This window comes from Heterodontus francisci, chromosome 14, assembly GCF_036365525.1.
Source record: "Heterodontus francisci isolate sHetFra1 chromosome 14, sHetFra1.hap1, whole genome shotgun sequence".
In the NCBI taxonomy this organism is placed as follows: Eukaryota; Metazoa; Chordata; class Chondrichthyes; order Heterodontiformes; family Heterodontidae; genus Heterodontus; species Heterodontus francisci.
The window spans coordinates 92,555,967-92,628,055 of NC_090384.1; the positions used below are offsets into that span (position 1 = coordinate 92,555,967).

The following is a 72,089-nucleotide window of genomic DNA, read 5'->3' on the forward strand; positions in this document are numbered from 1 at the left end:
TGAGGCTGCGGTGCTAACCACTGCGCCACTGTGCCGCCCCTGCCACTGTGATAAGCATAGTCGCCAAGGCAGGCTCGTCTCAGCATCTGAAGCAATCCGAAATCCCCAGGCTACCAGGCATGGGTCTCATACACCTTGTGTTTTTGGATCCCCTTGGTGTGCTGAGGCATCTCCAATGGAGGCGGGGCCCAAGAAGCAGCTGTGCCTAACCCTGAAGCTCCACCACGAGAACAGCAGCCAGCCAGGCAAAGAAGGGCCACATACATCAGAGTGTCTGCAGGACTCACCTCAGCTACTGCCAAATGTCCGAGCAACACTGTCAGAAAAGACTGCTGCTCTCCAGGGAGGCCGTCACCAACTTATAAGGCCTTCAGCAGGATGAACATAGAACATAGAACAGTACAGCACAGTACAGGCCCTTCGGCCCACGATGTTGTGCCGACCCTTTAACCTACTCTAAGATCAAACTACCTACATACCCTTCATTCTACTGTCATCCATGTACCTATCCAAGAGTCGCTTAAATGTTCCTAATGTATCTGCTTCTACTACCACCGCTGGCAGTGCATTCCACGCACCCACCACTCTCTGTGTAAAGAACCTACCTCTGACATCTCCCCTAAACCTTCCACCTTAAAATTATGCCCCCTGGTGATAGCCCTTTCTGCCCTGGGAAAAAGTCTCTGGCTATCCACTCTATCTATGCCTCTCATCATCTTGTACACCTCTATCAAGTCACCTCTCATCCTTCTTCGTTCCAATGAGAAAAGTCCTAGCTCCCTCAACCTTTCTTCATAAGACATGCCCTCCAGTCCAGGCAGCATCCTGGTAAATCTCCTCTGCACCCTCTCTAAAGCTTCCACATCCTTCCTATAATGAGGCGACCAGAACTGGACACAATATTCCAAGTGTGGTCTAACCAGGGCTTTATAGAGCTGCAGCATAACCTCGCAGCTCTTAAACTCAATCCCCCTGTTAATGAAAGCCAACACCCCATACGCCTTCTTAACAACCCTATCAACTTGGGTGGCAACTTTGAGGGATCTATGGACGTGGACCCCAAGATCCCTCTGTTCGTTCACATTGCCGTGGATCCTGTCTTTAAGCCTGTATTCTGCATTCAAATTCGACCTTCCAAAATGAATCACTTCACACTTTTCCAGGTTGAACTCCATCTGCCACTTCTCAGCCCAGCTCTGCATCCTGTCAATATCCGGTTGCAACCTACAACAGCCTTCCACACTATCCACAACTCCAGCAACCTTTGTGTCATCGGCAAACTTACCAACCCAGCCTTCCACTTCCTCATCCAAGTCATTTATAAAAATCACAAAGAGCAGAGGTCCCAGAACAGATCCCTGCGGAACACCACTGGTCACCGAGCTCCAGGCTGAATACTTTCCATCTACTACCACCCTCTGTCTTCTATGGGCCAGCCAATTCTGTATCCAGACAGTACTTGCGACCTCTAGGATTTGAGGGTAATCCGATGCCAGTGGCCCTGAAGATCACCGTGGGACTAAACTTCTATGCATCCGGATCTTTCCAGGGATCCACTGGGGACATGTGTGAGGTCTCCCAAGCCACAGCCCACCGCTGTATCAAGGAGGTGACCAATGTCCTGTTCAAGAGGGCCGGCGACTATGTGTGCTACTGAACTGACCCTGATGGTCAAGTCAAGGGGCCATCAGTTTCAGGGCAATAGCTGGATTTCTACAGGTGCAAGGTGTAATAGATTGCACACATGTGGCCATCAAGGCTCCCATGGACCAACCAGCCACCTTCATCAACAGGAAGGGCTTCCGCTAAATCAATGTTCAACTGGTCTATGACTAACGAAGGTGTTTCTTGCAGGTGTGTGCCCACTTCCCAGGAAGCAACCATGATGCCTACATACTTCAACAGTCCCAGGTGCCTTAGCTTTTTAATCCCCCGCTTGCCTTCAGGGATGGATTCTCGGGTACAAGGTACATTCCTTCCAACGTCTGTGAGGAACCTACGCAATGCAATGGAGGAGAGGTACAAAACTTGCCACAGCTCCATCGAGCAACCATGGAACAGGCCATTGGGCTGCTGAAAATGGGATTCTGCTGCCTGGACTGATTTGGTGGAGCCCTTCAGTATGCCCAGCGAGGGTGTTGTGTATCATGGTGGTCTGCAGTGCTGTGCACAATCTAGCGCTGCAAAGGGGGGAGGCTTTACATTAAAGGCCTGCTCGGGTCTGCAAAAAAAAACCCGAGTGAGCCCGACAGAACCACATCCGATCTGAGCCCGGCCCGGCCCGATGTCCTTCCATTTTTTCCCAAGCCCGACCCCACCCAACCCAACCATCAGTTAACTTACCTTCCGTTTTTCACTTTGTTGCTGATCTGTACAAGCTTAACATAACCGTAAAAAATACACCTTTCTCGTCAAAAAATTACATTACCAGTGGAGCCACTTACCTGTGATAGAGTGTGTCCGACCCGACCCGACCCGAGCCCGAATGCCGGACCCAGGAGTGCAACCCGACCCGACCTGACCCGAACCCGTCACATGTCATCGGGTCCCGTCGGGTTCGGGTCGGGCAGCCGGCCTTTACTTTACATGAGGAAAATATGCATGAGCGACACTCATCCTCTGACGAGGAGGATGTACAGGAGAGAGGGGGCAAGCAGCAATGGATGATGAGAACACAGTGATGGAGGACAGACATGTTGAGCGATGCACAAAGAAGTCAATAGACAATATCATAATGACCCACTTTCTGCCACCCTGATGTCATGGCTGCTGGAGCTGGGCTCATTGGCGGAGGGGCTGAGGAGCTGGTGTCCACGCTCGGAGTGCCCTGAGGGGAGCCCCCAGATGTGGAAAGCAGCCTCTCCTCTTCCCTGTCAAGGCTCGCTGGAACCTCCCTGTTCACCAGAGAAGGACGAGGAGCGGCAAAATTCTCCAGGCTCCTGCTCCTTCTCTCACCTTGCCACTGCTGAGTTTAGCTCATGGCCAAGGTGTGCAGGTCCTTGAGCATCTATGGAATCTGGCTCTCCATGAGGGTTGCCAACCTCTCGATGAAGGAAGCCATGTGCTCGTATACCTGGGACATGGCAGTAGTCATGGCATGGATGGACTCCTCCAGTGTCTGTTCAAGTCTTACCATGGCCTCTGGCATCTCCGCCATATGTTGCCTAGTCCCTCTCTGCAACTCCAGCATGCCCTGTGCTGTCAATACCAAAGGCTCGTCATCAGCCTGGCGCTCAGCATGGACCTAGCCACCCACAGTCCTCCAACTGTCAGAGGCCTCAGCTGTCTCTGCCTCAGCCAGCTGCTCAGGCATGTGTGCAGTGGTCTCACCAGCTTGTGACCCTGATTCTAATGCCAATCAATTAACCACCAAGGTGGAAGCATCTGCACTAGTGGAAGGTGCAGGAGAGTCATGGGACGGTGCATCCTCTGAGCGGTCCTCCTCCTGAGAAGTTGATGGCTGTCCATCTGTGGCTGCATTCTCCTGCAAACACCGACCTGCATGAGAGAACAGAAACATGTGTGGGTTAGGCTGTACACATCCCGTAGTGCCAAACATGCCTGATGTGGTTTTCCATAATTCATGAATATTTCGATGAACAACAATAATCACTCTCTTGTGCAGGGACTCTGGGCTCCCCATCAGAAATCGCACGTCTGCCCTGGCTCCCCATTAGTTTCAAAGCCTCTTCCTCAGTATGGCTTAGAGGACGAATGTCAGGGACCCCTCCACCAGTGCAGGCCACCTCCCTCCTGTTATGGGCCCTCTGCTCCTGCAAGAGGCGGGATAGAGAAATTATAAACTGGCGTAAGTATCACCATGACACTTCAGCTATTATGGGCCCCTCGTCCCCAACTGGGGGATCTGATATATCTCATGATGACATGTGCTGTCATGGGATTTACTAGGGGTGAGCTATAAAGGAAGATGGCATGTGTCCCAGATGCAACCAGGCATCTGTCATGATGAGGTTATTACCTCTCTGCCATCGCACTGGCAGTGGCACCCTCACCATGTGGCACACCCTGCCAGATAGTCACGTGCAAACCCCCAAAAAAATATTGGAATGGAGCACTCACCTTGGCTGAATGCAAGAAGTCATTGACCCTCTTCCTGCACTGCACCCAGTTGCATCAGGGGACCCCATGGCTGCTGATCTCCTCCGTGATCTCCACCCAGGCTTGTTTAGTCAGGCAGGAGGACCTCTTCCTGCTATCGCTGGGGAAGAGAACCTCCCACCTTTCCCTTACAGCCTGGAGGAGAATCTGCATGGTGGCATCGCTGAAGCGTGGGGCCACCCTTTGTCAACCCTTGGCCATCTTGTCCACTCTTCCTAGGGGGTTTATGCTTCACAGTACACAGAGCTTCTATTGCCTGCAAGACAGGAGTAATTGCAGGGCTGGCAGGCTTTTAAAGATGGTGCCAGCACCTGATCCTCTGTCAGCAGCCTCCCGCCCCCACCATGTGATTGGGGATGACCGGCGCCTCCATTATGCTAAATGGCTGCATAATCGCAGTAGTGCATCCGCACACGTGGTACACGCCCATTTCCGAGCCCACCACCAATCTCATTAATTTTAGCCCATTATATGCTAAACTCCTGAAGTGCAGCTTTGAAGCTAGAAGTATCTCACACAGAGGCAAGAGTTTTTTTATTCATTCATGGGATGTGGGCGTAGCTGTCTAGGCCAGCATTTATTGCCCATCCCTAATTGCCTTTGAGAAGGTGGTGATGAGCTGCCTTCTTGAACCGCTGCAGTCCATGTGGGGTAGGTACACCCACAGTGCTGTCAGGAAGGGAGTTCCAGGTTTTTGACCCAGCAACAGTGAAGGAACGACATATAGTTCCAAGTCAGGATGGTGTGTGACTTGGAGGGGAACTTGCAGGTGGTGGTGTTCCCATGCATTTGCTGCCCTTGTCCTTCTAGTTGGTACAGGTCGTGGGTTTGGAAGGTATTGTCGAAGGAGTCTTGGTGCGTTGCTGCAGTGCATCTTGTAGATGGTACACATTGCTGCCACTGTGCGTCGGTAGTGGAGGGAGTGAATGTTTGAGGATGGGGTGCCAATCAAGTGGGCTGCTTTGTCCTGGATGGTGTCCAGCTTCTTGAGTGTTGTTAGAGCTGCACCCATCCAGGCAAGTGGAGAGTATTCCATCACACTCTTGACTTTTGCCTTGTAGATATGGACAGGCTTTGGGGAGTCAGGAGGTGAGTTACTCGCCTCAGGATTCCTTGCCTCTGACCTGCTCTTGTAGCCACAGTATTTATATGGCTACTCCAGTTCAGTTTCTGGTCAATGGTAGCCCCTAGGATGTTGATAGTGGGGGATTCAGCAATGGTAATGATATTGAATGTCAAAGGGAGATGATTAGATTCTGTCTTGTTGGAGATGGTCATTGCCTGGCACTTGTGTGGCATGACTGTTACTTGCCACTTATCAGCCCAAAACTTGGATATTGTCCAGGTCTTGCTGCATTCCTACACGGACTGCTTCAGTATCTGAGGGGTTGCGAATGGTGCTGAACATTGTGCAATCATCAGCGAACATCCCCACTTCTGACCTTATGATTGAAGGAAGGTCATTGATGAAGCAGCTGAAGGTGATTGGGCCTAGGACACTACCCTGAGGGACACCTGCAGTGATGTCCCACAGCTCAGATGATTGACGTCCAACAACCACAACCACCTTCCTTTGTGTTAGGTATGACTCCAACCAGCGGAGAGTATTCCCCCTGATTCCCATTGACTCCAGTTTTGCTAGGGCTCCTTGATGCCACACTCAGTCAAATGTTGCCTTGATGTCAAGGGCAGTCACTCTCACCTCACCTCTTGAGTTCAGATCTTTTATCCATGTTTGAACCAAGGCCAGGTCAGGGGCTGAGTGGCCCTGGCGGAACCCAAACTGAGCATCACTGAGCAGGTTATTGCGAAGCAAGTGCTGCTTGATGGCACTGTTATAGAGTCATAGAGTTGATGACACCTTCCATCACTTTACTGATGATTGAAAGTAGACTGATGGGACGGTAGTTGACTGGGTTGGACTTGTCCAGCTTTTCGTGTACAGGACATACCTGGGCAATTTGCCACATTGCCGGGTAGATGCCAGTGTTGTAGCTGCTTATAACTTGCTTATAACCTGTGACATTTTTAATATTTGTCAGTTCCGAATAAGGGTCACTGACCCGAAATGTTAACTCTGCTTCTCTTTCCACAGATGCTGCCAGACCTGCTGAGTGGTTCCAGCATTTCCTGTTTTTATTTCAGATTTCCAGCATCCGCAGTATTTTGCTTTTATTGTAGCTGTACTGGAACAGCTTGGCTGGGGGTGCGGCAAGGTCTGGAGCACAGGTCTTCAGTACTATTGACAGAATATTGTCAGGGCCCACAGCCTTTGCAGTATCCAGTGCCTTCAGTCATTTCTTAATATCATGCGGAGTAAATCGAATTGGCTGAAATCTGGCATCTGTGATGCTGGGGACTTCAGGAGGGGGCCTAGATGGATCATCGGCACTTCTGGGTGAAGATTGTTGCAGATGGTTCTGCCTTATCTTTCGCACTAATGTGCTGGGCTCCCCATCATTGAGGATGGGGATATTTGTGGAGCCACCTCCTCCAGTTAGTTGTTTAATTGTCCACCACCATTCATGGCTGGATGTGGCAGGACTGCAGAGCTTAGATCTTATCCGTTGGTTATGGGATCGCTTAGCTCTGTCTATTGCATGTTGCTTATGCAGTTTGGCACACAAGTAGTCCTCTGTTGTAGCTTCACCAATCTGACACCTCATTTTTAGGTATGCCTGGTGCTGTTCCTGGCATGCCCTCCTGCGCTCTTCATTGAACCAAGGTTGGTCTCCTGGCTTGATGGTAATGGTAGAGTGGGGGATATGCCAGGCCATGAGGTTACAGATTGTGGTTGAGTACAATTCTGCTGCTGATGATGGTCCACAGCGCCTCATGGATGCCGAGTTTTGCATTGCTAGATCTGTTCGAAATCTATCTCATTTAGCACAGTGATAGTGCTACACAACACGATGGACGGTATCCTCAATGTGAAGGCAGGACTTTGTCTCCACAAGGACTGTGCGGTGGTCACTCCTACCAATACTGTCATGGACAGATGCATCTGCGGCAGGCAGATTGGTGAGGACGAGGTCAAGTATGTTTTTCCCTCTTGTTGGTTCCCTCACCACCTGACGCAGACCAAGTCTAGCAGCTATGTCTTTTAGGACTCGGCCAGCTCGGTCAGTAGTGGTGCTACCGAGCCACTCTTGGTAATGGACATTGAAGTCCCCCACCCAGAGTACATTCTGCACCCTTGCCACCCACAGTGCTTCCTCCAAGTGGTGTTCAACATGGAGGAGTACTGACTCATCAGCTGAGGGATTGTAATCAGCAGGAGGTTTTCTTGCCCATGTTTGACCTGATGCTATGAGACTTCATGGGGTCCGGAGTCGATATTGAGGACTCCCAGGGCAACTCCCTCCCTACTGTATACCACTGTCCCATCACCTCTGCCCTGCTGATGGGACAGGACATACCCAGGGATGGTGATGGTGGTGTCTGGGACATTGTCTGTTAGGTATGATTCCATGAGTATGACTATGTCAGGCTGTTGCTTGACTCGTCTGTGGGACAGCTCTCCCAACTTTGGCACAAGCCCCCAGATGTTAGTAAGGAGGACTTTGCAGGGTCGACAGGCCTGGGATTGGCGTTGTTGTTTCCGGTGCCTAGGTCAATGCCGGGTGGTCCGTCCGGTTTCATTCCTTTTTATTGACTTCGTAGCGGTTAGATACAACTGAGTGTCTTGCTAGGCCATTTCAGAGGGCAGGTAAAAGTCAACCACATTGCTGTGTGTCTGGAGTCACATGTAGACCAGACTCGGTAAGGACAGCAGATTTCCTTCCCTATAGGACATTAGTGAACCAGATGGGTTTTTACAGCAATCGACAATGGTTTCATGGCCATCATTAGACTAGCTTTTAATTCCAGATTTAGTAATTGAATTCAAATTCCACCTTCTGCTGTGGTGGGATTCAAACCCATGTCCCCAGAGAAATACCCTGGGTCTTTAGTCCAGTGACAATACCACTATGCCACCACCTCCCCAACTGCTACCAACTACGCCAAGATGTATCTCCAATTCTCCCCCCTATTATTCCCTTCTGAAGACAGTGATTCATGTTAGTTTATTGATCCATTGCTTCATCAACCATCCAGCACCTAATGCTTTGTCTATGGGCTTAGACACTAAAATCGAAGTTGTCCCTGTCCAGCAAGGCAGCAATGGACCTCATCAGAAGATTGCAGGTGTTTTCTAATACATGCTGGTGATTAACAAAATACTTTGCAACAGTCTGGACTTGGAAACTTTACCTTAATGTGACCATTGAACACTGAAGCATCTTAACTGTGCCCCAAATAGCTTTACCTGATATCCAACAAGGGTCATAGGACAGTAATCAGGAGTCAGAAATGTTCCCAGGGACACACACCGAGACAAACATCAACTGCTGCTGGAGGACTATCAATTCGGTGAAAGACGCCCTTTGCTCTGCCCGAAACTATCTGGTCTTCCAGCGCAAAGAGTTGTCCACGACCGAATGTTGCAGACTGGCACATTCCAAGGAGCAGGACTACGTGCTGAGGGACGCACTAAAGCTTGGGGTAGCCGCAGCAAAGGCTCAATGGGGAAAGACCACAGTGTAAGGTCCCCCCACCAAGCCGAACTGAGGGGCTGGATCCATGGGAAACCCCTCGAACTGTATCGGAAAAAAAATTTCATTTGCTGTAAAATGTAAAAATGTTAATGGCATGACAAATGAAATGGAAGGGTTGTGAGGCAACTCATGATTGTATTGAAGGAAACTGATCACCTATGCGCTGTTTGTATTTTTTGACTTGGTGCTGTTTGAAACTGTTTGGTAATGTATTTTTTACAGATTTTTATGAATAAAGTATAATTTGGAAATAAAGAAAAAGGAGTCAGAAATGTGGCTGGCATTCTCTCCAGTTTTGGAGCATTGTGACCAGTTGTAATACCATTCCTAATGGTATTAACCACAATAGTAATGTAAATGTGAACCCTTCAAGGTTTTACTGCATTATTGGTGCTATATAAGTGCAAGTTGTTGTAGTTAAAAGTTAAACAGAATGCTGCACTGTCAGACGTGCTGTCTTTCAGATGAAGCATTAAACCAGCACACCATCTGCCCTCTCAGGTGGATGTAAAAGATTCCATTTTGTCCCCAATGTCCTGGTTGATATTTATCCCTTCAGCAACCTCACTAAAACAGATGATCTAGTCATTATAACATCGCTGTTTGTAGATTGTGAAGCGCATAAATTGGCTGCTACCTTTCCTACAGCAGTAACAGTTCAAAAGTACTTCATTGGCTGTTAAGTGCTTTGGGTCATCCTGAGGTCATGAAAGGTGCTATATAAATGAAAGTCCTTCTGTCTTGCTGTGGAATTCACAAAAAATTATTTCACATTACTGTAACTAGATCCTTCTTGAACAGCATTAGTAAAAGATTGTGTGCCATTCTAATTGAGGTGTTTAAAGTAATAAACAGATTCGATAGTGTACATAAAGATAAGCTACATCCTGTGGTGGGGAAGCTAGAGCAAGAGAGCATAACCTTAAAATTAGAACTAGGTCATTCAGGAGTGAAATCGGAAAGCACTTCTTCACACCGAGAGCTGCAGAAATCTGTGAATGCTGGGGGTCAATTTAAACTTTCATGGCTGAGATCGATAGATTGTCAACAGATCTTTGACCCAAAACATTAACTCTGTTTCTCTCTCCACAAATGCTGCCTGACCTTCTGAGTATTTCCAGCATTTTCTGTTTTTGTTTTTTATTTCAGATTTACAGCATCTGCATTTGTCAAGAGATTTTTGTTGGGTAAGGGAATATAGAATGGCGGGGGAGGGGGGGAGAATGTTCAGGTAAAGGTGATTAATGATCTAATTGAATAGCGGAATGAGCACAAATGGCTAAATGGCCCCTTCCAGTTCCTATCTTAATATGGAGGAGGCAGTGCTGTGGTGTTAATGTCACTAGGCTAGTAATCCAGAGCCCAGGCTAATTCTCTGGGGCCATGAGTTTGAATCCCACTGTGGCAGATGGTGAAATTTGAATTCAATTAATAAATCTGAAATTAAAAGCTAGTTTAATGGTGACTATGAAAGCAATGTCAATTGTTGCAATAACCCATCTGGTTCACTCATGTCCTTTAGGAAAGGAAATCTGCCGTCCTTACTTGGTCTGGCCTACATGTGACTCCAGCCCCACAGCATAGCAATCCAACTAGGGATGGGCAATAAATGCTGGCGTAGCCAGTGATGCACACATTCCACAAATGAATAATAAAAAAATCTTTCTAAGTTTATTGAAGATGTATTTATTACTTGGGGCCCATTCCTGTCGAGCTGTGAAATAAGTCAACAGTAGAAGATTCACACATCACCTTAAGTACATAAGGGACAGGGGAATATTGCAGCTATATCCACATCTCATTCATAAAGATCTCTAATTGTTTGGTCAGGGAGGGAATTGTGGAACTCATTGAGTAATAACCTCTTCCTAGATTAACACAGTAGATATTTAAATCATCTGCAAGCTTTCTGTCGCCACTATCAAACTGTGCCATGTAGGAACAGTGTGTGTACAACAGATGGGATACCTTGACATTGTCACTACACACTTGAAAACTGGAAAAAAAACAAGTTTTATGCTCTTAAGCTGGTTCCACGTATGCAAAAAACATGAATAATTTATATATAGTGCAATTGGTCTGTGAAATTCATCCACGCTTCGTTTTATTAAATATTATTAGGGACGAATCTAAGTCATTATCCAAAATCATGAGTGGGTTAATCGGCAATCATAAGTTTTAAAAAAAACTCTTTGCAATTGAGATATGTAAAAGTGAATGGAATAAGTGTCAGCAGTGGAAAGGCAGCAGTATTATCTCGTTTAAATCTGTAGGCTAGATATCTGAGCGCCCAAACAGTGCATATTAATCTTTCATCTTTTGTATAAAAGTTCCCAAGTGACGCCTGTAGCCGCTTCAGTTCTTTTCCGTTTACCTGGTACAATTGGGTCTACCTGTCCGTCAAACACACCCAATACCGTATTACCCCGAGTAGTCGGCGGCTTCCCTCTGTCTTCAGCCACTTTACCGTATTATATGTTGTACACAACCAGTCTGCGCTAAGAATCCGCCACAGTCCTTCGAGGTTCAGTAAAAGATGATCGGGTGTATTTTTAAAACAAAACAATTGCAACAGAGAGTTTATAGGCAGCATTTTGTCGGGGCTAGGGTGGAGCGACAATTGCATTTTATTAAAGGCAATTTGCGCCTCCTCCAACATTACTTCTGTTTTCTTTAAGTTTATAATGGCGATCGGAAAGTGCAATCGTCCCAGTTTGTACGTTGAGTCCCATTTTTTCCAGTAAAAATGGCAAATGATACTTGAATCTCGAGCCCAATGGGCACCGTCGTTGAGAAAGTAAGCACAAAACCTAAATAAATCTGAAATAAATTCACGCTCCCCCCTCCTCCAGGTTATTATTTAATTATTTAAACCTCCCACCCTCCTTAATAGTTTTGGGAGGAAGGGAGCAATTCGCATTTATGACCCTAATCCTGCAATTCGCCGGTAAATCGGAATTTACAAAGTTAGTTTCCTGCGAAACAGCGACCGGACTGTATCAGTTTTGAGAGAATTAGGTGCAGAAAGAGAGTTTCAGTGAAACTTGCTGAGGTATCTTTCTCCCTTCCCTTTTCTGGGATAATTCCTCCCTTTTCCCTCGTTCCTTTTTTGTCTTTGTTTTAATAAAGCCTTAATAATGGGGTTATTTTATTTCATATAATCATTAATACACAAAGGAATGCTGGGGTCAATACAGAACAGCAATCCAAAATCCGAAGGCAGTCAGTGGCGTCGTGTGTGTGTGTGTGTGTGTGTTTTAAGTGAAATACACAGATCCCTCCTCACATCCGTTTTGACAAATGATCTGGGTCGCTTGGCAAAAGCCTGGTTTCCTCGGGAACAATAGCTTAGCTGTATTACGGTAATTAGATGCAAGCGGAGCATGTGGACTTGTTAATGTAGGCGCAGCCTGGAATGTAAGGAATGTCCCGGCTCCCATTAATGATCATGCGACAAGATTCACAGCAAGAGAGAAAGGGACGAAAAATAAGACGCGAAGAGGGGGAGAGAAGGGGAGGAGGGAGGAGGGAGGAGGGGGGGGGGACTCTTATTCTGCATAAAGTAAAATTAAAGCGATAATAAAGGAGAATAATAAAACAGCCGCAGTTAATTAAAATACTAATCTTATCTCCTGAAAGTACAATCGCTTTCAAAGCAGAAGTTGCAAAGGCTTTGATTGAAAATCGGGGGTTTAGCCGTTCATGTCTGTTTGCTTTTTAAAAAGCTGGGATTCAGTGATATATAAAGGTATCACATCAAGGTGATCTCTCCCTCCAAATAAAACTATTGTGAGTGCTTTCACATTCCTGTGAACAAAAGGGATGGGGCGGGATGCCTGAATAATCGATGGGAGCCGAGGCTGAGGGCTCACTGATCTGCCTAGTAACAATCTTTTCCGCCATTGGTTATGCTAATACCTTCGCCTCTTATTTCTACCGGCGTAAGGAGTTCCTCTCACAGATCGAGGAAATTTTGCCAATGTAACTTCCCCTTCTCCTCCCTCCCTAGAAAAAAAAAACTTTTCCAGTGGGCGAGAGGTTTTTTTTTTAATATGGATTTTGTACCACACGCAGAATGAATGTTTCAGAAAGCCCAGGATAAACTGGGATGACCCCTGGAAAAGCGAGGCGGCTCACAAGCAGAAAACAAAGCAGAAAACACATTAATAAATGCATTGTGTCGATCATTTCAACCTTTGGGAAACTTAAAATCACAATCTGTAATAAAAATGCATGCAGCTCAGTAATCGTTTCATGCCCAAATATGTGTGTGCGCGCGGGTGCATTGCACAGACCCAGAGGTTTTATATGCAATAAATCTATATTAAATTAACTCTTATTCCCATTGTACTAAATGCTTCCACTTTCTAACTTATACCACTGAGTTACCGCTGAACTGTCAATCAATCGTGGGTTGATTGACAGCTGACTCCAAGTTCCCACTGTATTACAATATGAATTTCTTCCTTAAAATTCTTTTAAAGTGCTGTATATATATATATATATATATATGGTTCAAATCCTGCAAAAAGGTTTCAGAATAAGCCCGTTGCACCGAATCGCCGCAGTGAATAAGGCCGAATTTGAATTTACATTGATAAATCCTGCCCCCTTTCCTGCAAATGGGGCGGCTTTATAGGCTCTGCCCCTGTGCTGGCCTCTCTATTCCTTCTTTGATCTTGCAGTTCCAGCTGCTCTGCATAACAACAACTAAAAGGCTATTGCGTCACTTGCGGGCAAGTTATAGTTAAGTTTTTTCCCTGAACTATAGCCTCCAGAGGCAGTAGCATCCCCCGTTTTAGTCAATGCAATAAGGGGAGAGAGAGAGAGAGAGAGAAAAGCCCTAGCAATGGAACATCAGCTACTATGCTGCGAAGGGGAGACCATCAGAAGAGCCTACACGGACTCCAGTTTAATGAATGATCGCGTCTTGCAGACCATGCTCAGAGCCGAGGAACGCTGTCTGCCCTCTCTCAGCTACTTCAAGTGCGTTCAAAAAGAAATTGTGCCTTCCATGAGGAAGATTGTTGCGACTTGGATGCTGGAGGTTTGTGCAGGGAATCTTATATATAAATCTAAATATATGCAGGCCGTTCACATTTTGCACTTTGCAGAACTTAAATCGGAGCCACCCCTCTTCCCGGATCTGCCAGAGGTTTTTCTTTAAGCTACTTTCTTCTGGTCTAGTCCAGGCAGTCTGCAACCTGACAGTAAACTGTCACACCGACCCCTGCGAGATTCTCCCGTTTCGGGGCTTTTTTCCCCCTAATGTTATTGCATTTGGAAATATTTTTCAATGTAGGTTCCTTTGCCCCCTGTGCACATCTCTCCCCCCCCCCCCCCCCCCCCCTCCTCCCGCCCCCGCTATTGCCTTCTGCTCGCACTTTGGCAATACCCTTATCTTGTTAAGGCTGCATATCTAAGGCCAGCTTGGAAGGTTGATCTGAATGCGAACGCTTGCCCCGTTTTTTTTTTGCAAAGTTTGCCCCTGTTTCTGGGGCTCAGAAATTAATTTTAAAACCCTAAATAATGTTGTACACGTATGCAGTTCAATGCGTGCCAGTATTATACGCCATCTTTGTTCCGTATTGCGCTAAAACCCCTTCATAACTTGGAGTTCAAACAAAGTCAGTGAAATTCTAGGGGCTTTTGCCTTTCTGGGAGACTTGGCAGCGCCCGGGGTGGGGGACTTGCTCGTCAATTTCGAGGTATTTCGCCGTGTAACTGAAGGAAATTGAGCCGAGTCTTTGTGGAGGGCGAAGGGGGCACCCACGTTCCAGCCTGTCCAGAACTTCCCAGGAACTTCACATCCCCGAAAGAATTCAAATTGAGAGGGATTAGTGGGGTCAGTGGGCAGGAAAAGTGGCCAGGCGCAAGGTTGAAAAGGTGTTGCATATTTTCGTGCAATTTTTGCCCATTTTTGTGCCCGCCCTCTATTTTTAATCATTTTTTGAAATTGCACAGGGCAAGGCTTCCTGTGATGTCGGCGCATTTTCACTAGAAACTTGCTCCGCGTTCCGACAACACCTCCCCCTTCCCCCCGGGGCACTGAAATTTAGTTCTTTTGGAAGGGTTCGCCGGCCCGAAATGCCCAGTGTGGCACGGAATTCGAAAAAGCAGCGCTTGCGGAAGATTTTCATCTCATTTCGATCGGCCAGGCTAATTTTTAAATATTTTTAAATATTTTTTGAAAAGATGACGAAGTGAAAATTCTCAGCCCGACTGTAAATGGGGAGAGAGAGAGGGGAGAGCGACAGACAGGGAGAGAGATGTTGGGAGTGTGCCGGATGACAGTAGCTCGGTCCGAAAAATGGGTGAGAATGAGGGGATCAGCGCCCCGTGCCCCTCAAGTTTAGCCCCAAGAGTTTGCGTTCAAGGAATCTTTTAGTGAGCTAATCTGTGCTGTTCTCCCACTTGCTCTTTCCTCCCTAGGTCTGTGAGGAACAGAAATGCGAGGAAGAGGTATTTCCGATCGCCATGAATTATTTGGACCGATATCTGTCGATTGAACTGACCAAGAAGACCCACTTGCAACTACTGGGAGCAACTTGCATGTTTCTGGCATCGAAAATGAAGGAGACAATTCCATTAACAGCGGAAAAACTCTGCATTTATACCGACAACTCCATCCAACCCCAGGAGTTACTGGTAAATGACGAATCTCCCCATCGTTTGGTCTCTAGTCATTCTTGCCCTAAAATAACTCGCTCCACACTTCCATCTGAAGATGCCCCCTCCCACCCGCTTTATTAATCATCAGCAATTCCTTTCCTCCTGCAAACCATTACAACACTATCTAGTCCAGCAATGTGCAAAATACAAGGGAATTCGCGGCCCAGACCCGGCATATGGACATTTTGGGAAGTTGCAGAACATTTTTTAGCCCCCACCTCTTTAAGGTTGCTGCTGCCCTGTTTGTCCCCTCAGCCACTTTTAATATAGGTGGCCAGTAAGTTTTATCTGAATAATAAGATTTCCCCTCCCCCCCGTAAGATTGCACTTCCCAGCGTCCGATCCCATTAATAAGCCCCACAAAGATGACTATCGGTGGGACCCATTATTTTATTTATCTTTGCACACGGTCCGAACTCCAAAGTGTTTCCAGTCTCCAAAGTCGAATAGCCGAAATACAAAAATCGAAAATAATCATTAATATTTAACATTGTCATTGGGGGTTTTTTTTTAGAATAGGGATTGGGGACATTTAATAGTTCTCGGTGTCAAACATTTTGCAAAATTGAACACTGGATGATTCTGGGGCTTTATAATGGAAACGTGCAGTTTGAAAACTAGGACCTCAAATGCACCTATTTCAGCATTTGACATTATCCCGATGTCTTGTTTCATTTCCAAGTCGGCTCGATCACATATGCGAGTCACTGGCGCCCTCTGTTGCCATAAACGCCAATACTCAACTCTCCTCTCTCGGATGCTGCAGTTTCCGCTCGAAACCCGACCTATTAATACAGCGCGCTGCCTTGTCAATTAGATGGCAAATGAAGAGCAGATTTTGTTTTTTAAAAAAAATTTATTTCCACAAGACACAGTTGGACACTAAACGTTTGTTTGAAGCTCATGGTACAATTTAAAACATATATCAAAAATGAAAGTCAATGAATTATAGCTAGCTTCTTCAATTTGGAGTGGATATTGTACAGTGCTGGAATATATTAAGATATTTATGTTTAAAAACATATTTTTTGCTGTTTTACTAGATTTACTAACAGAGCTTAAAATGGGTCTATCCTCAGTCGAAACACTCCCAAGCCCACTTTTGTCATTTGTGTAAACTACAATATATCAGTCTCAACTACAGGACCCAACACAGCCCACATGTCTCTGTTTCTCTTTCAGCAAATGGAGCTGCTTGTTCTCAACAAACTGAGGTGGGATCTAGCCTCTGTGACCCCCCACGATTTCATTGAACACTTCCTCAGCAAGCTACCCATCCCCAAGGACAGCATGCAGATGATCCGCAAACATGCCCAGACATTTGTGGCTCTCTGTGCTACAGGTACGGAGTCTCTGCTCAATCAGGCATGTCACATGGGGGCAGGGGGTGGGTGGTTATTTATCAAATCATATGCCTAATAATTAGGAGCTACACATGTCAATGGAGCACTTCGAGTCAGAATTTCTTTTGTATTAAGGTAAATGATCAGCTAAAGGCCAATTTACATAACGCAAAAAGATTTACATAACGCAAAAAGAGTAAGGTTTGTGGGCAAAATAATAAGAATGGAGAGATTCCCATCACTGATTAAATGGATCATGTGTACAGGAAATCCAAGGCAATAACTTGTAGCCAACACAGTGGATTGTGAAGCAGTTGGCATCCAAATGAATGTGACTTTTAATACTTATTGTTTTAGTAGTTTTTTGCTGTACAAGTACACTGCAGGTACAGCTGACAGGGTAGTTTTATCTTTACAATATTGCAAACAAGTCAAGAATATGTTGGGTGTTGCGCTGTTTTTTTTAAGCACAGGCTGAATGAAGTGAGTTTTGTCTCCAGTTCTTCACTGTTAACTATTTTCCAAACGTGGTCCTCAGGAACTACTGATGTTACCAGCACTCTAGTGATCTACTAGTGATCAGAAGCTAGTGCGTAGAATCTATAATGTAAAGGTTTTATCAGAATTCAGGCAGAATTGTGAGGGTGGCGCAGTGGTTAGCACCGCAGCCTCACAACTCCAGCGACCCGGGTTCAATTCTGGGTACTGCCTGTGTGGAGTTTGCAAGTTCTCCCTGTGTCTGCGTGGGTTTCCTCCGGGTGCTCCGGTTTCCTCCCACATGCCAAAGACTTGCAGGTTGATAGGTAAATTGGCCATTAGCAATTGCCCCTAGTATAGATAGGTGGTAGGGAAATATAGGGACAGGTGGGGATGTGGTAGGAATATGGGATTAGTGTAGGATTAGTATAAATGGGTGGTTGATGGTCGGCACAGACTCGGTGGGCCGAAGGGCCTGTTTCAGTGCTGTATCTCTAAACTAAACTAAAATCAAACTTCCTGTAAATGTAGTAGAGAATATTACATAGGATCTACAGCCATTCGGACCAGCTGACCTCTGCTAGTATTGTGCTGCACATGAGCCTCCTCCCACTCCTCTGTCTAATCCTATCAGCATAACTTTCTATCTAATCCTTTCTCCCTTGTGCTTAAGCTCCCCTTTAAATTAGATTATATATATTTGACTGTTTGAGTCACCCATTAAATCATCTAAATTTTTTTTTAAAACCTGCATCTGAACTCCATTTCCATTTTCCTCTCCACTAATACAAGCTTGCATGCTGTGCTTGGTTGGAACCAGGTACAGTCATGATGCTGCTCCTTAGTCTTAACTGCCAGGTGGCTAAAACAGTGCTGGAATAACTCAGTCCTGTTTTACACTAATATTTCCGCCCCTGCTCCTGAAGGCTTGGGCTTCTTGGAGTACAGGTCCACAGGTATCCTGCGTTCTCTTTCATTTTTAATGGTGTGAGTTTTGATCACAAATTTTGGGAGAGCAATCATTCACTCTTAGAGGCATCAGTGCTAAGCCAGATGCTGCCCTTTTCTGAAACCTACCCAGGCATATTTGCAGCAGAAGTCACTGGAAAGTAATCAGGAGCAACAACACTGGCCATTTAAAACAAAAAATGATTTATTACAGCCTGCTTGCCTGTCTTAAGTTAGACGATTTGAAGTTGTTTCTAGTACGCTGCTTGAGAGTATCTGAATCTCATGCTGGGATTAAATCTGGAACCTTACTGGCCTTTATGCCCAATATAGTGACTGGATAAACACATGGAACGTCGAGAAAACCTCTAATTGTTGTGTTCTCCATGTGTCTTCCCACCCAGGCCACACAATAGGTCACTCGCTTGATGCTAGCAAGCTTGCCCTCTAGGGGAGGACTCCCATAAATGCAAGTAGAGACTAGGTGCAAACTTTAGATTTTTGGATTGCGTCTGCCTTTCATCAATCCAGTTCTCTTCCATGATCTCATTTTTGTATCCACGTCACTAAATGTGAAGAAAGCAGATTGAGGAATCCACGCCTAGCCCGTAACTGGCAATATAACTGCAAAGCAGTTGGATTCTTAGTTGCAGTTGTCAGCTGGCGCGTGTTGGCTTGTTTTTGTGTGCTGAAACTTTGCCGCAGAATTGCCATTCAGTCTGGCGTTGAGGACTGGGCACAGCTGGGGTGTATGCGTGTGTGTGAGGACTGGTAAAGGCAAATCAAGATATACTTACTATTGAGATATTAAAGCATATTTTGAAAACGAAACGCTTAATCGAATTGAAGTTGCCTGATGTGAGTTGTTGATGTTTGGTAATTTAGATGCAAGAAGGTTTCACTTAGGTTAGAGCATCACTAGATAGCTAATTAATTCCCTTAAAGCCATAATTAAAAACTATTTTTAAAAAATGTACCAGTTACATTCACACAGCAGTGAATTGTCAGAGGCTTTTTTTAAAAAGGGTTGACGAAGTCTGTTTTTAATCAAGATTCTCTTATTTACGTCTTTTGCAGATTAACAAAGTTTCAGTCAGGACCAAAGGAAATAGCTGATTGTTACTGTGCAAACCAGCAGTTTGCAAAGATTGCAGCATCTAAACTTTTTTTGTGTTTAGAGAACAAGTTACGGTTTAGAAATCTGACTTGAGGAAGTTTATGGAAAGCACAGAGATAGATGAGTGTGGTGTGGTCAAAGAGCCATTGAAGCTAGTGCATAAAATGAAAGGAAAGTGGTTTGAGAGTTTGTTGCCTTTACTCATGCATCTCAGCAAACTCTTGGCCCTTCCATTTACTTTGAGGATGGCAAAACTTTTTTGTTTTTGTACCAGGGTGAACCGTGCTTTGCTGTGCTGGCAGTTACAATGCACGAACAAATCAGGACAGTTCAAAGGTTGAGCATTGCTGACATTCCAGTACTTTGATCGATGGCTCCAGTTACTACTTATTTGGGGGTGGGGGGAGGGGGCAGTGTGGGGGGGGGGGTGGGGGGGTGCTAGCAGCGGGTGGAAACAGGCAAGCCTAAAGCCTGAAACACAACATTTGCCCCTCAGCAATTGATGGAGCGCATAAATGGAGCACTGAAGTAATTATCCTTTACAAAAGATTGAACAAAGATTGGGGAGGAGGGGGGAAGGGATGATTTAAAAGACTTTTAATGGAAGGGATTACATTCAAGGTGATGTTGAGCAGAATTCCTTTTATGCTGCCTCTGAATTGTCTGTTTAATAGAGCTGGATTTTGCTAAAGACCTTCTTTTGTGCTGCGGTAGGTCAAAAAAATTACTAGTGTTGTTTGAAGTTAACACATAATTGCCAGTAATGAATAGCATGGCAGGGACAAGGATGCTGGGATAACTCTTAAGAAATGTTCAAGTTACCAAAAGTTAGAATGGCATTTCTGATAGCCTGAGCACCTAGATGAAGAATTTGCCACCAGGCCAGTGCAGGTTTTTAATTGCATATTTCTAATAATTATATAGTTTAAAATTTGGCTACTTGATATTAATGACACAAACTTGAAACAACTGCACCTCCACTGTTCTCTCAATTTCTGTACCGCTTCAAGAATGCGACTCGTCGGGACCTGTCATATTTGAGCAAATGAATTCCCTGAGCAGTTTTGATTTGCCTCAATGAAAGGTTTTCATTCATGTCCCCCAGCTCTGGGTTTTGATGGTACTGCTTCATGTAGAATTGAAGGAGTGCCTCATCCTGGTTGTTTTTTTTTCTCCCTCTTGTTTTTAAGAAAGCGTCTTAGAAGCTTTCGCCTCTTTTGTCTTCCTCCCGGGTGGCTTGGCTTTCTTCTTACAACACTGAAGTTGTTTATTCCTTTCGGATGAAGTCTCAAGATAGGCTAGGAGGGATGTGTGCTTGAATTAGTGGGGGGTGGGGGGGATGGCCTCCTCCCCAGACCCCCACCCCCCTCCTTTTGTTGGCATGTCAGGTCCAATTCATCTTGTCGTGCGGAACCCTGTTCCTGTGCTCTCAATAGCGCAAGATGAGGCAATGGGAGGTCAACAATGATGCCACACTCTTCACTCTGGGACACCCAATTACAAGGCAAAGGCACCCCTCATTAATATGCTGAAATTAGCCGTCTCCGGTACAAATAATTCCTTGTTGTGCGTGACAAAAGGGCAGACCATGCTGTTTGTATGGAGCAGTCATGAGCATAAAAGTGGACACAGAAATGTGTCTTTTAGGCTTCAGTGTCACTATTCTGCCTCCATAAATGTTGGCCAAAGTGGGGCACCAGTACCAAGGCTCGCTCTGGAGGCCACCTCCCGTGCCCTACACACTTCCCCATTTTCCCTCCCTTCCCCCCCCCCCCCCCCCGCCTCCCCCCACAGATGGCAGGGCTCTGAGTCGCAATAGCACAGCTCACAAAAGACCCATGGGAGTGGACCTACAGCAATGCAGTCTGGCATGGGGCTCGGCCGGCTGTCAGCGTGGTGTCAGATCAGAAGGCCGCTGAGTGCCTGCCAAGTGCTGGAGGCCTCTGTCTCTCAGTTCTGCCACATCTTCAGTCGCCGCGACGGGAGGCAGCCAATGCATTGCAACAAATAAAACAAAAGTGATAAGAGTTGGTCACCTTTTGCTGCTCCTTTCTCAAAAGTGCTAATGTAAACATCTCACTGGTTTTCTCTCTTGCAGATGTGAAATTTATATCATATCCACCCTCCATGGTCGCCGCTGGCAGTATGGCTGCAGCAATTCATGGCCTCCACCTGGGCAATAGAAACAGTTTCCTTTCCTATCAGTACCTCACAGACTGCCTATCACAAATCATCAAGTGTGACCCGGTAAGTGTTCCATTTTTCAAAATGAGGAATGTGCTTTTTCTGTGACTAAAAAAACAAAAATATGGAAGAGTAAAATCAATAAGAACTTTCAAAGGGAATTGGATAAATAATTGAAGGGGAAAAAGGTGCAGGAATATGGGGAAAGCAGGGGAGTAGAACTAATTGCATAGCTCTTCCAAAGAGCTGATACTTGCATGATGGGCTGAAAGGCCTCCTTCCATGCTGAGAGTTTGCACCTTCATTGCAGTAACTTCCATTCTCTGCCCTCCATCCCCTGCCCCCCAATCCCCAGGCACCATTATGTTCCTGCCACATATTAGTGCTTTAGTGATCAGACATTTTTCCTGCTTGTTTGTGTTTGTGCTCGACTAATTCGAGGCACTTTGGTTTTGCTGTTCTCTTAACAACTACCAGGCAAATGCTTTCCGGTGGCATGTAATCATCGTTAGAAGCTGTTTCACATTCTCCTTTATTGAAATACATGGAAGTGTGTTAATTGTGTCTAATAAAGATTAAACACATTTCTTCCCATCACTCTGTAAAACTGTTGCAGGATACAGTTCCACAGCTGTTGTTCGGCGCCTTGCCCAAGTGGCCTAGATAACTGAATGTTGGCAATCTATTCAACCATATTAGGGAGCACTTTTTCACAGGAAAGGTGGATTCAGTCATCACCCAAAGACCACCTAATTGCCACTGCTAAGGGAACAGGAGCAAGAGTGCTGCCTGCACTTGCCCCGGCTAGACTGGGGTACTGAGGTCCATTGTGGCAACCTTACTTCTTCCTTATCAATGCCTTTCGAACCGACGAGGGAATCAAATATTAAACCTTCTTGGTCTGTGTGGCTCCATGCAACAGGGAGTCCATAAGACTTGAGTTCGATGAATAACAGCGTTTAATATGTAATTAGATTTTGTCACGGCAGCAATGAGGTACTGCAGAATCATAAAAGTATACTTATATACTGCAATACTGGTGTTACTGATTAAAGCATTTCAGTCAAAAATTAATAAAGCTTAGTGGGTGTGAAATGCCCTGATAGGGAGGCCCAGAATGAAAAGGATTTGAATGGCTTAGCAATAATAGCCATGTTATGTACTTGTAACTCTTCTGCACTCAATAGAACAATAGCTTTGTGATGTGTGACTCTTTAGTGGCCATTCAGCAATTAATAGTGTATCAGTAGAGACAGGCAGAGGGTTAAGCTTAAAAGGAAATGGCTCATAAGAAATGTGATAAATGGGCCTCATGGTGTCTCTGACCTTTATGTGTGGCCTGTAACTTGACACCTCTTAATGTCAAGTGGAGCCAGCGTCTTTTATTCAAGGTTTCCTAATGATCTGAGTCCAATTTTATTACACCTTACACCTATGCTGCGAAAGTCATTGGCTGAGCAGCCTAATGGTGACATTCTCTCATTGTTAAAACAGATATTTGACTGATTTACGCTGCAGCTTTCTTCTGCCTGGCTGTCCAGCCAGGCAGATGTGCCTCACTAGGAATCAGGCAATAAAGCAGTCAGGGATCAATTGGCTGAGGAAGAAGGCTTTTTTTTAAACAAGTGGGGGCTAAATGCAAATGTGTGGCACTGTGATGTGTGATCTCGGATGCAGAGATGTGCTTTTGTTTGTCCATAACAATGCAGCAACCAAACATTGTGTTAGGTCAAGAGTTCTGCGTCGGAATTAACTTTAGCAGTACTTGACAAGGACCAACAATATGGACCTAAAAGCAAAGATTGTCTTTACAATGTTGATAGAAAGCACAATGTTCGAGAACGGTAAACAAAAAAAGGATGTAATTGATTCTTCAGAGTGTACATGTGAGACGATAAATAAGACTGATTTACATAATGTACTGAACTAATAATTAAGTCTAGAGCTACATTTTCCCATGCCTCTTCCCAAGATTTAGCCCCATTAAATCTATGCCAGCGGAAGGTAGAAAAAGCAAGATATTTCTAACCATTGTTCATGTTTGCTTTGTTCTGCTTGCGGTGCTATTGGTTGGGCTAAGAACAATGTAGCCCAGTGGTTGGCAGAGGAGGTGGCTTGACTACTTTCTTCACATTGTTCATTAATCGTAGGAATCCTGTTTCACTCAATTTCTGTCTGGGACCCGTGATGCACTTGGCAGATGATGTAGGATTTAGACCAGAGATATTAATAGTAATCCTGATGCTGCTGTTCAGTTAATCATTTCACAAGATACAGGGGTGGAGTAGGTAGGTAATTTTAGCTTAAGCACTCAGCAGGAAACTAACGGGATTGGACCCCTCCCCTTTACACCCCGCCTGATTTTTGCTTGATGTAAATACCTTAATGAGAGTAACATTGGCAAAATATAAAACAGACGACCCATCTAACCCTGTTGGTTTCCCCACCAGGCAGGTTAGGTTGAAATTACCCTGGGGTTGTTCTCTCTTGTTTCTCTTAGTTGTCCAGTAAATGGAATTGTAATTAAGAACATCTGAATTGAGTGCCAAAAAATTGAAATAATTTGAATTGGACTGTACATTCATAATAGTCTTAATGGTTTAATCTCGGAATGCAGATTTGATTGGAAACTGACAAATAGCATGGAAGAGAGATTATCTTGACTTCCTATTGCTTATAACAGTAGGATGTGCTTTTATAGGTGCACGTACACACCTAACGTGAAAGGAAATAATGTCACCTGAGTGTATAGAGTACCTTGGTTCTGGCTCCGTCATCTTAGCATTGGGTCTAATTTCCTATTTTCACTTTGATCACTGGTAATTGGAACCCAAATTAAGCATAATTGTGAGCCTTGGGCAGTCTTGTACTTTTCAAAAAGGTCTTACCCCTTTGTGTTAGCACCATGAATTTGTTAGGTCTGATCAAGTTTCCAACGCCCTAATTGTCTTTAGCTTAATCTTTTGCCTGCCCACACACCTCAGATTAGGCATCTGTTATTCTGGGAAGATCCTAGATGTGAAAACACTAAAAAGCAAACATATGACCCTTCATTTGGGACACTGCACCCCCCCCCCCCACACACCCCCCACCCATTCCAAGAAACACATGAGTTTTTGTTTAAAGAACAGTGCATAACAGGAGAGAAAGCAGATTTATTTTAAGTGAAAGATCACAGAGACCTGTCTCTGACGTGCAGAATGGGTGTTCTAGTTGAGTCCTTGTATTGGAGATGCAGCTCATTATTCGCATTTAAGGGAGGGGGGAGAAAAGCTCTTTTTAAATGGATGCAAAAGTGCCAAAATGTCCCAAGAAATGAATGGTGGCACTGAGCACCAACATTTAGCTGTGTAATGGAGACAGTAGCAAGTGGAATAAGTCCAGCTCTGCTCTGATCCCAATCTGAACCTCCAGTGATGAGATGTTCAGCGAATGCGATGGTGTCTCCCAGCAGCCAGAACCGCACCAGGCTTATCTGGCTAGTTGCCAGGGAATTGGTGCAGTCTAACAGGCCTTCCTTTTTCACCACTCCCTGTACCCCCAGAAATCTTCTCCTGCTGTTGTCTCCTTTTATATGATGAAAATCCACTGAAAGTGGAAAACTTCAAGCAGTCGAGAGTTTGCGAACAAAATCTGGATAATGTGGGAGACTTAAGGTTTTAGATCAATTTCCTCTTTCTGAAGTCATGACTCCTACTACAGTTTGGATTCATGTGCAGCCCACTCCATTCCTACGTGAATATAGTCTGCGGCTGTTGGCAAACTGTGGGGGTGGATGGGGAAGAGGGCAGTGGTTGTCCTAGCTAAACATGTCTTTACCGGGCACTCGAGCTATGTACAAGTCTGATTTATTTTTGTGTGCCCCCATTCCAGTCCAGTGTCCCTGGTACCACACATATATCCATACTGCCACTATGTCTTTATCAGCAAACTGGAGCCAAATTAATGAACAACCCTGGGACATTCCTGGTCTGAATAGCTCAGACTGCAGGGCATTTACCTCAGAATAGTTGACCACTTTAATGGTTGCAAGTTTTCAGCTTTACATCATGGCTGCTACGTTCTAGCACTTAAGATTGTGCTGATACTTAGATAAAGACAGGTGGAAAGAGGCTTGTGTGGAACATAAATCCTGACACAGACCAGTTGGGCTGAATGGCCTGTTTCTGTGCTTTAAATTCTATGTAACATTCATCAAACAAGAGTTTAAAAGTTTCATCTCTTAATATCAGGTTCTTGCATTTTCGGTATCCAATGCATGTGCAAGAAAAATGGCCAGTTAATATTCTGTGATGTATGTTGCTATTTTCTTCTGAGTTTTAATGCAAGTGGATGTGAGAACAGAATTAAAATGGTCCTCTCAGTGGATAAATGAAGTACTGTGGGTGTGGTGCTGACTTTCTCAGAGTATTGACTTAGCTGCACATTTAATGTGGGATCCTAGATCTTGATTCATTGTGTCTGCATTGAATTAGCTGATTTTAATTGACGGGGCACTGAGGCTTTACAGGTGCCTTTGATGCCCCTGAGCTACAAGGGGAGAGAAGTTCCATTGCTGATAATGTGCAGTGAGTGACTGACCAGGATACAGTAAGATGATCCCGAGTTTGTTCCCTGGTCAGTGCGGAGTTGGCCTTTGTGCTGCTGGATTATGGGAAACGAGAAAAGCAGCGGGATAGTAATTAAATCCAAATAAGAAATTCAAGAGAAACTTCCTTCTTTAGAAAGTGATGAGAATGTGGAACTTACTACCACAGGGAGTAGTTGAGGCAAAAAGCATAAATTAATTTAAGGGGAAGCTAGATAAATGCATGAGGGAGAAAGAAAGAGAAGGATATTGTCTGTGCGCTTGGATGAAGAAAGATTGGAGGAGACTTGTGTGAAGCATAAACGCTGGCATGGACCAGTTGTGCCATACATTCTGTGTAATTCCTACAGGCAGTAACGCATTGAATGAAGGCTGTGGTGTGTTTCCCAGCAGGGTGAGCCACACAGGGTTATCCAGTAACCTGTGCTCTGTATGTGTGCATATGCAGAGGTGGGGTGAGGCCATGATTGAGTTTGACTGTCTGGCAATGATCCAATGGTAGTATCGCTCATCGTCCAATCTCAGAAGTGAAGGAGTGTCTACTTGAGTGCAGTTCTGGATAGCCGCTGGCACCATTGGAGAACTGTAAGCTAGCATGAGTCAGTGCTTTCAGGTAAAGAGAGAACAAGGGAGAGAAAATGGAATATAGCCTTATATAGAAGATGCTTATTTTCAAGGAATGCATTGTTTCCTATAATCTGGCCACTATTGTGCCATTTACATTTTGTTATATCTAGGGAAGTTCCTCATACATTTGTACCATAAATAAAGGTTTTGACCATTGAGAAGGGGGAGTTAAGAGTAGCACAGATACAGCAGCTTTGTAAGCTCGCTTCAGTTGATAACACACGTTTGCTTCTGAGGAAGAATATTGAAGCTTGAAGTCCAGCCGTCAGGACATGTTCTAGGCTGACACTCCAGTACTGTTCTTCAGATGACCTGTTAAACCAGCATCGTGTCTCCCCATTCCAAGTGATTCCAGGTCAATGTTAAAAGATCCCATGACACTTATGAAAAAGCGTTTATGTCCTCCTAGCCAACATTCTTCCCTCAACCAATGTCACCTAAAACTGATTAACTCGTCGGTCAAGTAGTTGGCAATTTGTGGTTTTGTGCTGATGTTTGCCTGTATTTCAGAAATCATTGTAAAGTGCCTTCGAGTTGTGCAAGTCTTCGCAAATAATAACTAAATGAGTGAGGCAAGCAGATAAAAGGCCATTGTTCGTGTTTTCCTTTTTCTGGCTTTTGCCTATTCCGTGCAGCAAATGTAGTTTCTGTCAAGTTTCTGCTGTTTTTAGTTCTTTGACCATTCTTTCGCCAGTATCCAAAAGTGCATTGTCCTTTCAAATAAAATCTGAGGTTGTTTTGAACAAATCAGTGCTATACATACCAAATGTCATTAGGTCCTAGGTGTATTCCCATTTGCTGCTTCACAGATGTGTTTGATGTTGGACTCGAGGTCATTTTGTGTGTAATCGTCAAGAGATACCATCAGTGGTATTTGGGAAATGGTGAGGAAGTTAATAGACAGGCATTCTTTTGTCACTCTGACTAAATAAGCCCTGGGAAAGGTTTAAAGGAATAACTGAGAGACGACCTCTGTCCTTTTAGGCCTGTTGTCCCAAACACAGTATGATTGACGATGTAGGCTACACTGATGCTCTGAAACAAGCATGGTCTGAACTGCACTGAACACTGATCAAATTAATATTGCTACCATGTGACCCATGCATATTCCTGATGTAAAAGCTTGTGGCAATGTTATGCACAGTGTCTCTATCCAACAAGAATATCAGGCTTGGATTTTTAATGAAAAATACACACAGAAAAGTCAGTAGTTTGTAATTTTTTTAAATTTTGACCACTCACTGCAGACCTGAATTTGCACTTTACAAAATTCTAAAATTGCACTGGTTGTGGCAGGGGTGAAATAAGGAGAGAAAATAGCACATTAAGCACATTTAGTTGAAGTGTACCGGGAGAGAGAGTGACACTCTGGTGAGGCAGCAGATAGATGCCCTTTCTTCCAAAAATGTCATTTGTTTCCAGTCATGCAGATCATAACAGAAGGCACTAATTTATCATTTGAAGAGTGCTTTGACTGCAAGGATTGACATGCCAGAGGTCGGAGAAAATGAGAGGGAAAGGTCACATCACGATGAACCTTTAAAAGAAAAGCGCTAAACCAGATGGATTGATGAGTTTCCAAATACACAGGCACGAACAGTTCTATGATTATTGTTTTGTGTGGTATCTGGACAGTTCACTGCCCAATGGGACTGACTATATACCAGGCACAATCCTAAGTTGTTAAATACAGCAGAAAAATATAATCACATTCATACTTTTTCCGCTGTTCTGGAAACTGCATCTGGAGGCTTGCTGCTGTTTATTGTCCTATTGTACCACCTTGACAGTCTAAGTAGAAATATGAATCGGCAAGGGGGTAGTCTTGAAACCAGTCCTGCAACCTTCTGAGATCTCTGCACTTCTTCAATTTTGGCCTCTTGCACATCCCCGATTTTCATCGCTGCACCATTGGCGGCCGTGCCTTCAGCTGCCTAGTTCTAAGGCTTGGAACTCCCTACGAAAGCCCCTCTTCCTCCTTTTTAAGATACTCCCTAAACCCTATCACTGACCAAGCTGTCATCTGCCCTAATATCTCATCATGTGGCTCGGTATTGTTTGTTATTGCTGTGAGATGTTTTACAACATTAAAGGCACTACATATTTTGATTATTTTTTCTGCTTGTTTGGTTGTCTTTACACAGGATTGTTTACGGTCCTGTCAAGAACAGATCGAATCACTTCTTGAGACAAGCCTGCGCCAGGTACAACACAACAGCATATCCTCGGAAACAAAGACTGTTGAGGATGAACTGGACCTCTCCTGCACGCCAACTGATGTGCGAGATGTGAACCTATGATGATTGACGAGAGTGGTCACTGGCAACTTGCAAGGAAATGCTCGCTATATATAAATATATATATATCAAAAAAAAACATCATGACCTCCCCTTCAATATCTCCAGCACGTTTATAAAAAGAAGGGAACTGCTTCCTTTTTTGCTTTCAGTGCTCATGTCCCTTCACCATGCATTTAAATATGAAATAGTCCGAAACTGATTGTTTTTAAAAAGCAGAAAAGAGAAGGCATTTGCATAGCCAAACACGTGTTATGCTACAAAATACATGCAGATTATATGAGACATAAATGAAAGTGTGTTTTTATATTCAAAAAAAAATCAAGTGTTTATGCTTCTAAGTTTATAATAATAGACAATAGAAAATGTCATTAGGGGAGGTAATAGATATGATTTTTGAGTGTGAATGAACCATTTTTAATGTAGAAGAGGGTTTAGGTAGTAATGATTTAATCTTTTTTCTATTTAAAAAAAAGGAGGAAAAATGTAAGAAAAAAATGCATAGCTTTTACTGCAATCTTGGCTTTCTATACCTGCTTGCATATGTGTCTAGTCACTTTATAATCAGTTTGTCCAGATGTTTATTTGATTCCTTAGTGCTTATCCTCTTCACCTTATAAATGGTTGATGTAACCCATCAGTGTATCTTAGTTATCAGCATTATTATATGTATTCTTTGGAGTCTGTGGATTACCTGTGCATATGGCTTGCTGGGTGCCAGCTTATTATTGCTCGTGCAGGTCCATTTTACTACTCGTGGCTAAGTACCTAATTATACACACACTTACTAATGCTATAATACCTTTTTTAAAGTCTTCATGTCTTTTTATTTTCGACAGAAGAGACCTATGTAAATAGAATGCTGGCTGGAGTCGACCCATTCTGGCCAACCAGTGACAGGTTTAATCCATGGCCTATGTTTTTCTTTTCTCAAACCATTCCATTTCAAAGCACTTTCAGTCAATAGATTTTTTTAAAAAATCCTTTTTGTGGAAGTTTTAAAAAAAATAAAAAATGGAATGGTTTAGAAATATTAAATGCTTGTGTTTGCAAAGCAAGTCATGTTGACTATGGTGTTTGAGAGGGAAATGGAACTTGGATTGTGACATTCCAGTGAATGATAACTACATTCCAAAAACTGCTGGCATCACTGACTTTTTTTTATAGAAAGAACAGTGTTTAGAAAACTTTCATGTGCCAACTAATTTATAAATGGGGCCTGTGTAGATGTATTCTTCAGGTTTTATCAGCACACGTAGAATGTAACCATATTGTTCCGGAAACTATTTGCATAATTATCCACAACTAAAGAAAATTCTTCATGTAATTTATTTATAAGGTAATGTAGATCTATTTATTGTAAGTCTGAAGTAGAAGAAGCTTCCAGTAGAGATACATCAGAGTTCAAGACTTAAATGTTTGTGTCACAGATTGTAGGATCTTAGTCCTTATACAAAAATGTCTTCTTTCTCCATGCAGTAAATTAAGTTTTTTTTTCAAGAAAAAGATACTCGAGTGCCGTAAGGTATCTTTAGAATAGCAAACGAAGACCCTCCGAACAAGAATTTTTGTATGATTGAGGGAGCATTCGCTATCAGTGGATTTACTGCTTTGACTGATCTCTGTGTAAGATTTTGTTTTCTGCACCTGTGCGTGATGGAAAATTCTGTTCCTGGCCAGATATGTGACCTAGCAACGATCACGAGGAGTGAGAGGGAGCATGTGAACTCAGATGAAGTGGGCTATGGTTAACTGTCACAAGTGGGGATAATTAACTTTTGAAAGCAGCTTGTGTTTTTTTTTCTTTTTAATGGCATAAAGTTTTTTTTTGAGATTGAAAGGATATATTGGCATAGACGCCCACCCCACCCCCCCCCCCCCCCCCCCCCCCACCCCAGACAACACTTTGGTGATATAATTCCTATTGGGGAGTGAAATTATCGCTGCCCAAAAAGCTGTAATTTGCAACTCTGGTCAAACTTGGCATGGGCAGGGTTAACATTTTCTGACGCAAGTTCTGTTTTATTTTTCTCTGTGCTGCACTCGATGCTCTCGAGTATTCACGATTAAAACCGGCTGGGAAGGAAACCTTGTGCTGCCTTTTCTGGAGATGCAGACCACAGTCTCTTGATACCAGGTTTTTTTTCTCTATTAAGTTCTATGGTCTGATGGACATATGAGGCAATATTGGTGCTTCTAGAGGGCTAATTCCAGATGGGTGGGATGAGGCAGGAAACCTGAAAAAGCTGCTGCTATTACATGCCCTATGTTCCGAGTGCTGTTGGATTGGATTCATTAACATTTCTGTATATATATATTTTTTAAAGTTCAGGCCCCATTTATATAATCGATCTTTCCCTTTCACGACCGCAAACATGAAACACCATAGTTTCAATTTTAGTAGAATCTGTCTTCTTGGAGAAGAAAAAAAAAATAGTTGTCCCAATGTTTTTTCCCCCCAGCTTTTAGGTATTGATAGAAAATTTGCACATCTTGGTATGTACTGATGCTAGAAAGTAGTAGAGGGGAGGAGGAGAAACTAAACTCAGTTTGAAGTTGCGGTATGAGGAGAATGTGATGGAGAGATGTTTTGTGTGATACTGCCGTTTACGGTGTTGATTGTAAGAAATGGAGTGGACACTCCTTTTGAGCTGCTATGGAAAAGTTCCCAGCTTGGTTTGAAATTAACATTTTGCTTTTTCTCTTTTTTTTAAAAAAGTTTTTTTTTCTTTTTTGTCATTGTGTTTTGCTGCTATTTTATGGATCAGTTTTTATTACAATGCCATATACTGCCATGTTATAGGTTTTAATTTTCTCATAGAAAATTATGATATTGACATCAGTTTTTGTAGATTTTTTTCGTTAATGTGATCAGTTCTTAATGTGATTACTGCTCTATTCCAAAAAAAAAAGGTTCCTGTTCACATTACCTCAAACTACAGTTAACCAGATTTTTTTTACACCGGGTTTTTGTTTCATATATTGCCTCATAGTCCTGTTTTACTGAAAACTGAAATGCGTTGTACATTTATCTGAAGGGGTTCTGTATGAAAATGCTACAGCATCCAAGAGGGTCTGATGTATACTGTCTGAATTTCAGGAACATTTGCTTACCTCAACTCATTTCTGCATGTGGCATCTCTGTTCTTCTGAACCTTCCATTTTATAACCACAATGCTGCACAGACAACGGATGTTGGTTGTACAAGGTTGCGTACCGAAAAGGCAGTGTACTGTATTTTTATATTAAAGAAGATAATCTGTACTGAAAGGCCAAAGGCTGAATAGGGGTTTCACGTACCGACAAAGATGTCTGTTTTTTTTTAAATCAATGTTTCACATATTTTCAGATGGTCACAATCTATATAAAGCATTCAATTACAAATTTGTACTTTTTATATTTTACAAAATGTCACTGTTCATGGTCTGAAATGCACATTTTCACAAACAGACCTGTACTAGACAAGTTTCCAACAAAATAAACTAGAAATAAAAATGTTTTGAAAACCTTATAGTTGTCTCTTTGTGTTTTTTTTTAAACCATTTTCCTTTTGACTGGCATTTTTGCGGGTCACAATCCAGTGACAAAAAGATTTGCATTCGCATAGCACCTTTCACTTCTTTGGGACATCCCAAAGTGTGTCACAGCCCTTGGAATTAGCTTTTTTTGAAGTTCATGTAGGTCGGGAACTGGTCATCCCTGAGACCAATTCTTCTTTAGGACTTGGGTGTGCACTCAGCCAGAGAGGATCAAACAGTGGTTGCTGCTGCCTGAAAGGGTCTTAAGTGAAATAAGCTTGTGGCAGTTGTGCCAATTTCTGCTGTACACTACCATAATGCATAACCCCACCCTTATGAACATGCCAAATTAGAATCAGTTATGCTTGCAGATTGTAGTGGGGGTGCTGAATGAAGGTGGAGCAAGCAACAAAATCAAGGCCAGATACCTTTTTGCAATGACAACAATTGTGTGACCCCTGTGGCTATTTCACCCCTCTTGGTACTGGGTTACAAAACAATGTTGTGATTGGGCTTATTGGAGGAGATTGATATAGGGCATGGCAGACCTAACTGGAAAGGATAAGGAGAAGTAAATACCTGTACAGTAATATTGGACAGATGTGTTGTCAAAACCTTGAATGCTGCAAAGCTCATTTTGTTCATGACATAGTTTTGGTAACTGGTATTGCAACAGGTTGAAGACATATGCAGAGAACCCCTAGCTTAGGCTTTATCTGTGAATAGCTCTTTCAAAGAGCTGGCACAGTCACGATGGGCTGAATTGCCTCCTCAGCTGTATGATTCTATGAATTAACTCTCATATCCAAGGATTGCAGGTCAATGCAGGAAATGGAATCTTATGTGAAGGACATTGATCTATACCAACCCATTGCCTTACTCCTCAGCATCTTCTGGTTCATTAAACACATTAGCTGGTTCCAAAATGGAAGCATGGCCCTGACTCAGCCTATCGTGAAACAGACCCAGCATTTCACCTGGTCGGAAATTCTTAAAACTGTCACACCAAGCTCAGTCCTTTCCAAAATCATCTTTTTCTCTCAAGTTTCAGATCAAAGCAGAGGGAACAGCAAGTCAATCTCATTCATTGACAATAGAGTTTCTTTGCTTTATTTTCCCTCCAAAAGATTGGAAAGTGAATTTCAAAGCTTTTACTTCAGGCAAGTGATGACGTATGAAACATAGAAAATAGGAGCAGGAGTAGGCCATTCGGCCCTTCGAGCCTGCTCTGCCATTCATTATGATCATGGCTGATCATCCAACTCAGTAACCTGTTCCTGCTTTCGCCCTATACCCTTTGATCCCTTTAGACCCAAGAGCTATAACTAACTCCTTCTATGAATGCATAATGTGTTATGAACTCGCCACAAATAACAACTCGTGAAAGGCAGCATGTTTGTACAGCAACTGTGGTTCCTTTGTTAACAGTTCAGAAAGAAAACAGATTAGGGTAGATTTTTCTGTTTCTCTACCTGAAGCAACAAATACAGTAAAATTATAATATTCCATCACTAGGCTTTATAAATCACTGAAGAATCTTTTCCAGATATCTTTGCCGTGTTTGTCTCAGGTTAGAATGCATATCAAAGAATGTATTGCTGCTCTGATTGAGGCAAAACTGCAGTCACTCTTGATAGTTAAAGAATCTGACCTAATTTTCCATTCAATTTCAATTAGTGGAATGAAAATCGAGCAGGTTTCATGTGCTACTCCTCTCCTGATTTTCCTGTATTTGCAGAGAGCAGAAAATGCAATACCCTGCAACGTAGGAACAGAAAAACCTTACAGAAATGAATTACTGTGTATTGCTGTTGAAAATTTATTTCAAGAAAATCCTTGATCCATTTTAAAAAGGAACTTTTGTGAATTTTACTAAGTATTTTTTGATTGTTTATGGAACATTTTGTTTAACAAAGACTATAAAATTTGGAAAACTAATAGTTATTAAGAATTTTAATTTCTGCTGTCCTGCAGTTTTCTCAGGCCTAAAGCAGCCCAACTAGAACTCCTTAAAGGAACCGGTGGACGCTATCACAGGAGGACCCCATTGAAACTGTGGGCTTCTACTGGCCACCATTCACTCCCCTCCATCTTGACCCTCCATAGCTGCCCTCTGCCAGACTCAAGATAGGTCAGCATTGCCACAAGTTGACTTTCATCCACTTGAGGACTGGCACAGTGCCTCCTGGGGGGTTGGGGTGGGTGGGGCAGGTGTGGTGTTGGTGACTGCAATGACACATGCTGATGACACAAGAGGATGAATTTTGCGTGGTGCACCTGTGCATCAGTCACTACTGCAGCGAAGGGTCACATCCAAATTTGGGCTCAAACCAATTTCTGTGTCTGAGATTCCTATCAAATTGGATTTGCCATTTTGAAGTAGAAGGGTACATTGTACACCACGTGATATAATGCCCATGTCGATCTTTGTTTAACGTATTTGTTCATGGGATGTGGGCAACACTGGCGAGGAGTATTTATTGCCCAGTTCTAGTTGCCATGAGACAAGCGGCTGAATTTTATTAGCGTGCCGCACTTCGCAGCGGTGCGCTTTGAAGTCGGCGGCCTTCTGACATGGAAGCACTGCCGCTGAGCCCCCGCGATATTTCCACAGGGGCTCATTTAAATGGAGGGGGCAGAGCGGCTGCCTCCAATGACGTAGAGGGGGGCGGCTGCTCCATCCCCGGCAATGGCGTCCGGCGCTACCGTGCAGGCACCGGCGCCATTTTTAAAGGACTTCAAGCCCTGAGGAACAAATTAAAGTCTGAAAGTTATATAACCATTCATTTGTATTTTAAAAATAATTCAAAGATGGAGGCCCTTTCCCAACTCCCCACAATGTGTTTTTTATTGCCAAATATGGAGACAATTAACTTTACGAGCAACCCGAACTTTCCCCCCCAACCTCTTCACATTTGCACTTCAACTCCTTCCCACCATCCCCACAGCCAATGGGAAAGGTTTTCTCCGGTCCCCCCACCCCCGCCCTGATAATTTCACTCCTCCCCTCTCCCCATCAGTGTCTTGCCTCGGAACTCCATATAGTGTTCCGAAGGCACGTGGGTTGCGGCCAGCAGCTGTGAAATCGGCGTGGGACGGCCGCCGGGACCAGGTAAGTTAATTAGCATTTGTTTATAATTAATTATAATATTTAAATGAAGGCCCCACTACTTGGAAGGGCCGCATCGAAGCTTCGCTGCCGCCAGTATAATGTGGCAGGGTCTTCTGGACGTAGGGGGTCATGGCAGGCCACTCCTGCAAGTATTTTACGGGCCCCCCCACCATGACCCCTGACATCGAGGGGCTGGTAAAATTCAACCCAAGGAGTCAACCATGGCTTGTGGGCCTGGGGTAATATGTAGGCCAGGCCAAGCCAGGTAGTGGTAGTGGGTTCCTTTCCCTGAGGACATTAGTGAACTAATTGGCACATCCAGCTCCCATGCCATCTTTGCCATTGCCAACCTGCAAATCATCAAATTTATTGAATTCAATTTCTCGACTTGACATGGTGGGATTCGAACTGTTTAGTCCAACACTATAATCACTAGGCTACTGTGTCCTGTAAAACAACACACCCTTCAACTTATCTGAGCAACATCACAGGTACATTAGTGAACAAAAAAGACTGCAGCAAAATTAGACACCATTCACTTAGAAATGTCAAATTTTTCACTTTGGAAACTGTACTGAGTTGCAGTTTTCAATCTGATAGTTCGAAAGGGAATTAGATAAATACTTGAATCCCAAAGTTGCAGGGCTATGGGGACTGAGTAGGGCACAAGAATTAATTGGAAAGATCTTGCAAACAACTGGTACAGGCAACATGGGCTGAAAGGCCTCCTTCTTTGTACTATCATTCTATGAGTTTGTTTAACTGGTTTCCAATTTTTTCTGGAGATTCTGTGGATTTTATCAAGTATAACTCATTAAACACATCAGCACAACAAATCAATATATCACCTACTTCATGCATGACCTTAAATTTTTTTTTGGACTTTAAGGGGCATCTTCTTAACTGTGTAATTCAAGCCTATTTAGAAAATTCCAATAACTATAATGTGTTAAAAGCAGCAGCAAACTTTGACAAACTTTTGACAAGCGTTATGTTAAACAAAAGTGGATGAATAACAAATAGCCTATGTGAGAGATGGTACTACCTGGAGGCTTCGGATGGGAAGAGTGATGTGTTTATCTTACACTTTAGAGGCAGCACATACAAAAGAATTCACATAAAAGCCAAAGGGGACTTCTAAAAAAGCATTTAAATGGATTTTGCGTCGGAATTTCAAAGGTGTAAAAACAAGTGACCCAAACAGTTATGTCCTGATATCCTGCATGGCTTGCCATCCAGTGATGAACAGGCACCACTGGCGTGAGATGCCTGTGGTAGATTATTTGTACTGTGCTGCTTTTTGAGGGGTGTCTTTTGTTAACTTTCTTTCCAAATCAGAAAGTGCACTACATATTGTACAGATGCGAGCGTTGAAGAACGACACTGCTTTTTCAGTATAATGTTTTTGGGGTGGTTGGGCGGGTAAATCTACAGGAAGAAAAATAAAGAAATTGTTTGACATGGGTGGTTAATAATAACCCTCAGGACAATGAGAGAGAAAGTTTTTGCATTTAGTTTTCAGGATCATCCTCAATGCATGACTCATTGGTGCTGTGATGTTTTTAAAGAGTCAAATCTATGGTTTGCGCTCAATGGCTCTCATCTACCATTGATCTAAAGGCCAATAAGTAACGTTTTCAACGGAGCTTTTACTCTAAGGTTTATCTAACTAGCCTTTTTCTTTCTTTCTTCTTTTTTTGGCCTCCTTATCTCGAGAGACAATGGGTAAGCGCCTGGAGGTGGTCAGTGGTTTGTGGAGCAGCGCCTGGAGTGGCTATAAAGGCCAATTCTAGAGTGACAGGCTCTTCCGCAGGTGCTGCAGAAAAATTTGTTTGTCGGGGCTGTTACACAGTTGGCTCTCCCCTTGCGCCTCTGTCTTTTTTCCTGCCAACTGCTAAGTCTCTTCGACTCGCCACACTTTAGCCCCGCCTTTATGGCTGCCCGCCAGCTCTGGCGAACGCTGGCAACTGACTCCCACGACTTGTGATCAATGTCACAGGACTTCATGTCGCGTTTGCAGACGTCTTTAAAGCGGAGACATGGACGGCCGATGGGTCTGATACCAGTGGCGAGCTCGCTGTACAATGTGTCTTTGGGGATCCTGCCATCTTCCATGCGGCTCACATGGCCAAGCCATCTCAAGCGCCGCTGACTCAGTAGTGTGTATAAGCTGGGGATGTTGGCCGCCTCAAGGGCTTCTGTGTTGGAGATACGGTCCTGCCACCTGATGCCAAGTATTCTCCGGAGGCAGCGAAGATGGAATGAATTGAGACGTCGCTCTTGGCTGACATACGTTGTCCAGGCCTCGCTGCCATAGAGCAAGGGACTGAGGACACAGGCTTGATACACTCGGACTTTTGTGTTCCGTGTCAGTGCGCCATTTTCCCACACTCTCTTGGCCAGTCTGGACATAGCAGTGGAAGCCTTTCTCATGCGCTTGTTGATTTCTGCATCTAGAGACAGGTTGCTGGTGACAGTTGAGCCTAGGTAGGTGAACTTTTGAACCACTTCCAGAGCGTGGTCGCCAATATTGATGGATGGAGCATTTCTGACGTCCTGCCCCATGATGCTCATTTTCTTGAGGCTGATGGTTAGGCCAAATTCATTGCAGGCAGCTGCAAACCTGTCGATGAGACTCTGTAGGCACTCTTCAGTGTGAGATGTTAAAGCAGCATCGTCAGCAAAGAGGAGTTCCCTGATGAGGACTTTCCGTACTTTGGACTTCGCTGTTAGACGGGCAAGGTTGAACAACCTGCCCCCTGATCTTGTGTGGAGGAAAATTCCTTCTTCAGAGGACTTGAACGCATGTGAAAGCAGCAGGGAGAAGAAAATCCCAAAAAGTGTGGGTGCGAGAACACGGCCCTGTTTCACACCACTCAGGATAGGAAAGGGCTCTGATGAGGAGCCACCATGTTGAATTGTGCCTTTCATATTGTCATGGAATGAGGTGGTGATGCTTAGTAGCTTTTGTATCTAACTAGCATAGGTTACCAAAATCCTAATGTTACAACCAGGTGAGAAAGAGGTCTTGGGTTTCCTTTCAGCCTTCACCTGCTCTTACTGTAGCAGGGTTTAATTTTAAACACACTGTGTTTTTAGCTCCCCCTTGGTGAATCCTTGTTCACCGCTTTCCAATTATAAGGCAAAGAAACCAGCACAACAGGCTTTCTTAGGTTTAATGAAGAAAAGTTGAAATTTATTAAACTTAAACTCTAATTCAGTTAACACCTACGGATACACGACGCGCCCCACGCTAGCATGCATACGTGATACACATATGCAAATAGAGACAGAAAAGAGCAGAAGAAAAATAAAGTGGAAAAGTTTGAGGCAATATCTGAAGAGTTGTTATGGTTCTTCAAGCTTACTGTAGAGTCCTTGATGGTAGGTAGATCTTGCTTTTCGTTGGGGCCCAGTATTTTTCTTAAACCTTGTTCACTGTAGGAGACCTTTCTCTCATAGGGTTCATGTGTCTTCAGTGGATTCAGAGGCTTGTGAGAAAGAGCCGGGAGCAGATAAGAGAGAGATCTTCTCAGTCCAGGAGCAAACAGACTTTTTTTTCCCAAACTGTTTGTACAAATTCAAAAAACTCAGGTTGCCAACCAGGTTAGTCATGTGACCAGCTGGTTTGACCATGCCTGTTCGTGTATTCGGCCATCTTAGCAGTCAACCTGGAATGCGAGCTCCTCCACCTTCGACATCTGGTGATCAAAAGTCCATTGTGGGTTGAATGTGTCAGGGAATGGCTGCTTTGTCCTTCCAAGCACTATCTGTTAATATGCAAATGCCTTTTCCAGCCACAGCTGATCCGTTTAACAAGTCCTTTCTTCACTCCAGTAACAGTTTAAAATCAATGTTCATTACAAAATTAATGTGCCTCATTCTTGGCAGGTTGGGGCCTAACATGACACCTAACCATTTAAATTTCTGATGCAAGCATTCAATTTGTTTCATATTTTCTGTGTAGGTTGAAGACATCCACATTTTGGCACTGTTTCTCTGTGAGCAAAGAACTTGTCACCTCAGCAAATGAAAAGCAGATCTCCCAAACAAAATGGGTGCCTTCCCCTCACTGATCATATGGAAGTAGATATAAGGAGAATGTTGATATGTCCCATCACTTTTTAATAAAGCATGGCTATGAGATCTCAACAAATAATAACCACCCATTAGATTTCACTCAAATTTATCAGTGACCATATCTAAACAGACTTGGTTGTAAACATGAGTTAGGCTAGATCCTAGACCATGCCTTAGATGCCTAAGTGTTCTATAGTGCAATTAAATCCACATTTAAAAAGGAAGGCAGCACTGAACAAAAGCAACTGTAGTTCTTCTGATAATCTCTGATAACGTCATGCTCATCAAGATTAGAATTATTTAACATAGGGCTGGATTTTGTTGAGGCCTCAATGACAGGATTCGTGGCGGGTGGGGGGGGGTGGCATGAGCATTGCCCTGGATGAGGCCCACCTCGGACCTCGACGCAAGCAGTGCACATCCCGTTATTGCCAGTGGCGGCGAAGGCCTCGTGGGGGCCCCCTCGCTCCCCCCCACCCCCACCACTCAGCAACGGGACTGTAATTTAAATATTCAAATAAATTATACCTGCATTAATGACTTTCCTGTCGCCTCCTGAAGTGCCACCATGATCTTCACCCAGGCGGCCAGCACTGCCGCGCCTTCGGATCCCTGGCTGGGGAAACGAGGCGCAACACTGGTGGGCAGGGGGGAGGAGGTAGGTTTATCAGTGCCGGGGGGGGGGGAAACGGGGTCAAATGAACGTCACAGGCGTAGGGGACAGTGGGAAAGGTTATAGTTGAAAGTTTATACAGTTTGGGGGGGCGCGGGTGGCAAGGTCAGATTGTGAAGGTAAGTGTTTTTGGGGGAATAGGGTCAATAATTAATTTAATTGATATGGGGGGGTGGGAGAGGGGCAAAATAAATGTATTTAATTTCTTTCATGCAATGTTTATTTACATATTTAAATGTACCTGTCGGGCTAACAGCCCTTTAAAAATGGCGTCAGCGTCTGCACACAGACAGCTGACTCCATTGCCGGGGACGGTCAGCTCGCTCCCTCCACGTGATCGGGGGGGGGGGGGGTGGGTGGTGGGGATCGGCCCGCCTCGGCTGTTGAAATGAGCCCCCACACTTGGAATCGCGGCAGCTCTTTGGAGTGTGGCCCGGGTGGGAGGGCCGCCATTGTTTTCATCTGCTACCAATTTTGGCAGTGGGATTATAAAATTCAGCCCATAGAGTTTGTAGCACAGTAAAAAGCCATTCAGGCCAACTGGTCCATGTCGACATTTGTGCTCCATGCATGTCTACTCCAACTCTACTTCATGAGGTTCCTTGGTGGCTCCATGAGTAGCTCAGCTATACAGAGCTGGATTTTAAGAGCCCACCGATGATCTCGGGGGCCGCACGACAAAGAGCCACTGCAATCTCCCGCACGGCGGCTCATTTAAATAGCCGGGGCAGCCCGTCTCCCCCAATCACGTTCCAGAAAGTGCAAAAGAAATCAGTTTTCTTCAATACAGAATGTGAGTTTCCTCACAACCCTTCAATTCCATTTTACATGCAATGTCCATTTGCATTACAAAACAAAAACCATATTTTGGTGCATACAGCCCGAGGGGTTTTACACAGTTTCCAGCCCCTCAGTTCACTATGGTGGGAGGACCTTACACAGTGGCCTTTCCCCATTGAGCTTTTGCGACGCCTGCCCCAAGCTTTAGTGCGTCCCTCAGCACATAATCCTGGACCTTGGAATGTACCAGTCTGTAACACTCAGTTGTGGACAACACTTTGCACGGGAAGACCAGCAAGATTCGGGCAGACCAAAGTGCGTCTTTCACCGAGTTGATGGTCCTCCAGCAGCAGTCGATATTCATTTCGGTATACGTCCCTGGGAACAGACCGTAGAGCACAGACTCCTGTGTTACGGAAATAAAAGCAAAATACTGCGGATGTTGGAAATCTGAAATAAAAACAAGAAATGCTGGAACCACTCAGCAGGTCTGGCAGCATCTGTGGAAAGAGAAGCAGAGTTAACGTTTCGGGTCAGTGACCCTTCTTCGGAACTGACAAATATTAAAAATGTCACAGGTTATAAGCAAGTGAGGTGGGGGTGGGGCAAGAGATAACAAAGGAGAAGGTGCAGATTGGACAAGGCCACATAGCTGACCAAAAGGTCATGGAGCAAAGGCAAACAATATGTTAATGGTGTGTTGAAAGACAAAGCATTAGTACAGAATAGGTGTTAACGGACTGAATATTGAACAGCAGCAAGTGCAAACATGAAAAAAAAACAGTGCGTAAGCAAACTGAACAAACTAAGGTGTTCATCATCTAAGATGTTCAACTTCATCTTAATGTTCCTTAATGTTCTCTGGGGTTAGCAGTGTAACATTGAGCTTCCATGCCCCCCTGCCAACCTGCTGGTCATCCTGTAGGTGACAGTCGGCCAATAAAAGGCAATGGTCGGAGAAGAACACCGGCTTGACATCGATGGATTTGACCGTGAATGCACGGGACACAAACAGGAAGTCAATCCTGGAATGGACAGACCTGTCCGGTCCTAACCAGGTGTATCTACGCTGTGCTCCGTCTGCAGGTTTGCTGAAGACGTCACGCAGCTTGGCATCTTTTACTGTTTCCATTAGGAATCTGGACGTAGCGTCCAGTTTGCGGTTGTCGCTGCCAGATTGTCCAGCTGCATCAATGATGCAGTTGAAGTCACCACCTAGAATGACTGGCCTGGATGTTGCCAGCAGCAGTGGGAGCTGCTGGAGGACGGTCAGCTGCTTGCTGTATTGAACCGGGGCGTACACATTGATCAACCAGAGCGGAGCATTGTTGTACATTACATCTGCTACAAGGAGGCGACAGCCCACCACCTCCTTAACTTCGGAGATGGTGACGGTGCCTCCCCGCAGCAGAATACTCAGGCCAGAGGAACAGCAATCATTTCCCCATGACCAGATCGACGCCCCATGGGACCACCATCTCAACCACTGCCTGTAGGTGCTGAGGTGCGGTATTCCACACTCCTGCAGAAACAGTAGGTCAACTTTGACTTTGGCGAGGTTACCCAAGGTCGGAACACATCGTGTATTGGATTTAACACTACACACGTTAATAGAAGCAATCTTTATACCCATTTAAAACTGGATGTTGCTTACCACACCAGGTGTCCTTACTAGTCCCAGTCCTTGGGTATTTTCCTGCATACCCATAGTGTGCACGAGCCTTTGCACATGCATTGGGCTCAGAAAACCCTTCTGGTCACTCACGGGGGGGTTTGTTCCACTGGGGTGACATCGGGGGGAGGGGGGGTGGGTCTTGTAGGCAGCAAGGTCTGGGCTGTCCTCTGTTGGTGGTGTCTTTCCCCTCTGTTCCTCCTCGAGGACCTTTCTGCTCCCAGCTTCCTGGAGCTGGAGTGCGCTGGACGCTTCGCTGCTCTCCTGGAGCTGGGGTGCGCTGGGCATCTCGCTGGGTTCAGCGGTTTGGGGTTGGGGCGCGCTGGGCCCATCGCTGCTTCCAGTGCCACGGATCTGGGGGGCTTTCTTTTCCAGCTCCTTTGTGTTCTGCCGCTTCTTTTGCATGTGCCGTCTTTCCGGTCCTTCCTCGTCCAATGAGGAGCAGCAGCTGTAGTCTGTCTCAGACAGTAGCCTCCTCTTGCTACTGGTTTGGGTGGTGACCTGTTCCTTTTTTTGGGGCTTCTTCTTTGTGGTTTTCCTTTTGACCACTTGCCACTGACCAGTTTGTCCATCTGCTGCCTCCTCCTCCATTGATTCTGTGTGTTGAGGAGGAGTTTCCGGGCACATAGTAGGTCACTGGGTGCAGCTGCCTCCCCTTTCCTCTCCTTCTCAGATGGATTTTCCTCACTGCTGGGCGGGTTGCTGGTCTCCTTTGCAGCATGAGGCACATTCACCGTTCCTTCCTCCAGCCTTTCCTGTGACTTTGCCGCCTGTGCTTAATTGAGGCAGCGCTTGGAGAATGTCTTGTAGAGGTAGCCAACCTCACCACACAGGTTGCAGCACTTACTCAGCTTACAGTTCTTTCTGTGATGTCCTTCCTGCTTGCAGTTCTTGCAGACAACTGTGCTGCAGTTGGCCACCACATGACCAGATTTGCCACAGGTCTGACAAAGTCTGGGCTGCCCTGTATAGACCAAGAAGCCTCGATCTCCCCCGATAGTGAAGCTGGAGGGAGGATGGATGATGGCTCCATTGGCATGACCTTCAATGTGACCTTGACCTGGCGCTTGCTGGTCCAAATCCCAAAGGGGTCCTTGACATCAGTGCTGCTCCCAGCCACCTCGACATACCTGGCGAGGAAGGTGAGCAAATCGACGACAGGGACATGGGGGTTGTAGAGGTGGATTGTCACCACCCGGTTGCGTTTTGACGGTAGCATGAAGAGCAGCTCCGCTGTGAGGATCAACAGCAGCGCCTGGTTTCCTCTCTCCTTGAACGCCTTCAGGAACTTGATGCATCCTGCCACATTCTTGAAAGTAATATCAAAATATCCACTGCTGGGGAAGTCCTGCAGGCAGAAGATGTCCACAACTAGGAATCCGCAGCATTCGATCAGGATTTTCTGAATGAAGAAGGCGCCGCCAATGGGTGCACCTCCTTCGCTATCTTTCATCACCACCCTAACGGTGTTACGTACCCCCTGGCCTGGAACTCTGGTGTTGGTTGCAGCCATTTTTTGCTTGAAGATTTCCTGGGACAGGCAGTAAAACCCCAACCAACAGAAAAACAACAACCACGGTAGATCTCCAATCCCAAAGGGTGAAATGCCATAAAAGCGGTGCTGAAACACTCAAAAACCCCCCCCACAAAAAACACAAAGACAGCACCTGCAGGATCAAAGGCCACTGATCATGATCGCTCCCCTGCCAAGCTGCACAAGGTTTAAAGTACACCCCTTCCCGCCATCCCTTATACCCATTATGCTTATTTGACCCCATTCCTGTCCACCCCACACTAGAATCTTACCTTCTCCCCCCTCCCTACCAGTGTCACACGGCTTTCCCCTGACGGAGAATTGAAGGCTCGGGAGTGATGACCGCTGCACTGAGGATCGCAGCAGGCCCAGAAGATTATTTTTATTTAAATGTATTAATTTTAATGATTTAAATATTGAAATTCAGGTCCTATCGCACAGCGGCGGGGGGCTGCCTTGGAGCCTTGCTGCAACCGGGAGGATCGGGTCGGGCCCTTCCAGCATCGGCCTCCATAGGTGGGTCCATATTCCGCACCCTCCTGCCATGGGGCCCAACATCATGAACTTGGTAAAACCCAGCCCACAGTTCCAACCACAGGCCTGTGATGTGCCAGCTGATCTCAGCCAGAGCCATGGTAAGGGGCACTAAAGTTGGCAGGAGTATCATTAAGATAAGGAAGCAATAATGTTCTCAGTGCTTTGCTGTATGGCTGTGAAACATGGGTGACTTACAGCTACCGGGAAAAGAAGCCCAATAATTTCCATCTTAACGGTCTGCGGCACATTATGGGTATATTCTGGCAGGATAAAATAACAAATCCCGTAGTCCTCTCAAAGGCAGAGCTCCCATGTGTGTTGGCACTAAACAGAGGCAGCTTCGATGGATCAGACATGTCTGCAGGATGGAAGACAGTCACATATCCAAGCACTTCCTGTATGGTGAGGTAGCCAGGGCCAGACGACCAGTGGGACTCCAAAGTTCTGCTTCAAGAATGCTTGCAAACATGGCATGAAGGCCCTAAATGTCGACTATGGCACCTGGAAGTCACTAGCTGGTGAGAAAGGGAAATGGCGACACATCCTGTGGACTGGTGTGCACTACCACAATGACCAGTGGCTACAGCATCTTGGCAACAGGTGCCAGCATCAAAAACAATAACTCACAGCGTCACTTGATAGCTTCATGCGAGGCACTCGTAGCAGAACCTGCCTCTCAAGGATTGGCCTTCACAGCCAGCAGCAAAGGTGCACCAAGAGAAGACACTCCACCTGAATGGATTGTTTGCTGCGCGTCCATCATCTCTCATAGATGGAAGGATGCCAACACAATTTGCGAGGGTTCACACCCAGGATCATAATCAAGCAACTCTTGCCTTAAGCACGCATGTGGGCATCAGATGAGGACAGGATCCAGCTCAGGTGTGATATGACCCAGGTTGAATAGTATTTGGAATGTCAAGGCTGAAATATGAAGAACACGAAGAAGAATTTAGCATCCATCCCTGTGGATCTATAGCACAGCATGACAGATAAATTTTTTGAGGAGGGAAATTAGTAGAAAAAATTGTTGGATACAAAAGACTGCACAAGCTCTCTTTTTTTACTGTATCTAGAATGTTTTCTGAATGATGAACACAAACTTCCACAGTGGGTCTTTTCCTGCATTTTAACCCTCTGCATCCATGTAAGGGGAAGTGGCTGGGGGGGTGGGGGGTGGCGGGTGAGGAGTGCGGGTGGCAGGGAGACAGCAGGAAAGGGATGATGCTTCAACTTCAGCAGAATCTCATTAGTTAGCAGGAGACATGCTTTGATAATATGGGATAGGTTACTTCCTTCTCTAACTTTCTGTCAGAAGGCTTGCATTTATTTAGCGCCTTTCACAATCACAGGATGTCCCAAAGTGCTTACAGCCAATGAAGTGCTTTTGAAGTGTAGTTACTGTTGTAACGTAGGAAATGTGACAGCCAATTTGCGTAAAGCAAGCTCCCACAAATAGCGATGTGATAAAAGCCAGACAATCTGTTTTAGTGATGTTGATTGAAGGATAAATATTGGCCAGCACACAGGGGAGAACTCCTCTGCTCTTCTTCAGGAAGAGTGCTATGGGATCTTTTATGTCCACCTGAGAAGGCAGACAGGGCCTCGGTTTAACATCTTATCCAAAAGAACTCTTCTATATGACCCATCCAAGCAAACTCAGCTCTGAGGAGAAGATCTTCTCGTCAAGGGTCCAACACTAGTTACTTGTAGATTGCCTAAAATCTATCTGTTCAATGCTTATATTTTGGATCCAGTGTAAAGTCTATACATAGAAATTTATCATTATTCCTGCCATTATTCCTACAATACAATACATTTAATTGAAACATCATTAGGAGTCCACTTTCTTAGCATCATAGGCTCTCATTAGCTTGGTTGGAATGTTTGAAGGAATTATTTGAACTGACATAATTTTTAGGGTCAGCATTAGTTTTGCTGACAGGAAATGGGACACAAGCAAAAACACAAACTGTTCATTACAATGAGGACCACCGTGATTGCAGAATGCGATTACTCCAACAATAATGGACTGCTTTAGACTCAAAAGAGTAAAGGGCACTGTGCATCAGTGCACAATATTTTCAGGATCTGTTTCACTAATATATGATGACCATGAAAACAGAAATGCAACCTCTCAGATAGTTGACTACGTAGGTGCACCATAGAATCATACAATGGTGAGAACACTGAAGGAGGCCATTCGGCCCATTGTGTCCATGTCGGCTCTCTGCAAGAGCAACTCCACTAGTCCCACTCCCCCAGCCTTTCCCCATAACCCTGAAAATGTTTTCGCTTCAGGTGCTTACCTATTTTCTTTTTGAAAGCCCCAGTTGTATCTGCCTCCTCCATAATCTCAGGCAATACATTCCAGATCATGATCTCTCACCGCGTAAAAAAGATTTTCCTCATGTTGCTGTTGGTTCTTTTTCCAATCATCTTAAATTAGTGTCCTCTGGTTCTGGACCCTACTGCCAATGGGAACAATTTGTCTCTATCTACTCTGTCTATACCCCTCATGATTTTGGACACCTCTATCAAATTTCCTCTCAACCTTCTCTTCTCTAAGGAAAACAACACCAGCTTTGCCAATCTATCCACGTCACTGAAGTTCCTCAATACTCCAGTTGAGGCCAACCCAGAGTTTTATAAAGGTTCATCATAACTTCCTTGTTTTTGTACTCTATGCCTCTATTTATGAAGTCCAGTATCCTATGTGCATTTTTAACTGCTTTCTCAACCTGCCCTGCCATCTTCAACAATTTGGGTACATATAACCCCAGGTCTCTCTGTTCCGTCATCCTTTTTAGCATTGTGCCTTTTATTTTATATTGCATCTCCTAGCTCTTCCAACCAAAATGTACCAATTCACATATCTTTGCACTAAATTTCATCTGACTTGTGTTCGCGCATTCCACTACTATGTCCTTTTGATGTCTATCATCATCTCATCATCCTCCTCACAGTTTACAATGCTTCCAAGTTTTGTATCATCTGCAAATTTTGGAATTGTGCCCCGTACACCCAAATCTAGGTCATTAACATATATCAAGAAAAGCAGTGGTACTAGTACCGCCCCCTGGGGAACCCCACTGTATACCTTCCTCCAGTCCAAAAAAATAACCATTCACCACTACTCTCTGTTTCCTGTCGCTTAGCCAACTTCATATCCATGCTGTCACTGTCCCTTTTATTTCATGGGCTTCAACTTTGCTGGCAATTCATTTGTGTGACACTTTGTCAAACGCCTTTTGGAAGTTCATATCATCAACCACATTACCCTCATCAACTATCACTGTTACCTCATCAAAAATGTTTTTAAAACGTTTGTGTTGAGTTAAGTGAGCTAAACCTGGGCTGCAGTTGGGGTGTTTCTTTCCTCATTCTCAAGATGTGGACATTGCTGGCAAGGTCTGCATTTCTTTCCCATTCCTAGTTGCCTTGAGGTGATGGTGGACCTTCTTCTTGACCTGTGTGTTCTTTGTAGGGGTTTTATACAACTAAATAACCTGCTAGGCCACTTCAAAGGGCAGTTAAGAGTCAACCATGTTAGTGTGGGACTGGAGTCAGATATAGGTCATACCAGGTAAGGACGCAGCAACTTTCCTTCCCTAAAGGACATTAGTGAGCCATTTGGGTTTTGAAAGCAATACAACAGCTTCATGGTGACATTTACTGATACCAGATATTAAATTACAGATTTAAAAAAGAACGGAGATTAAATTCTCAAACTACTATGGTGGGATTTGAGCTCAAATTCTCTGGACTACTGAAGAAAAAGAGGAAGAACTTGTATTTATATAGTGTCTTCATGACCCCAAGACGTCTTTAAAATGCTTTACAGTTAACGATGTACTTTTGAAGCGTTGTTATAGGGTCATTGAATGATACATCACAGAAGGAGAACGTTCAATCACAATCACAATCAATGTGTTGGTTCTTTGAAAGATTCCCACTCCCCTGTTCTTTCCCCATAGACTACAAATTTTTCCCCTTCAAGTATTTGTCCAATTCCCTTTTGAAAGTTATTGGACCTCCTTCCACTACAACAACATAAAATTGCATTTATATAGCATCTTTAATGTAGTAAACTGTCTCAAGGCGCTTCACAGGAGCATTATCAAACAACATTTGACACCAAGCCACATAAGGCGATATTAGGGCAGATGACCAAAAATGTGGTCAACGAGATAGCTTTTAAGGAATGTCTTAAAGGAGGAAACCTTTCAGGCTCTGCAGTCCAGATCATAACAACTTTCTGTGCAAAAGCATTTCTCTTCACCTCACCTCTGGTTCTTTTGCCAATCACCCAAAATCTTTGTCCTCTGCCACTGGAAACAATTTCTCCTTATTTACTGTATCAAAACTCTTAATGATTTTGAACACTTCTATCAAATCTCCTCTCTAAGAAGAACAACCCCAGTTTCTCCAGTATCTCCACATAACTGAAGTCTTTTATCCATTCTAGTAAACCTTCTCCCCACTCTTTCAAAGGTCTTGACATCTTTCCTAAAGTATGGTGGCCGTAATTGGCTACAATACTCCAGATGGGCCTAACCAATACTTTATAAAGGTTGAGCACAACTTTCTTGCTTTTGTACTCCGTGCCTTTATTTAAAAAGTCAAGGCTGTTGTATGCATTTTTAACAGCCTTCTCAACTTGCTCTGCCACTTTCAAAGACTTGTGTACATTCACCCCCAGGTCTCTCTGTTCCTGCACTCTCTTTAAAATGTATTATCTGCTTCCACCTCTCTTTTAGCCAGTGCATTCCAGATCATAACAACTCGTTGTGTAAAAGATTCTTCTCATCTCACCTCAGGTTCTTTTGCCAGTGACCTTAAAACTGCATGTTCTGATTACCAATCTTTCTGCCAGTGGAAATGGTTTCTCTGTATTTACTCTATCAGAACACTTCATGAACTTCAGTACCTTTATAAGGTAGGAAAATGTAGCAGCCAATTTACACAAAGCAAGACCCCACAAACAGCAACAACAATAAAAAATTGCATTTATATAAAGCCTGTAATGTAGTAAAATATCCAAAGCACTTAACAGGAGCATTATCAAACAAAATTTTGATACTGAGCCACATAAGGAGATATTAGGGCAGATGACAAAAAGCTTGGCCAAAGAGGTTGGTCTTAAGGAGTGTCTTACAGAAAGAGAGGAGAAAGGCAGAGAGGTTTAGGGAAGGAGTTCCAGAGCTTAGGGCCCTGGCAGCTGAAGACATGGCCACCAATGGTGGAGTGATTAAAATCGGGGATGGTCAAGAGGGCAGAGTTGGAGGAGCACAGATATCTTGGAGGGTTGTTGAGCTGAAGGAGATTACAGAGATAGGGAGGGGTGAGGCTATGGAAGGATTGAAAATGAGGATGAGAATTTTAAAATTGAGATGTTGCTTAACTGGAAGCCAGTGTAGGTCAGGGAGCACAGGGGTGATGGGTGATCAGGACTTGGTGCAAGATAGGACATGGACCACAAGTTTATGGAGAGTGGAACATGAGAGGCTGGCCAGGAGTGCATTGGAATAGTCAAGTCTAGAGGTAACAAAGGCATGGATGGGGGCTTCAGCAGCAGATGAGCTGAGGCAGGGCGGTGTCAGGCAATGTTATGGAGATGGAAGTAAATATTCTTGGTGATGGAGCAGAAACACATTTGGAAGATCATCTTGGGATCAAATATGGTAACAAGGTTGCAAACAATTTGGCTCAGTCTCAGACAGTTGCAGTCAGTGAGTAGGGAACGGATTTTGTGGCAGGGACTGAAGGCAATGGATTTGGTCTTTGGTTGGAGTAAATCTGTGCTCATCCAGTACTGGATGGCAGACTTACAGTGTGACAGTTTACAGACAGTGGCGGGGTTGAGAGAGGTGCTGGTGAGGTAGTGCTGGGTGTCATAGCATACACATGGAAACATGCTGTGCTTTTGGATGGTGTCACCGCAGGGTCATACTTAAAATATTCATTTACTTGCAGACTGAGTGTACCCGGAAGCACAGTGTGGTTTCTGTGCTGGCAGATCTACTGTGGATATGATCCTCTCCATATGTTAGCTACAAGAGAAGTGTAGGGAACAGAGTATTCCCCTTTACCTTACTTTCGTAGATCTCACTAAGGCACTCGACACCGTCAGCAGAGCAGGGTTCTACAAGATCTTGGGAAAAATTGGCTGTCCACCGAAACTGCTCAGTCTCATCCACTCCTTCCATGACAACATGCACTGCACTGTACAGTTTGATGGCTACAATTCCGACAGTTTCCGAGTGAAGAATGGAATGAAACAGGGTTGTGTCCTAACCCCCACTCTGTTTGGCATTTTTTTCTCCATGCTCCTGATCTTCGCCTTCCCTGCAGATGTGAAGGGACACTAGGTCAGACGTCAAGCTCTACAATCTATCAAGGCTGAAAGCGAAGACAAATACACATCGCGTTCTGATCAGAGAACGACTCTACGCTGATGATGCTGTGCTAGCTGCTCACATGGAAACTCAGCCGCAAAGACTCATAGACTGTCTCTCCCATGCCTGTAACCTGTTCTCCTCGACTATAAGAAAACTGTGGTCATGGGATAAGATGTTGCATCTCCATCCCTGATCATACTAAATAACATCCCACTGGAAGTGGTTAGCCAATTCTGCTACCGTGGGTCCATGGTAACAGACAATCTGTCCCTTGATGCAGAGCTCAATACACGCATAGGGAAAGCAGCTACCACCTTTGGCCAACTCACAAAATGCACATGGCATAACACCAAGCTGACCCTTAGGACCAAACTGATGCTTTATAAAACCTGTGTTCTCAGCACCTTGCTGTATGGCTGTGAAACATGAGTGACTTACAGCTACAGGAAAAGAAGCTCAATAATTTCCATCTTCGTTATCTGTGATGCATTATGAGTATATCCTGGCAGGACCAAATCACAAATGTGGCAGTCCTCTCAAAGGCAGAGCTCCCATGTGTGTTGGTACTGATTAAGCAGAGGTGGCTTCGGTGGATCGGACATATCGCAGGACAGAAGATGTTTGCACACCCGAGGACCTTCTGTATGGTGAGGTAGCTGGGGCCAGATGACCAGTGGAGCGCCCAAAGCTCCGCTTCAAGGATGCTTGCAAGTGTGACACGAAGGCCCTAAATGTCGACTATGGCAGCTGGAAGTCACTGGACATTAGCTTGGCAACAGGCACCAACATCAAAAACAACAACTCACAGCGTCACTTGACAGCTTCACGTGCATCACTTGTGGCATAACCTGCCTCTCAAGGATTGGCCTTCACAGCCATCAGCAAAGGTGTTCCAAGAGAAGACACCTCACCTAAATGGATTGTTTGCTGCATGTCCATCACCTTTCTTGGATGGAAGGCTGCCAGCCCCTAACCCAACTGAGGGGCAGCATGTAGATCCTTGGGAGACCTCAGAGCTAAGGTTGCAGGAGCAGAAGAGAAGCCATTGTAGCTGATTCTCTGACTGATAAATGACCAGATAATCTGTTTATCTGATGGTGTGTGTGTGCGTGTGTGTGTGTTTGTCTGTACTATCTTTCACGGTCAGATATGGGGCTGGATTGTTCCAGCTCGACGAGTTCGGTGGTGAGCTTCAAAAGCAGTGTGAGATTTTCTCCGTGGAGCCACTGTGATATTTAGCACAGCGGCTCATTTACATGGCCAGGCAGTCTGCCCGCCCCCGATGATGTGGATGGGGCGGGCGCTCTGTCCCCGGTAATGGTGTCTGGTGCCAATGTACATTTTTAAAGGGCTTCCAGCCCTTCAGTTTAATTTACATTTTTAAAGTTAAAGGAGAGATAAAAATTAAAGTGCAAAATTGAATGAAAGTTTCAATCCCCTCTTCCACCCCTAATGGCTCGACAATTTATTAATTTCCCTCTCCCCCCAAAAGACCTAGTGATCCCGACCTTGCCCCCCAAAGTTCATAATCTTTTGCCTTCAACCCCTTCCCACCATCCCCTCCACCAATCGCAATGGTTTTCCCCACTTCACCCCCCCCCTCCTGTTTTGAACACTTACCCGCTCCGTCTTCCCATCCAGTGTTCCGCCTCCGAACGGAGATCTGAAGGCGTGGGAGTTCCAGCAACCGGCTGGTATATCGCAGTGGGACGGCTGGCTTGACGAGGTAAGTATTTATTCATTAATTGAAATAGATTAACATATTTTAATGACGTTCCCGTCGCTGAGCGGCGGGGGGGCTGCCATGAGGCCTTGCCGCCGCCAGTAATATGGGGTGGGGCCTTCCCGGTGTCGAGGCACATGGCGGGCCTCTCCTGGAGGTATTTTCCGGGCCCTCCTGCCATGTTGTTGCCCCCCTGATGTTGGGGGGCCAGTAAAATTCAGCCCATGGAGTGGGACTAATTGTATCGCTTTTTCAAAGAGCCAGACCTGCCACAGTAGGCCAACTAGCTTCCTTCTGTCATGGGCTTTATAAGTAGAGGCATAGAGTACTAAAGCAAGGAAGTTATGATGAACCTTTATAAACTACTAGCTCGGCCTCAACTGGAGTATTGTGTCCAATTCTGGGAACTGCACTTCAGAAAGGATGTGAGGGCATGAGAGATGGTGCAGAAAATATTTACCTGAATGGTTAAAGGAATGAGGGACTTCAGTTACATGGCTAGATTGGAGAAGCTAGTCTTAGAGAAGCAATGTTGAGAGGAAATCTGAAAGAGGTGTTCAAATCATGAAGGGTCTAGACAGAATAGGTAGAGAGAAACTGTTCCCATTGGCAGAAGGCTCTAGAACCAGAGGACACCAATTTAAGGTGATTGGCAGTAAAAAAGGTGACATGAGAAAAATCTTTTTTCTGCAGCGAACTGTTGGTTTTATAGCAGAGCACTTAGAGAACAGTGGTAGAATCGGACAGTGTCAGCATGGATTTACAAAAGGGAAATCATGCTTGACAAATCTACTAGAATTCTTCAAGGATGTAACTAGTAGAGTTGATGAGGGGGAGCCAGTGGATGTGGTTTATTTGGACTTTCAGAAATTTCGACAAAGTCCCACATAAGAGATTAACATGTAAAATTAAAGCGCATGGGATTAGGGGTAGTGTATTGCGATGGATAGAAAATTGGTTGGCAGACAAGAAACAAAGAGTAGGAATAAATGGGTCTTTTTCCGAATGGCAGGCAGTGACTAGTGGGGTACCGCATGGATCGGTGCTAGGACCCCAACTATTCACAATATATATTAATGATTTAGATGAGGGAACTAAATGTAATATCTCCAAATTTGCAGATGACACAAAACTGGGTGGGAGGGTAAGTTGTGAGGAGAATGCAGAGAGGCTTCAGGGTGATTTGGACAAGTTGAGTGAGTGGGCAAATGCATGGCAGATGCAGTATAATGTGGATAAATGTGAGGTTATCTGCTTTGGTAGAAAAAACAGGAAGGCAGATTATTATCTGAACGGCTATAAACTGAGAGAGAGGAATATGCAACGAGACCTGGGTGTTCTCATACACAAGTCGCTGAAGGTAAACATGCAGGTGCAACAAGCGGTAAAAAAGGCAAATGGTATGTTGGCCTTCATAGCGAAAAGATCCGAGTACAGGAGCAGGGATGTCTTGCTGCAATTATACAGGGCCTTGGTGAGGCCACACCTGGAATATTTGTGCAGTTTTGGTCTCCTTATCTGAGGAAGGATGTTCTTGCTATAGAGGGAGTGCAGCGAAGGTTTACCAGACTGATTCCTGGGATGGCGGGACTAACGTATGAGGAGAGATTGAGTCGGTTAGGATTATATTCGCTGGAGTTCAGAAGAGTGAGGGGGGATCGCATAGAACCCTATAAAATTCTAACAGAACTTGACAGGGTAGATGAAGGAAGGATGTTCCCGATGGTGGGGGGAGTCCAGAACTAGGGGTCATAGTCTAAGGATACGGGGTAAACCTTTAAGGACTGAGATAAGGAGAAATTACTTCACCCAGAGAGTGGTGAATTCACTACCACAGAAAGCAGTTGAGGCCAAAACATTGTATGCTTTTAAGAAGGAGTTAGATATAGCTCTTGGGGCGAAAGGGATCAAAGGATATGGGGGGGGGGTGGCAAACAGGAACAGGTTACTGAGTTGGATGATCAGCCATGATCATAATGAATGGCGGAGCAGGCTCGAAGGACCGAATGGCCTACTCCTGCTCCTATTTTCTATGTTTGTATGGTATCTGTAATGCACTGCCTGAAAGGGTGGTGGAGGCAGATTCAATTGTGGCTTTCAAGAGGGAATTAGATAAGTACTTGAAGGGAACATTTTTGCAGGGCTATGGGGAAAGTGGAGGGAGTGGGACTAGCTGAATTGTTCCTGCAGAGAGCCGCATGGACCCAATGGGGTGAATGGCCTCTTCTGTGCTGTAACCATTCTGATTCTATAATGTTCGACGATGCTATGAAGTAGTCATCTGACTCTCATTGTCTAGGCTTACAAATACAAAATTTGAGAACAGTACAGGAGTGCCGGCAGTGGTCTTGGAATTGTACCTCGGCACGAGGCAATGCTGTGACAAGAAAATGAAGAAAACTTCAAAAACCAGACTTACAAATGCATTACTGCTTCTGAAGTGATAATGCTTCTGTACTAGAGGAGCAAACCCACGGCTGTTCGTGAGCTGGACATTGATCCTTCAATAACATAAAGTGTCTCTTAATTTTTAAGCAGTGAGAATGTGAATGTCGGTATAAAACTTCATGGTGGATTGGTTCCACATGAAGAGAATGGGCCACAGACGTTGCTAAAGGTTTTGCTTTTCCATTTTCTTATTCTGCTGACACCTGTGTAAGTGATCATTTGAAAGGTCACATGTCAATGGTTTCCTATGTCTACTGATGTTTATGGGTCTGTTAGACTGTGGCATGTGACCCAAGTTTCACTATGTTACTGAGAACTGAATCCCATTGTTAGTTCCCACATAGATAATATGAGCTCATGTCAGTTTTTTGGTATGTTACTTTCCAGAACATTCCTCATTTGGTGGTGTTAAGAGTTTTGTCCCCTTTCAATACAATTCTCAACAGATGTGAGTCTCAACTCAGTTCCCAGTGGACATAAATCCACTGCACAAAATGGTCTCCGCATATGGCAATACTTATTATTGGTAATAATTAAAAAGCAGATGATGGAAATTGAACTTTTCAACAGCTTGCATGGCAATCTGTGAGAAAATAATACAATTGTTAGAGTGAATTTATACCTCCAACTTGCTCATATTACACTGTTTCATTTAGTTGCTTATTTGAATGAAAGCCTGAAAATGAGCTGAATGGTGTCGAATGATATCAAAATCAAATTATTCCAAAGTGCAGTGGATACAGAAAAATCAGATGGAGGGGAGTGCATTTCCTTAATGGAGTCAGCCTGAGTTTCTGCCCATTTACATTTAGGGTAAGGATATTGGGCCAGCTCCATAAGAGGCATGAGTTCCTCTTCCCCTAATGTTTCTATTCACTGCATCCAAGGTGTTCCAAGAACCTCAGGCACAGGAACAGGAAGATCTGCCCCATTAACCTTTAAAACTAATAATGGAAATTAAGTGACAGAAGTAGGCCATTCAGCCATCAAGTCTGCTCAAGCAATTCCTTTACCGATCTACACTGCAGGAGAAAAACATACTGCAGAAAGCTATGACACTTCTGTTGCTCACGGATGGGAGTTTCTGTCTCGCAATGATTCGCAAAATCTTGTATTTACCTTAACTTCACAGGCAGTGCAACATTGCAATCATTTTAGTTCAGTGGAGTGTCCTGTATCGAGAGCATTTAGAATCCTGTGACAATTTCTGAGGCACTCCTAACTGAATTCTGTAGAAAAAAAGGCTTGCATTTAGTTAGTGTTATTCACAACCACCAGATGCCCCAACGCGCTTTGCAGCCAATGAAATACTTTTGAAGTGTTTTAGCATGAAACCATGGGTTCTGCACCAAATTTGTCTAGACTTGAGACTTTGCAATCTAATAATTGTTTTTCAAATACTTTATCTTAAGTTCCAAACTAGTGATTTCTGTCCATTGTAAACTATTTTTAAAGGAGTTTATTGTACTATGTTTCTGTGTTCCCAAGTGCTGCTCAGATTTTTGCAGTTGCTTGACACCTAAGCTATCTCACAACTTTCTGGCTACCTAGGTGAGACAGTCAAGTGTTAAGTGGCAGTTCAGTGTTAAATTGTAGTTAACCAATATCTGGTATACCAGATTCCACAAGGTGCCAGGTGACAACCAATGTCCTAATCCATACTGATTCATAGCTCATTAATCCCCATGCATTCTACACTTTCCACATTTACTTGCTAAACTGGATTGAAGAGTTTCTGCAAAGTTATCTGATTAAGAAGATGAGATCAATGGAGTGTCGAACTCCGCAGGCATTTAATATTTTGTACGTTTTATCTCCAGGTCAAGACACTGCATACCAATGGTGATTCAAAGACTAGCATCATTTGAACTCTTTATATTGGGATTGGTATATCAGATATTGGATCAATACGACAGCAACAACCTGCATTTATATACTACCTTTAACACAGAAAGACACATCCAAGGTACTTCACAGAGGTATAATCAGATAACAAGATGAAAACTGAGCTAAAGAAAGAGATATTAAGTGGGGTGACCAAAAGCTTGGTCAGTGAGATGGGTTTTAAGGAGGGTTTTACGGAAGATGGCAATGAGGAGGGACTTCGAGGATGAAATCTAGGACTTGGGTCCCAGGTGGCTGAAGGCACAGCTGACAGTAATGGGCCAAACTGGCCAGAAGTGAACAAAGCGCCAGGGTAACAAAGAGTTTCTTCGGGGACAGGGGGTGGTGAGGAATAGGAGTGGTTAGAGGGCTTGAGGAGGTTACTAAAATAGAGCGATAGTTCACAAAGGAATTTAACATAGAGATGAGAATTATAAATTAGAGGCAATGTAAGCACCAAAGACAGGAGTAATCGAAATGAGAACTAGACAGCATAGTATTAGATGAGCTGAAGTTTACAGTGTGTGAAATGTAGGAGGCTAGCCAATACATTCACGATGGGGAAGGAAAACAAGGAAACATGGTCAAGGGAGAAATTCTGCAATGGTGCTAATTTTCACAGGAATTTCCACGGCCACAGAATTGCCTCACTCCAAGCCTGTAGCTTTAAGCAATAATGATAAATCCTTCAATCGCAGCATAATGCCTTAAATGTAACCAATGTTGTTTTGCATACAAAATAATAGTGATCATACTTCAAAAGGAATTAAAAACTTACATTTATATTGCACCTTTCTCTTTAGGAAGTAACAATGTGCATTATAGTCAATGAAGTACTTTTGAAGTGTAGTCATTGTTGTAATATAGAAAACAATGCACAGCAAGCTCCCAAAAACAGCAATGTGATAAAGACCAGATAATCTGTTTTTAGTGCTGTTGATGTAGAGGTTAATATTGGCCACTTTCCTGGATGGGTGCAGCTCCAACAACATTCAAGAAGCTCGACACTATCCAGGACAAAACAACCCGCTTGAATGGCACACCCTCCACCTCCAACGCACAGTGGCAGCAGTGTGTACCATCAATAAGATGGACTGCAGCAACACACCAAGGCTCCTTAGACAACACCTTCCAAACCCGCGATCTCTACCACCTAGAAGGACAAGAGCAGCAGATGCATGGGAACACCACCACCTGCGAGTGCCCCTCCAAGTCACACACCATCCTGACTTGGAACTGTATCACTGTTCTTTCACTGTTGCTGGGTCAAAATCCTGGAACTCTCTTCTTTACAGCACTGTGGGTGTACCTACCCCACATGGACTGCAGTGGTTCAAGAAGGCAGCTCACCACCACCTTCTCATGGGCAATTAGGGATGGGCAATAAATACTGGCCTAGCCACGACGCCCACATCCTTTGAACGAATAAAAAAAGGACATTGGGGTAATTCCATTGCTCTTCTTTGAAATACTGCTGTGGGATCCTTTACATCCACCTGATGGAGCCTTGATTTAATGTTTCATTTGAAAGAAGGCACTCCAACAGTGCAGCATTTCCTCAGTACTGCCCTGGAGCATCAGCCTAGACTTTAGTGCTTCTATCCCTGGAGTGGGTCTTGAACCTACAACTTTCTAACACAGAGGTGAGAGGGCTACCAAGTGAATCACAACTTAAGTAGCTGTGAAGTGCTTTGGTACATCCTGATGATGTGAAAGATGCTATATAATTTTGAGCTCTTTCTTTAATAAAGCTATGAAATCAAACTGAGGAGTTCCATTTATTTGTGTTATTAGTTTATTTATTTTGATTACAATCTTCTTTGAAAAGATTGAAGTAGAGTTTTTGAAGTCAAGTAGCTTGCTGTCAAAAATCCTTTCAATTCGGGAATGGTCCCATCAGATTGGAAGTTGGCAAATATTACACCACTTTTCAAGAAAGGAGGGAGAGAGAAAACAGGGAAGTACAGGCCAGTTAGCCCAACATCAGTCATTGGAAAACTCCTGGAATCTATTATTAAGGAAGTCTTAACAATGCACTTAGAAAAGCTCAGTATGATTCGAACAAGTCAACATGGTTATACTGAAGGGTAATCCTGTTTGACAAATTTATTAGTGTTTTTTGAGGATGCAACTAGTAGGGTAGATAAAGGGGAACCAGTAGATGTAGTTTACCTAGATTTCCAAAATACATTCAATAAGATGCCACACAAAAGGTTAATTGGCAAAATAAGAGCTCATGGAGTTGGGGGTAATATATTAGCAGTGTTAGCTGATTGGTTAACGGACAGGAAGCAATGGGTGGGCATAAACGGGCAATTTCAAGTTGGCAGGCAGTAAATATTAGAATGCTGCAAGGATCTGTGTGGAGGCCTCAGCAATTTACAATCTATATTAATGACTTAGATGAAGAGACAGAGAGTAATATATCGAAGTTTGCTGATGATACAAAGGCAGGTGGAAAGGTAAGCTGTAGGAAGGAACAGAGAGGCTACAAAGAAATATAGATAGGTTAAGTGAGTGGGCAACAAGATGGCAGATGGAGTATAATGTAGGGAAGTGTGAAGTTATGCACTTTGGTCATAAGAATGGAAAAGCAGAATATTTTTTAAAAGTGTGAAACTTGTAAGTGTCGATGTTCAAAGGGACTTGAGTGTGCTTGTACAAGGAACACGGAAAGTTAACGTGCAGGTACAACAAGCAATTAGGAAGTCAAATAGCATGTTAGTTTTTATTGCAAGGGGATTGGAGTACAGGAATAAAAAAGTATTACTATAATTGTACAGGGTTTTGGTGAGACCACATCCGGAATACTGTGTACAGTTTTGGTCTCCACATTTAAGAAAGGATATATTTGCACTGGAAGCAGTACAGCGAAGGTTCACTAGATTGGTCCCTGGGTTGAGGGGGATTATCCTGTGATGAGAGATTAAGTAAATTGGGCCTATATTCTCTGCAGTTTAGAAGAATGCGAGGTGATCTCATTGAAACATATAAGATTCTGAAGAGGCTGGATAGGGTAGACACAGAGAGATTAATTCCGCTGGTCCGGGAATCTAAAACACAGGGACACAGTCTCAGGATAAGGGGCCAATTATTTAGGACTGAAATGAGGAGAAATGACTACACTCAAAGGGTTGTGAATCTTTGGAATTCTGTACCCCAGAGGGTTGTGGATGCTCCATTGTTGAATACATATAAGGCTGAGATAGACAGAGTTTTGGTCTCTCAGCAAATCAAGGGGTATGGCGAGCTGGTGGGAAAATGGAGTTGAGTCCTAAGATCAGTCATGATCGTTTTGAATGGTGGAGTAGACTCATTGGGCCATATGGTCTACTACTGCTCCGATTTCTTGTGTTATTGTGTCCTCTTTATTCTGAGGATCTTGGATTAAGTATGGCTAAAACTGTTGGAAAGAAAGTCTTCTGTTCCTGATTTCAGGCGTTCTAATTGAAATGAGATCACAGTGAGCCTCATCACAGGTCTTAGTGGACAAAGTGCAGAGCACAATCTTCTTCTTCTTCTTTCTTTGGCCTCCTTGTCTTGAGAGACAATTGGTAAGAGTCAAGAGGTGGTCAGTGGTTTGCGAAGCAGTGCCTGGAGTGGCTATAAAGGCCAATTCTAGAGTGACAGACTCTTCCACAGGTGCTGCAGATAAAATTGGTTGCCGGGGCTGTTACACAGTTGGCTCTCCCCTTGCGCTTCTGTCTTTTTTCCTGCCAACTGCTAAGTCTCTTCGACGCTCCACACTTTAGCCCCGCCTTTATGGCTGCCTGCCAGCTCTGGCGATCGCTGGCAACTGACTCCCACGACTTGTGATCAATGTCACAGGACTTTATGTCACATTTGCAGACGTCTTTAAAGCGGAGAAATGGACGGCCGATGGGTCTGATACCAGTGACGAGCTCGGTGTACAGTCTGTCCTTGGGATCCTGCCATCTTCCATGCGGCTCACATGGCCAAGCCATCTCAAGCGCCTCTGGCTCAGTCGGGTGTACAATACTGGCTGTAAAAAAGCATAAGTTGGCAATTGGCTGCAGTTCTACTCCAGGATCAATTCTATGATTAGTGGCTGCGGAGTGCAATGTTCAATGACAGACCAGAGTTATACTGATTATTACATATTGCTGGAGGTCATGTTGAGCTCAGTGATAAACACACTCTGTGCAAGTATACGCAGGCACATGCATGGGGTTCCATTCCCTTGATGGCTGCATTTTAAGGTTAGGATGGCATCCTTTGCATAATTCTTCAGCAAGTCAAACAGACTACTTGCAGTCCTTCGAAATGTAGCTTTGCACTGGGTTTCAGCTCAGTGCCTTTAATGTAGTAGGAAGTCAAATCAGGACCTGAATCCTGAGTTATATAGTCAATTTCAATTTGATGGGCTCCTGATTCCAATTTGTATCAATGTAAAAGTGGCATTAGAACTGTGCCCTAAAATAATGACGTCACGCAGGAGGCAATAGTGTAGAATATTGTGGAAGATGAAAAATGTCACACTGGAGCAATTAGGCATGCTGTTCTGAAAATTAACCAACTTTGACTTGAGCACATAATCTGGACTGACAGTCCAGTGCACTACTGAGGGAGTCCTGCACTGTGGGAGGAGCCGCATTTTGGATGAGCCATTTAAACCATCAGGTGGATATCAAAGATCCCATGGCAGTATTTCGAAGAAGAGCAGGGGAGTTATCCCCGGTGTCCTGGCCAATATTTATCCCTTAGCCAACATCACGAAAAAAAATGATCTGGTGTTTATCTCATTGCCATTTGTGGGATCTTGCTGTGGGCAAATTGGCTGCTATGTTTCCGACAGTACAACTTTAAAAATTCTTTGGGATGTCCTGAAGTTGTAAAAGGTGCGACATAAATGCAAATTCTTTCTTTAAACTTCTCAATGGTGGTACTGGTTGAAAAAAATTGGAAAAAAGTTTGATTCCCTTACTCTGAGGTACCTGATCCTGGTAAACACAAATATTCATCACAAAACTGGTTAAAATTCCAGGGTATTTTACAGTCTGTTTAGTTTACAGGAATCTATACCTGAATTTAACTGAGTTTACATTTTAACATTAATTTGAAATAACTTTTTCAGGATGATTGCATTCTAATGATATGATTACAATCTCCAAAGTAAAAACAAGAAATGCTGGAAATACTCAGCAGGCCTGGCAGCATCTGTGGAGAGAGAAGCAGAGTTAATGTTTCAGGTCAGTGACCCTTCTTCAGAACGTTCTGAGTATTTCCAGCATTTCTTGTTTTTATTTCAGATTTCCAGCATCTGCAGTATTTTGCTTTTATTACAATCTCCAAAGCCTCATTTGGTAAATACACTGTCACTCCAATGCCGTACAAATCCCAGGCTGGATCCCTGATTTGTACAAAGCTGGCTTAAATCAACCAGGATGACAGTTGGGATACTAAAATTGCCATTACTACCTCCAAATGAAAGAGCTGAACAATCACCCAAGGCTCTCATTGCCAATTGATATGGGATGACATTTGTTGTTCTTAATAATAACCCACATAACAAAATAGATATATACTGGTGAAGATGCAAAAAAAAATTACAAGTAAGATACCAGAACTGAAAGGTTCTAACTATCAGGAAAGATTGAGCAGGCTGGGGCTTTTTTCTCTCGAAATGAGACGGCTGAGGGGTGACCGAATACAGAGCTTTAAAATGACGAAGGGACATGATAGGGTAGATGTAGAGAAGATATTTCCACTTGTGGGGGAGTCCAAAACTAGGGACTGTAAATGTAAGATAAATCCAATAGGAAATTCAGGAGAAACTTCCTTACTCAGAGAGTGGTGAGAATGTGGAACTCGCTACCACATCGAGTAGTTGAAGCAAATAGTATAGGTACAGTTAAGGGGAAGGTAGATAAGCACACGAGGGAGAAAGGAATAGAAGGATATGCTGATAAGGTAAGGTGAAGTAGAGCGTGAGGAGGCTCATGTGGAGCATAAACACCAGCATGGACCAGTTGGACCAAATGGCCTCTTTCTGTGCTGTAAATCTTATGTAATATGTCATGCCCTTTATGACGGAACAGCCTCCTGGCACTCGCCGTCAAGCCTCCCATTTGAATAATGGCCACTTGGGCTAGATGCCAAAGGGTTGCTGGTTTCTGTGGTGCCACACAACAGCGAGACTCTGTCTCTGGGAGAGGAGGGGGAGGGGAATACAAAACTGCAAAAGCAAAAAAAAAGTTTCCCACAGACTTTACACCTTTTGCAAGAAACAAGAACAACAGTAGCAATTACAGTTTTGTCATTTTTTTGTGGCATAAGTAGATATTGTTTGATTTTCAAAACTGAAGGATCAGCCTGCTTTCCAATATAAAATCATCCACTTGCTATCAGATACTTATCATCACACCAGACTGCACCCAGAACAGATTCTGAGCAGCAAATATCACCGTGACAACTTTTTTTATTATTATGCCCAAACCTCACAAGTTTTGAAGTCTTTCTGTGCAGTCAGGCCTGCATTATGTGACAGGGTATACAGTATTAGTTATGCAAGGAATGCCTTTGATCAGGAGTTTATGAGAAGCCATGAAACTAATCCATTCTAACAGACTGTTAAACATGGCTTCGACTAACAGTGTACTGTCTGAGAGCTGGCTACATAAACAGTGAGAATTAAAACGTAAAGTTGGAATTATCAATTTGTACTAAATTTATTTGGGGTATGTAAAATGATTACAGGGAGAGAAAAATCACCATACAGGGCCCAGAGTAGCACTTTGTTCTGATTCAACCCCTCCCACACTGAAATACTAAAGGATTACAATTTCCCACTGTCTCAGATAACACTCTTAATTAGAAAATGGTCTTTGTGCTCTTCCACCTTTTTAGAATTTAGCATTCTTGGAGATATTAAGATACAGGAAGCATGCTTGAGCTCTACTACTTATTGGAACGGAGTCTTGATAAATCCAAGCATAGAATTCCAATACCATTCACTCCTGTTACATAAAGGACTAATCTGAGCATTATCTCAATCCAAGTATTAAATGTATTGGCAGAATGGTTATGTGCTGGTCATAATTCAGCTGTGCCAAGAAATCAAAAGCTGGAATACAATGCTTAGGAAGTTATGTCTGTGTTTTGATTTCTATAGTACAAGCACAACAAGGAAAGTGGAGTTGAATCCTAAGATCAGCCTTGATCGTTTTGAATGGTGGAGCAGGCTCGATGGGCCATATGGTCTACTCCTGTTCCTAATTCTTGTGTTGTGTCCTTGTGTGAACAGACTTAGGATAACTAAAGAGAAAAATAATTCCTTGCACGGGTTCAGATGAAAGATCACATCGGAACTGTTAACCTATCTGCCTCCCTCTTTCAGATGCTGACTGGTGTGTTGTGCATTTCATGCATTTTCTGATTTTATTCCGGATAACTACATATGCGTTTGACTAAGGGGCACGCACCTCCTTAATTTATGGTGGGTTCCATTAATCATGGCTTGCATCTAAATCCTGCTTTGTTGAAACAGCTGTCTATTCATGTTTTAGGAAATAAAACAGCTATGAAGCCTCATGGTAAGCAAAGTAACAACATTTGGTTGTTCTGTGTATCACTAAAACAGATTTTGCAGTCTTTTATTTTGCTCTTAGTGGAGTTTGCTGCATGCAAATTGTGTGCCCTGTTTCCCTAGATTACAACAGTAACTACACTTCAAAAGTATGCCATTAGCTCACAGCGACTAAAACAATACGGAAGGCAGCAGTTACGGGTTATGTCACTCCAGAATTGGCCTTTATAGCCACTCCAGGCGCTGCTTCACAAACCACTGACCACCTCCAGGCGCGTATCCATTGTCTCTCGAGACAAGGAGGCCCAAAAGAAGAAGAACTTTGGAATGTCCTGAGATTGTGACAGGCAGTATATAAATGCAAGTTTTTAACTTCTTATTAATTAAGGGTACAGTAGCATAGTGGTAAGGTTACTGGACTCATAATCCAGAGGCCTAGACTAACGATCTGGAGCCATGAGTTCAAGTCCCACCACAGTAGCTGGGGAATTAAATTTGATTAAAGACCTGGAATAACAAGCTAGCCTCGGTAATGGTGACCCTGAAACTAACAGATTGTTGTCAAAACTCATCTGGTTCATTAATGCCCTTTAAGGAAGGAAATCTGCCATCCTTAACTGGTCTGATCTACATGTGACTCCAGGCCCACAACAATGCGGTTGAGACTTAACTGCCCTCTGGAATGGCCTGGAAGCCACTCCGTTGTATTCATCATCACCTCCTTAAGGGCAATTAGGGATCGTCAATAAATGCTGGCCTTGCCAGCAATGTCCAAATTCCAAGAATGAGTTTAAAAAAATCAACCACTGGAATGAGTGATAAAATGCAAGAAAATCATGATGAATGACGGAGTAAGTCCTGTATTAGTAGTCATTAGAGATGTGCTGAGTTTCAAAGGAGTTTTGAGAATAGCACTAACATTAATATAGTACTCACACAGATTTATACAGTAATAGTTCAATGCTTTATACAGTACTGAGTACTCACAAAGAAACACAGACTTGTACAGATAGGTACAGCAGAGAAACACATATCTATAGACCGCTCAGAAAAACACAGGACTGTAGTGCAATGAGAGAGGAACAAAGTTATACAGTACTGAGAAAGACCAAAAAATAAGCCAGGTCAAGTTGGGCTAAGTAATAAGCAGGTTGTGTTAGAAATTGCATAATAAAAAAGCTGTGATAAAACTTGTGTGATATAGATTGATATAGATGTGGGAGGCCATTTGGTCAATTTTAACCCAGCCACCCAGAAAAAAAGTGTATAGACATCATGTCATCTAACTGATCTTGAATGATGCAAAGCTTTACAATTCCACTCCCAGTACCTGGAAGAGCTTTTCAAGTGTTGATCACTCCTTGCATGAGGCTCTTTCTTTCTGGGCTTACCTACTAATTACTATTCCAGATTTATCTTATCCATTGATTCTGATGAAAGATCATTGACCTGAAATGTTAATCCTGTTTCTCTCTCCACAGATGCTGCCTGACCTGCTAAGTATTTCCAACATTTTCTGTTTTTATTTATCTTATTCGTACCAGTTAATAGTTAAGAAAAAGGTTTGGTTGGCTTCGTTTGCTACAGTTTGAATACTTATTCAAGGAGCAAATTAGTAATGAAATTGCTTTGTTATATACTCACTTCATTCCTTCAATCAGTGGCAGCTTTCCCAATATGGACTTCAAAGCTGAGAATTAGAAAGATGTTTTGATGGATCTGATAAATCTAAACTCTTTGCAATTACAACTCTGATTGTACTTAAAGTTTGACTGGAATACAAAGCAGATTCTATCACCTATCCCATAACCTAAAAGCATTTGGGGCATTTTTACATTGGAATCTTTTGAACATAGACTAGGATCCTCGGCATCCTTTACTGGAAATTCCATATCTAATTTCACAGTATGCATAAAATATTACAGATCAATTCAGTCGTCAGAATCTCAGCAACTGAATCTTCAATATTTTTCTGCCCAATTAAAAAGACCGACTTGCATTTGCATAGCTCCTTTCACAACCTCACATCATCCGAAAGCACTTTAGAGGCAATGCAAAGTGTAGTCACTGTTGTAATGTAGCTGCACACAGCTAGGTCCCACAAACAGCAATGAGATAAATGACTAGATAGTCTGTTTAGGTGAGAGACAAATTATGGCCAGGACACAGGGGAGAACTCCCCTGCTCTTCTTCAAAATAGTGCCATGGGATCGTTTACATCCACCTGAGAGAGTACATAGAGCCTTAGCTAAATGTCTCATCTGAAAGACAGCACCTCCAACAGTGCAGCACTCCCTCAGTACTGCAATGCAGCATCAGCCTAGATTATGTGCTCAAGTCCCTGGAGTGGGACTTGAAACCATAACCTTCTGACTCAAAGACAAGAGAGCTATCATTGCACTAAGGCTGACATCCAAGATGAAATCTAACTTAGTAACAGAGGAGGAAATAACCTAAAAAATGTATATAAATAACCATACTCAAACAAGAGCCATTCCATTCAGGGTGGGACAAGATAAAAATGGTGGGGGTTGGGGGAAGGGGTTGGACAGTGTTTGGGCTCATGTTTGAGTGGAGCAGGTTGGTGAACTACTTGATTGTGAAGCCATCACAACCAAACTGAATCCTTTCTTTAGGAAGGTTTGCTCAAGCGTACTACCCAGCACAGGTCACTGGATAATATTCAGAAGCTAAAATGTGAATTGATTTTCCATATATTTGTAACCTAGGGATTCCAGGACCAATTGTAGCAACCCTATCAGCTCCTGGCCACGTTCACTACATTCAGCACAGACCTGGGATCTTCTTCGTCTGTGTGGATCAGTTCAATACAGCACAGTTCATTGAACCGTTCAGTCACTGAAAGGGAAGCATTCAAATTCTGTAAATAATAAAATTATCAATACAACTGCACAAACCACTCTCTGTAGACCAAAAATGTAGCAGCTAAATCTTAGCAGCTAGACAGACTGTTTTCAAAGACCAGGGAATGTTGAAAGGGGCATTATCTGATTTGTGCTGGCTTTGAAATAAAGCCTAGGTAGAGTGACAAAAGGAAAGCATGCAGGTTGTGTGCTTTTAAAGAGGTTATGGGTGAACATTCACCAGACCACCAGTCTTCCTAATTACCACAGCCCAGTGGTAATAAAAATTCCTTTCATCGGCTTCATTTGATATATATATTAGTGGACAGATCATTTATCAACAACCTGCACTTTGCAAAAGCTTTGTCATGAAATTTCACCCATTCTAATAGAAATTCCATATTGACTAGAAGAAGCACCATTTTTTAATCTACTCATTCTTAGGCCAAATGCATGAACATGAAAATTCCTCTGGAGCTAAACTTTCAGTGGGATGGAGATTTTTCAGCATCTGGAATTCTCATCTGTATTTCTTTGTTGCCTTGCATCGTGGACTCTATAATCAATAAACTGGAAAACACATGCTCTCAACCACTTTAAATCAATTCTTTTTGGACAGATTACATTGAGTGTATATTCAATTCATTGTTAACTTGTGTTAACAATTCACACTACCTTTCTGTTCTATTTTCATTTTCTGCTGAAATCTCATCAGAACACAAAGAATGACATTTGAAATATTTGTGTTCATCAAGATGAGGGATAGTAATGATAGAAGGTATTATTAGGAGATGGAGGCTGGAACACATTACTTATCCTCTGAAGTAAACGTAGCACGTGCTCAGTTTCAGCTCAGGCACTCCCAGGTCAGGGCTAGTTTGGCTGAGATGCGCATTCTACTCTCCTAAGCTAGCTCAACAATGTGCTTTGACGTTAATGTCATAAGACAACCCACCACCGCATCAGTGTGAATCTTTACAATGCTATGACACCACCATCATATATTTTTTGAGTGAGACGGCTTACAATTTTTGCATCAGATTATGTGCTACAAACTCATGTTGAGTAAGAAGTGGATGGAGACTGCTCAAATTTCACATAGAATTCTTAAAGTTGGCAGAGAGGAGATTTTTCATGTCATCTGTCTTGGTTAATTTGAACCAAACACATAAAGTTAAAAGAACTACCCTGTTCTCTGCTGCCCCATATTGACATCAGCAATATCCAGTATATATTTAATTCAAGCATGTGGCAATAATTATTGGAAATGTGGACTGCCTGAATATACCTGATTTTATTATTTGATTTGATTATTTGATTCCGCCCTAGGCTCATTCAGTTTCTTCAGATTGCAAACACTCCGTGCTCACACCTCCAGTTCTTCAAAGTACAATGTCTGAAGCATTACATCAAGAGCCAGCTAGATGCTGTGATAAAGGGATTGAGATTTCCATGGGCAGATAAACTAGGGGGGGTAAATGGTCTCCCTAATCTGTGCTTTATAGGCTTTGTGATCTTCATCTCCTTCATGGCCTTCAATGGAGCAGTGGCAATCTTTCAATTTTTACAGTAAGTTTCTTCAAGTCTTTTGTAAGACTACTGAACAGCGACCACTCTTCCATCTTTGATAGTTCCACCCATAGTCGTTCTCTATCTATCTACGTTCTCGGCCTCATTCTCCATTTGACCTCAAATGGACGGTCGAGTCATTTTGGAAATATTTCTCTCCCTTTATTTCCCATAAAGCTGCTTAAAAAGTGATAAATTTAGAACGATGTTTTTTGTATCAGAACTGCAACTGTGTTGGCGGCACAGTGGCGCAGTGGTTAGCACCGCAGCCTCACAGCTCCAGCGACCCGGGTTCAATTCCGGGTACTGCCTGTGTGGAGTTTGCAAGTTTTCCCTGTTTCTGCGTGGGTTTTCTCCGGGTGCTCTGGTTTCCTCCCACAAGCCAAAAGACTTGCAGATTGGTAGGTAAATTGGCCATTATAAATTGCCACTAGTATAGGTAGGTGGTAGAGAAATATAGGGCACAGGTGGGGATGTGGTAGGAATATGGGATTAGTGTAGGATTAGTATAGATGGGTGGTTGATGGTCGGCACAGACTCGGTGGGCCAAAGGGCCTGTTTCAGTGCTGTATCTCTAAAAAAAAAAATCATCTAACCTGATGACCCAGCAAGTAAAAGAGACATCCAGTGCGGTACTCAGCCTTAGACACCAAAAATCTCAGGTTCAAACCCTGGCATGTGCTGAATAGTTGAGCTTAATAATAATGAGCTCAATAATAATGAGTGCAATAATGCCCTTGACATCAAAGCAACATCTGATCGAGTGTAGCATCAAGGAGCCCTAGCAAACGTATCATCAATGGGAATCAAGGGGAAAACTCTCCAGTGGTTTGAGTCAGACCTAACAAAGGAAGACTGTTGAAGTTGTTGGAGGCCAATCATCTCAGGCCCAGAACATTGAAGCAGGAGTTCCTCAGGGTAGTGTCCTAGGCCCAACCATCTTCAGCTGCTTCATTAATTACCTTCCCTCCATCATAAGGTCAGAAGTGGGGATGTTTGCTGATGATTGCACAGTATTCAGTACCATTCACAGCTCCTCAGACACTGAAGCAGTCCGTGCCCACATGCAGCAGGACCTGGGCAACATTCAAGCTTGAGCTGATAAGAGGCAAGTAACATTTGCACTACACAAGTGCCAGGCAATGACCATCTCCAACAAGAGAGAATCTAACCATCTCCTCTTGATGTTCAATCGCATTACCATCCCTGAATCCCCGAACATCAACATCCTGAGGTGTTACCATCAACCAGAAACTTAACTGGACCAGTCACATAAATACTGTAGCTACTGGAAATTCTGGGGCAAGTACCCCACCTCCTGACTCCCCAAAGCTGGTCCACCATCTGCAAGGGACAAGTCAGGAATGTAATGGAATACTCCACACTTGCCTGGATGAGAATAGCTCCAACAACACTCAAGAAGTGAAACACCATCCAGGACAAAGCAGCCCCCACTTGATAGGCATCCCATCCACTACGTTAAACATTCACTCCCTCCACCACTGACACACAGAGTCAGCAGTGTGTACCATCTACAAGATACACTGCAGCTACTTACCAAGGCTCCTTCAACAGCACCTTCCAAACCCCCAAACTCTATCACCTAGAAAAACAAGGACAGCAGGCACATGGGAACACCACCACATGCAAGTTCCCCTCCAAGTCATACACCATCCTGACTTAGAAATCTACCACCACTCCTTCACTGTCGCTGGGTCAAAAACCTGGAACTTCCTCCCTAACAGCACTGTGGGTGTACCTACACCAGATGGACTGCAGCAGTTCAAGAAGGCAGCTCATCACCACCTTCTCAAGAGCAATTAGGGATGGGCAATAAATGCTGGCCTGGCCAGTGACGCTCACATCCCATGAACGGATAAAAAAAAATTCTTTGCCACCTTCTTCGCCCAAAAATGAAATAACATAAGGTCAACTGTTCATATATAAAAAATCTGTAGGAAAACGTTCTCAAGAATTTACAGTTGGTTCACAGTTTTCAGTAAACACATAGAAAAGTTCTGCCAAGTTCTCTGAATCTCATACCATCATTTTGAGAGACAACAGGCAGAAACATTGGAGAATTAGAGTAACCAGCCACTTGCTGCATTTCTACAGGGATTTTGAAGTTACAGGGGCAGAATGGAAAAGGCTCCAATGGAAATTCCTGAAAAATGTTACAGCTCCCCAATGAATATGCGGGTAAAGGCATCATGGCCATGGTAGTAAGCCATAGAAAACTGCATAGAATGTATAGCACAGAAACAGACCATTCAATGCAATTAGTCTGTGCTGGTGTTTAAATTCCACATGAGTCCCCTGCCAATGTATCTACCTCAACTCAGCCTTTCAGCATATCCATCTATTCCTCTTTCACTCTTGTGTTCACCTAGTTTCCTTTTGAAAGCATCTAGAGAGTCTTCATTCAGCTAAATCTGGAACAAGTGTCCAGAAGTGCCCATGTTGGGCCCCTTGTCTGTGTTGAGTTTGCTGATCTCAATTGGGATGGTACAGAGCCTTTGGACTGGGAGGGGGAAGGAAGTTGTCCTATTCTTGATTGCTATGAGGGATCTTTGCTAGTAAATGGTCAAGTGTGGGCATCTGGTAAGTTCAAGATAGGACTGGATTGTTGAATAGTCTATTGATACTTAACGGGAAAGTCCAGATTTGAAGAATGGGTGAGGTACTAAAACGTTTACGGGATCAGGTCCCCAGCATTTTTAAGACAAAAAGGAAATGGAAATAAATATATACATAATCTTCTTCTTTGGCCTCCTTGTC

General features: G+C 43.8%; 1 protein-coding gene across 1 annotated transcript; it reads left to right on the plus strand.

Moving 5' to 3' along the window:
- Positions 1-13,401: 13,401 nt before the first annotated feature.
- ccnd1 (cyclin D1) lies at positions 13,402-32,353 on the plus strand. The gene is made up of 5 exons (XM_068046537.1): positions 13,402-13,764; positions 15,150-15,365; positions 16,572-16,731; positions 21,373-21,521; positions 28,818-32,353. The coding sequence occupies exons 1-5, from the start codon at positions 13,567-13,569 to the stop codon at positions 28,971-28,973; spliced, it is 879 nt and encodes a 292-aa protein (XP_067902638.1). The 5' UTR covers positions 13,402-13,566; the 3' UTR covers positions 28,974-32,353.
- The last annotated feature ends 39,736 nt before the right edge of the window (positions 32,354-72,089 follow it).

Bases quoted from the DNA above. Each gene is read 5' to 3' on its own strand.
- ccnd1 (XM_068046537.1), top strand. From the start codon at position 13,567: ATGGAACATCAGCTACTATGCTGCGAAGGGGAGACCATCAGAAGAGCC. The intron at 16,732-21,372 runs GTACGGAGTCTC...TCTCTCTTGCAG, and splicing joins TGTGGCTCTCTGTGCTACAG to ATGTGAAATTTATATCATAT. The intron at 21,522-28,817 runs GTAAGTGTTCCA...GTCTTTACACAG, and splicing joins AAATCATCAAGTGTGACCCG to GATTGTTTACGGTCCTGTCA.